This window comes from Cibotium barometz, chromosome 57, assembly GCF_041138505.1.
Source record: "Cibotium barometz isolate CiBa-2024 chromosome 57, ASM4113850v1, whole genome shotgun sequence".
Lineage (NCBI taxonomy): Eukaryota > Viridiplantae > Streptophyta > Polypodiopsida > Cyatheales > Cibotiaceae > Cibotium > Cibotium barometz.
The window spans coordinates 8741271-8813359 of NC_141102.1; the positions used below are offsets into that span (position 1 = coordinate 8741271).

Here is a 72089-nt window from a genome sequence, read left to right on the forward strand (position 1 = left end):
AATAGCTCTTGACTACAATTTTTTTGGTATTAATTGGTGGGCCCCCTACATGACTTGCAAAAATTAGACTTTTTTAATTAATACACGTACAAATACTTACCCAAGCGTGAAAAATTATACCTTCATTTCAAATTTTAAAAATCCAAAAATCTTCCTTAAATCTCCTTGGCCCCTTTTCTCCCTCTTGTTTAGCCACGTGGAGAGGGAGTAAGTTGTGTTTAATAAAGAGTAGATAAGCGTTTTTTTTTGAGTCACTGGTCAGAGGAATAAGAGAACAAATAACTAGTTCTCCTTACAAGTTCAGTCCATGGCGTCCCTATGCTACCCCTGCGGTAACCGATGGTAGAAGGAAACATATCATTTTTGGATATTAGGGAGGTTTTTTGTTTTTGTTTTTCGAGCCGGAGTCAGAGACAATCATGCTCCTCTCTGAGACTCGAGCAGAGAAACGCTTTTGTCATTAGCTTCGTCGTCTCGGTTTTTTTGGATATTAGGGAGAGTGCAAGGCGTCGATGTGCGAAAACGCAGTTTTGAAGTTTGCCCGCCCAAGTATTCCTGGAATGTCACCCGCCCACCACTGCCTGATGTGAATCCCATATCCGACCACGTCAGCATTCCGAGTCCCGACTGCTCATAAATTTGTTATTTTCGAGTCCCACCAGCTTATTTATGTGCATGCGCTTCACACATTCAGAGCGCTTTTCTTCTGTGCGATCGCATGCCACCATGAAGATCCTTGTCGCCGTCAAACGTGTCGTCGATTATGCTGTCAAAATCCGTGTGAAGTCTGACAAGGCACGTATTCAAATTCCTTAACTTTTTTGCTTTTACTTGAAAATTTAAGTCCATCTGAATTCAAGATTAGGGTTTCTGTGTATTTGATCTTCCTGCATGATTTTCATATAGCTTCAACATTAGGGTTCCTGATTATGTTGCTTAGAAGCCATCATTTAAACTCCATTATTTTATGCTGCTTTGTTATCATAATAATAGTTTAACAATAAGAATAATTATAATTAATAACTGTATGTATGTGCGCGCGCCTGGTGCACACATGGATGCATGTATGTATGTGTCTACATGTATACATGTATGTAGCAGGAAGTGCAACACCACCAGCTTTTCTGAGAGACTGGTTATGAATCCATTGGTGCAGAGTGGCGTCGAAACAGCAAATGTCAAGATGTCCATGAATCCTTTCTGTGAAATTGCTTTGGAAGAAGCCTTGCGTATCAAGGAGGCTGGCATGGCATCCGAGGTCGTTGTAGTGAGCATGGGAAATGACAAATGTACGGAGGTGTTGCGCACAGGCCTTGCCATGGGGGCGGATCGGGGAATCCATGTTGCAACTGATGTGTCCCTTTATCCTTTATCAGTGGCTAAGCTTCTTCAAGCCCTTGCCATTTCTGAGAAACCGGGCCTACTACTTTTAGGGAAACAGGTTTGATCCCTTTGTTCATATTTGCAAATTTTCTTGTCTTGGATGAAGCTACATGGAGAATGTAATTCACTTCTAGTATTTTGCACATGATTGCATCAGTTAAACTTAATGTCATGAATAGTGATGCTCTATGATATTAAGATGCAAGGCAGCCGAGAATCTTGAACCCTCTCTCCACCTCGCCGGCTCTAGCATGAGCAGCATTCAGGAAGGATGCAAGGAGAACCTCGTCTTTGTGTTTCTGTATCTCATGTAGATGAGAGGGTCACTCAAACACACACGCAAATGTGTGGTGTTCTCGGAGCCACATTTGATAGCAATCGATCAACATCCTGTACTTATGGCAGACAAATATCCCACAATTGAGCTGTCTTGCCCACCACCTAACCATAGCTCCGCTTGGAACACCGGCAAGATTGAGGCTTGACCAACAATAAGCGCAAACCATGGTGTTTTATATTATCAGAGCTGTTTATTGAAATGTGTGGCTAAATCTTGGTCTAGGCCTGATCTGTGTCCTATCCCAATGAAAATCCATTTATCTGTGTACCTTCAGTACATGTGATGCATGCATTTGGATGTATCCCCATGCCTAGTTTTAAAAACTTATGGATGCATGGTTGTATCCAGTTCTTCTGAATGTATATTTGCCATATATCGTGGTTGATAACTCTGTTTGCAGCACTTTGGCAGTGTATTTTGCTACCCCCCAAGTCTTGAGAAGGTGGTACTCCATTTTGGGGGAAATGGAAAAATCAGGCAAAATTGGGCAATGGGTAAAACTTGGTAGGGGAATTCTCTCGCTTTCTTCCTTACAAACCATGCTAAGACTAAATCTAGGGTTAGGGCTGGCTGATTTTTAGAGGTTTTTTGATTTTAGGGTTATGTGGGCATACTACAGGTTGGAGCTTGTTTGCTTTGATATCAATGTTAAGCTTTTAGCTTAATTAAACATAATTAAAGATCTACATACTTAAATACTTGGGTAAACATGAGGCAAAGAGTAGAAAGTTGTGTTGATTGCATTGATACACAAGGCCTTCTGAAATTGGGCGTGAAAAGGTACAAATGAAGAGGCACATCCTTGACGAAAGTGTGTGACTCTTGAATGAATAGTTATGCCTTTTCAACGACTAGTTGTGTCCTTAGGATGAATAGTCGTGCCTAAAACATAAGACATGTCTTTTCATAGGTGACCCATGTGACAGAGTAAGATTCTTCACTAGTGTCCTTATAGCTAACGAGGGATTAATGAACGATTAAGAGAGTTAGTCACAATCGTGACAAACAACATGATATTACCCGGCATGGCATAGTAGAGTCAAGAGTAGCAGAATCTTTGCGACAAACGGAGCACCACCAACAACAAACAACCGTATTCACTCCACACTTGACACGCTTGCCATAAATGGGCCGGGGTGCCTATAAGGATGCCCACACACCTCAAGGCCAAAAAGGGGCACCATTTTTGAAAGAGGCTCGCCACTTAATAAAAATGTCCGCCCACTTATTAATGAATGTGAACTTGCCAAGGTTATAACATCACACTATGAAATGACCCAAGTGTAGAAGGATACTTACCACTTGTTCACATGCCACAAATCTCATAAAAAAATAGGGAATTCACACGGCTCACGGGCAGGCTTCCCTAGACATTTCCGGGCACAAACATGTCCACCAACGGAAAGTCAAGTCTAGGACCTAGGATCTAGGTGTGATTACATCTCTTAGATACGGTGCATTAGTACCAAAGAGACGGGCTTCAAACTCTTGTTGTCGTTGATCCGCCGTGGTGCTAAGATAGCCGTTCCACTCTCGGTGATAATGTTCTTCATCTTCTTTGGCCTTTTTGAGCTCTCGTTGATGGTCGGCTGCGAGGGAAGCCCGCACAATCTCCATCTCCAAGATCCTTCACCCTTTGGCTTCTTTTGCTTCGGCTGCGAGGGAAGCTCCCAATCGCTTGGATTTTTCTATGAGGGAAGCTCGCAATTGCTTCATCTCCATTACACTCTAGTGCCGTTTCGGATTCCATGGAAGGGGAAATGATTGGAGTAGAAGCTTGTGCTCGAGAAATGGGAGTCTCTTTCTGTAACGGGAAGCAGACGCGTGTATTGGAATCGTATAAATGTGAACAAGATTTTGAGCACTTAACACTTGAGCATTACAACCACAAAGCTGAAAATGATAGTACACCACATAAAGGGGCCGATGATAGGCTGACCCCCCCCTTTAGGTTATATTACCAAAAGAGTCTGCAAAGTACAAGATTACGGGTGCCTGGGGATTCACCACCAGCCTGCACCTGATTCTTCCAAATACATTATGAATGAATACATTTCAAACAAGAGAATCTGTAGGTACATCCGCCCTACACATAGGTACATCCGCCCTGCACAAGCCTCTTCACAGGTACATCCGCCCTGCACAAGAGTATCACAATCCTCACAGGTACTCCGCCCTGCACAAGATGTAAATGGATCTTTAGGCCCTGTTTCTACGCGAGAAACTGATCCAAAAACCTGTGTTCTCCGCGAGCAAGTGTCCCCAATGCTTGCCCTAAGCACCTGCTATACCAGGAATCCTTGAGACACATCCATGCTCACATATTCCATTGCTGTCCGGCCTGTTTTGTGCAATAACCAGTCCAAAACAGCAACTTTCTGTCACGAGAAATCCACCTGTAAAGGGTCCTACAGCCCTGTGGAGGTCCCTAGAGCTGTCCTGTACTGTCCAAGTTGACTTTGGACACCTGTAACCAGCCCAAAACTCGCAATAACCAGAAATTGCAGGTCTGAAATTTACCAACCAGCCCTTTAGAAGAGTGTGGGGATCGTTGTCTAAGCTTGTGAGAGTCCGGGAAGCAAGCAACCAGCCCTGTAGCAACTCCCAAAGCTCCAACCAGCTCTCCAATATGTTGAAAAATGAGTAAAACAGCCCAAAAGGGCCTCTTGAGGGAGGCGCCTTTTTCAGGTGCCACCTCAGGGGCCTGGTGGGTACACATGTTGGCTGACATGTGTCCCCATAAGGTGTCCAGGTAGGTGTCCAGCCCATAGTGCTCCATTTGTCCTGTTTCTATAAGTTTAGGTCCAACCAAATGGGAAATGGCCATAAGCTGTCTGGACTTCATTAATTTTGGTCCAACCAATGCGAACACATTATAAGTTGTCCGGCCACTTATTAATGAGTGTGGACCTGCAAACCAATAAACCTTAGTAGTAAATGAAGTACGCTGTAAATTGAGTGTGGACGCACTTACCACCTGCAAAACCCATAAGCCCACAGTTTTAGGCCCAAACAAGAGTGCACACACGTGTCCACAAGGTGCCCGGCGTCCCCGGTCCCTCGGACTTCACAAGCCAAAATAACAAGCATTGTCCAGGCACCAAGACAATGTCACACAAAGTAAAATAAAGTTATGGCATGCATCATTTATGCATTGTGCACATGTAAACTTGGAGAACCACCTATCATCATTCTTGTACTTGAAAATATTCCGCCTGCCATCATAACACACCATGTGTGCATGGCCGGAATCCACACGGGCACCGCCCGAAAGTCCACAAATGTCCTGCCATGTCCTTGGACTCATATGCATCCACTCATATGATCTATACACATGCCAAGGTATAATACATACATGCATCCGCATGTTCCTAGAATATAAGGGTTTGTGACACTTTCTGCTTCCTCTCCACTTTGGATTGCTCTTCAAGATTACTCATAGTGTGAGCATCGGTGTTTGTGCCCGAGTGCAAGTAAACTATCCAATATGAGGTGTGAGTTCTGCTTACGGTTGCTTCCTTGGACAGCTAGTAAACCAACCACCTTTCGAGAGATGGGAGCCATTCAAGGATTAGGAGTGTGCTCCTGGAGCCACTCTAGTACTAGGTGTGTGCTCGTGGAGCATAGTAAACAAACCACACAATCTTATTAAAAAAATCAGCACCTTTCTCTTATCAAATCTAAAGATCTGATACATGTTACATGCACCTAATGAGAAAGCATTTAATGATAAGAAAACGATGCATATTACTTGCTGGAAACTGAAATCACAGACATACGGGTTGAGAAGATATGCAAAGGACACAATAGCAGGTCCCAACTAACCCTATGAAGGGTCCCCACTGTTGTGCGGTGTATTTTCTTGATATATCACTTACAAGGGAATGTAGTACAATGACTAGAATGCTGTCCTTCAGGGATTGAACTGGACTTAACCCTTGGGTATTGATTTAGGCCTGATTTGGATCCCTTTTACAGTGCATTTGGCTGCTTATTGAGCTGCCTTGAAGTTGTTGCCATTTATATGGCAGTGATGTGTTGATGTAGGCTAATAATGGGTTGGGGCACTTTTTCTCTCTTTAGGAGGGTTTTTTCCTCCAGCGTGTGTACATACACTCTTATGAGTGTGTGTAAGTGACCTTATCATGTACTTCACTAGTTCTCATTTTGAGTGTTATGCTTCTCTCTATCTCTGCTTGCTTGCTACATCTTTGTGTGTGTTTCTACCATTGTCTCCATTCCAACAATTGATATTAGAGCAGGTTCTTTTGGCCCTCACTCCCTCGTCATCTCCTCCTCGAGCTACTCTTTTGATTGTCTCATATTGAGCTATTCTCTTAGGTGGAGAAGACATAATCTATAGTGTTCTGTTAATTATGTTAACTAAATTTTTGCGTGTCTCGGCATGTTGTAAGGTTTTTACAGACATCCCGAGTGAGTGTTAGTTCGAAGTGTCTTTGTTCGATTTTAGGTTTTTAGGATTGCAGTAGCATACATTTGGTGTGTAGGTAGGGCTATCATTGCCATCATCTGCATTGTCATCGACATCACATCTTCGAGCTCATTATCAATAGATTCGACATCATTGTCCTCATTGTCATCGACTTTTGTATCTTGCTATAGTAACATTTCTACATCCTACATCTTGCCATTTTTCACACTTTGCAGGTTTCTTCATCATCATTGAACTACTGGCAGCCATCTTGGTTGCATTCAGTGGGCGTATCTCCAGGTAGTTGGAATATTTGCATTTTGTGTCACAGATTTATTATTTGTAGGTTGAAATGGTAGGCAACGATGTATGTGGGATGCTTTCCGGTGAAGATAAGCTTGATGGGACCAATACCCATTGTGTCATGTACTAGTTGCCAAAGAGCTTTAGAATGTTATTATTGGCATTGAGGTATGCCTTGTCTCGCTAGCGCATGATAGTACAGGTACTTTGTATGGTGATACTAGTTCAGATGTAATTGTGGCATCCACCTCTGCATCTCCCAAAGTGGAACAAGCTAGATGGGATGGTAGGGATACACAAGCACATGCATCGGTGGCACTTTCTGCGAAAAGGAGCATTATTCCTTATATTCGCTCGTGTAAAATTGCCAAGCAGACTTGGGATGTGCTTGTGCTTTATCAGGTGCGTAACAAGGCACGAGTGGCCTACTTGCGCAAGCAGTTATGAGTTTGAGCTTATGAATGAGGGAGACTCTAGCAAGGACATGAGTCTAATTATAAGCCAAACACCTAATAATGGGTTGGGAGCTATGAAAGTTGGGGCTGGTCTATAGTGTATGTGGGTTAAGAAATTGAAGTCAAAAGTCATTGAAGTTACTAATGTAACCCCATCCACAGCAAGGAACTCTTGCCTCTTGCATCTGGTAGACATGTGACAGGTGGTCTCCTCTTATGACTGCAAAATGTAACATAATTATCTTTTTTGGTAGGTGAAGCACATTTTCTAAGATTGTTACTATTTGTTTTCTATGTGCCTTGCAGGCAATTGATGATGATTGCAACCAAACAGGACAAATGGCCGCTGGGCTTCTGAGATGGCCACAGGGAACTTTTGTATCCAAGGTTTGACCTTGGAGCTTTCCTATATGCATTTGAAATTGTCGTTAGAAGGTGAAAAATCAAGAGGCTAGTCGAGTTGCCATATGCTAGGGATTTTATTTTTTACTAGACTAGTCTCTAACGGATGTTTTGATCGGTGCAGGTGGTGGTTGAGAAAGCCAAAGATTGTGTTATGGTGGAGCGGGAGGTGGATGGAGGTCTTGAAAGATTGAATCTACGTCTTCCTGCTGTCATAACGTATGCATTTTTAACCTTTGGATCTGTATATTATCAAGATAGATCTGATAGTTAAATCTTTAATAGATAAACCAAAAAAAAACTCCCTATTATTGCTGTTAGCAAAGAGAGGGATCTTGTTCTTGCTAGCATAGAAGGGTTTTCTCATTAGGCTTGTCCAGCCATGCTTTGTTTCCCACTTGCCTACTGGTTGGTTGTCTTCTTTAAACTTTAGACTTCACCCACGTAAGAAGCGTTCAGTGGCTGAATCCTCAATGCTACATTGGACCTATTCCTAGGCCTGTTCATGTTGGAATCATGCCTAAACTCAATCTTCTGAGCCATATGTCACCTTTTGTCTTAGCCATCTTGGGATATCTCTTCACTGTACATGCTTCTAGACACTTATGTTGGGTAAACTGCATTGATTAAAAGGCATGCATGCCTTGACAATGTTGGGAAACCTTTTATTTAAAAGCTAGGTACCTTCTCTAATCTCATTTGAAAAATGCTTTTGTGCATGTTGGGAAAGGATACTTATCCCAGGTATCAAGCTGTCATCATTTGGTCCATCTCCATTTCGGGAGCCACTTCTATGGGACTACCTTTTATTTAAAAGCTAGGTACCTTCTCTAATCTCATTTGAAAAATGCTTTTGTGCATGTTGGGAAAGGATACTTATCCCTGGTATCAAGCTGTCATCATTTGGTCCATCTCCATTTCGGGAGCCACTTCTATGGGACTGTCACTCCATAGAGCGGCCAGATTTGTGCCATGTTCACATGGGGCCAGGCCAGTGTCCCATGTGAAAGGGCCAGTTTTATGGTGTCACATGGACGGGAGCCAGATCAGTACCACCCGTGTGTGACCAGTGCTGCGTCACATGGACGGGAACCGGTTTCGTGTCACCCGTGTGTGATTTGCTTCGTGCTGTATGGACGGAAGCCTGTTGGCGCCATCCGTGTATGGCCAGGATGGTGTCTTACCTATGGGACTGTCACTCCATAGGAAGACAAGGACATATTTATTTATATTTGTCGTGCCAGTTTTGTGCCCGACAAGAACCTCTTGTACAAGTTTCATGAAAGGGAGATTTCGTCCATTATTTGTGCACATGCATTTATGCCTGCATGCATAAATTTGTTTTTGCATGACTTGTTTCCGTGTGTCTGCCTGTTATGTTGTGCCAGTACACTAGACGGGGATGCTCCCAGTGTACTGTGGAATGCTGTTTGCTGACTTGGTGGTGTGGCGTGTGAACAGGTGGTAAGTATTATCATTTTTTTTTCTTTTCAAAATGTAAAAATCTATAAGTTATAGCCAACCTTAATATTTATAAGACAATGTGTTCACACACATTTAAAAGAAGGGCTGGACATTTTCTAGTGTGGGTGTCTATAGTATTAAATGGGTATTAAGGTTTTATAACCTTTGATAAAGGCTTTGCATGAAACATTTTTTTAGTACTTTTTCCCACGTGTGTGGCTGGTGGTTTTTTCTCTCCATCGCCTGCTGGCTGCTCTCTCTCTCTCCATCGCCTCTCTCCCCAAAAGGCTGAATTTAGTGCTGTACTTGCTTTACAGTCGTGTTGTACCTGCAGTTGTACCTGCCTGCAAGGCTGCCCACACCTACTGTACCTACAGCTGTACCTACCTACAAGGCTGCACCCGCCTGCTGTACTTGCATCTATACTTGCTTGTAGAGCTATACCTGCCTACGTGTACCTGCAAAACAGTGTTGCTGCCTTCTTGTACCGGATGTGCTGGCTGCCTCTGACCAGCCCTTGGCTGGTTGTACCTGCACACGTGTGGAGCATCTAACATACCTAGTACTTGGCTGGTTGTACTTGCACTCATGTGAAGCATTTAATGTACCTGCTGTAAGTACAGCACCTGAATACTATCTGGCTGTACCTGATGTGCCTGATTGTACTCGCTACAAATTGTGCTTGTTGTACCTGGATTGTACTCACCGTACCAAGTGCCCTCATGTTTTCTGATTTGTGTAATTTTGAAATTTGTTAATTTAAATTCAGAGAATTCTTTAAGTTGTGTAGTGCAGGAGCAAAGCATGCATATGCTGACCATGCTCAGGAATGTTCTTCCTGGTGTGGTCAGTATATTTCCCTGTGTGGTGTTGTTAACCGCGCTCTCAGAGCTTCTGAGAGCCAGTGAAGGTTTGACTCACCAGGGAATTGGGGAGCAAAGCTCATTGGGGAGAACCAGGCCATGCTCCCTCCGTGGTGTACTCCTTAGCCTGCGTTGGTACGGTCGTGCCTGTTGGTGCACGGTCTCGGAAGACCAGTGAAAGGCACGTGTACACCCAGTGAAGGTGGGAATGAGCCTGTGATTTGGGGTTACTCCGACCAACACCTCTTCATCGACTTGAACCAGTTTTATTTGGTTGTTTTCACTCCCTTGTGGAGAAATCTGGCCTGTCAGGCCCGTGACACTTGTACAAATATAAATACTCCAAGAAATACAAAAAGTATGGGGGGGGGCGGCGGCGGCTCTTTCCGGCCCCAGTGGTGATGTCATTTGTATTTTCAGTATTCCAGTATTTGTGTTGCTGATGTTGTTTCCATTGTTTAATAACAGTTAAATTAAGTGTTCTAAATATGTGTATATTGTCTTCCGATCTCTAGGTCTTTTGTAGGGAGCGGTCACATTGGTATCAGAGCCCAGTCGTCTCTCTTTCTCAAGAGGAGACACGGAGTTTTGAGATCGGAAGCAAGCATGAACACTTAATTTAATGAATGGATAGCTTATGTTCAAGAATCCACCCCGTTTGCAGCATGGAGACCCAGCCTCTCAAAGGTTGAAACTTGAGATCATACTTGCATAAAGAAGAAGTTTCGGTCACCTCTCACCATGCATCCACTCCTCAGGGCACAGGAGGAAACAGATTTATGCATGCTCAAGGCCATTTGGATTCCAAGAATGTACATCATGGGGACAGTGGTCTGCATGCAAGCTGAAAGATTTGCCCATTGAGTTGTCTCGTGGTGAGACATTGCATCATTTGGGGAGGTCACATGCATCGGAGCCACAGATTCATAAAGCACATGCCATTGTGTCTTTTGAAACATCTTTGGTTGCCCATGAAGCCCATGCAGAGAAAGCTGCCCCGTTGGATAAGGGGAAGAGAAAAAGAGAAGAACATGTACCACATCCCAAGAAGCTCAAGGAGTTCAAGGCAGGGGACAAGTCCGTGAAATTTGATGCCTTTCATGGAGAGTATGATGCCTCTAAGGTGCTAGCTTTTGTGACCCAGTTTGGTATTACTTTTAGTGATGAGGACTTCACTGAGAAGTCCAAAATTCGTCATGCAAGCATGTTCTTGAAGGGGACAGCTGCCCATTGGTGGATCACTGAAAAGACCGCCAAAGATCCCATTTGCACTTGGAAAGAGTTTAAGGACAAATTTTATGCCTAATTCTTGCCTCCTAATGCGGAGCAAACTCTTACCCAAAAGTGGCATAGACTTGAGCAAAAAGATATGAAAGTGTGCAGCAGTATGTCAATAAGTTTTGGAAAGTGTTGCTTGAGGTAACTCCCTTTATGCAACTCTCCGAGGATGAAAGAAAGAGGAAGTTTCGCTCCGGATTGCAACCAGCTTATCGTTCGGGCATTGAATTGCACCCGAAACACACTCTGCAACAGCTTATAGCCTCTGCACTTGCTACGGAGCAATTGGTGCTCAAAATTAAGCAAGATCAAGGGGGTTCTAAGGGCAAAGAGAAGGCTGTCCCAAACCTACAAAAAGGTGGACAGCCACCTAAAGAGAGCTTCTGGGATGTCTAGAAGGGAGGTAAAACTGAAAATACCTTATCCAAGGATCATGGGCCAAAGAAGAACAAATTTGGCTTGACCCCTGAGCAAAGGGAGCAATATGCAAAGGAGGGGAAATGCTTTTCTTGTGGTAGCAAAGAGCATATGTTTAGACAATGCCCCAACCGCAAACCAAAGCATGAGGACAAGCAACCCAAGGCAAATGTGCATGTAGTTTCCGATGTGTAGGGAAACACAAAGCATGATGGAAAAGAGAGGATGGTACGCAAAGCATGGGGTCAAATCAAGGATCAACCCGCTCTATTTATGTTTGATGATTGTGCAACAGATAACTTCATCTCTATTCAGATGGCAGCCACCTTGGGTATTGAGGTTGACGACATGGAGTCTCAAATTGAAGCAGAAGCTGCCTTTGTTGGTAGAGGGGTGCAGGTTACCCCACTTATTGGGAAGTTGCGCATACATATTCAGGGTTATCTTGATCATGAGCATTTCTTGGTTGCCTCACTTAATGGATGCGATGTATTGCTTGGCAAGCCATGGCATCATAGGCTTGAGCCCCGCAAAGAGTACAAGACAAACAGGATTTCCTTTATACATAGAGGTTGCATGTATGTTATTGATGCTGGCAAGGAAGGGCATTCTATCCCAGTTGTATCTCACATCCAGATTAATAAAGCAATGAAAAAGAGTCTTTCTGCGTACTTGGTTTTTGTTCGTGATAGCATTGAACCAAGTCATGAAAATGTGGATGTTTTGACTCAGGATAGGTTGAATTTTCTTCATGTATACAAAGATTGTTTTGCTGATGCATTGCCAGGAGCATTACCTCCTCAAAGGCCGTAGGATCATCGCATGGATCTTGTGCCAGGTAGTTCTCCACCTAACAAACCTGCATATCGTGTGAGTGCCGCACAAGAAGAAGAGATCATGAAGTAGGGTAATGAGCTTTTGCAGAAAGGTTTGGTTCAGCCAAGTTCCTCACCTTATTGCTCTCCCGTGCTTCTTGTTCAAAAGAAAGATGGGTCATTCCGCATGTGTGTGGATTATAGAGCTCTAAATAAGCTCACCATCAAGAATAGATTTTCAATCCCGCGTATTGATGACATTTTGGATAAGCTTGATGGCTTGGCTTGTTTCAGCCGTATTGATTTGAAGAGTGGTTATCACCAGATACGAGTGGTGCCACAGGATGTCCACAAAACTGCATTCAGGACAGCTTTTGGATTGTATGAATTTTTGGTGATGCCTTTTGGTCTCACCAGTTCCCCAGTCACATTCAATCGTATGATGGATAGGATATTCCAACCCCATCGAAAATTCACAGGTGTATTCTTTGATGACATCTGGGTTTTCTCCAAGAATGAGCAAGAGCATAGGACTCATTTGGCCACAGTGTTTGAAGAGTTGCGGAAGCATAAACTCTTCATTAATGCCAAGAAAAGTGAGTTCTTCCTTTCAGAGATACACTATTTGGGTCACATTGTATCCAAGGATGGTGTAAGAATGGATCCTGCCAAGATTGAAACCATTCAGAATTGGCCAGAGTTACAAAATGTACATCAAGTACGTAGTTTTCTGGGTTTATGTTCATATTATAGGCACTTCATAAGGCATTTTGCCATGATTGCCACACCTCTACATGATCTCACGAAGAAGAAAGCCACTTTTAAAATCCCAAAGAAGCAGGATGCCTTCTTGCAACTCAAGAATGCTATCATATGTGGACCTGTATTGATTGTTCTCGACTTGCAAAGCTCATTTCTAGTGGAATGTGATGCTTGTGGCGATTGTATAGGGGCTGTCCTAAATCAAGAAGGTCATGTAGTTGCATATGAGAGCCATCGATTGCATGATGCTGAGCTTCATATGGATATCTATGAGAAAGAGCTCTTGGCTATAATCCATGCCTTAAAGATATGGAAACATTATCTTCTTGGGGCTGAATTTGTAGTCAAGACAGATCATCAAAGCTTGAGATACTTTCTATCTCAAACAAAGCTTTCGGAGAAGTAGATGAGAATGGCAAACTTTCTTTCCATGTTTCATTTTCAGATTGTACATACTCCAGGAAAGAAAAATATGGTGGCAGATGCATTATCCAGGAGGCCTTATGTGGTTGCAGTTTCAGTGGCCTCTCATGGGGACTTATCTGCCATGTGAGATTTGTATCATTTTGATGCTGATTTTTGCCATATATGGATTGATTTGATGGCTGGTCACTCACATGCCTCTTATGTGATCAAAGAGGGTTATCTTATAAAGGATAACTGCTTATGTGTGGTGAAGGATATGCGTCCAAAGGTTATGGAGGAATGTCACGCTCCACCTTATGCTGGTCATAGAGGTATCATGCCTACTACCCACATGATTGAGAGAGATTTCTTTTGGCCAAGCATGCGTAAAGGCATGTCTTACTTGCCAAAAGGTGAAATTTGATAGGTAAAAGCCTCCAAGTTTGCTTCAGCCATCGCCTATTCCCTCGCAGCCATGGGAAAGTATTACTATGGACTTGCCTAGATCCCAGCATGGGAATGATGCTATTTGGACCATTGTGGGCAGGTTTAGCAAGCAAGCTCACTTCTTGCCCATGAAGAAAACCATTAAAGTTGATCATATGGTGAAGCTTTTTCTTGCTAACATCTTCAAGCATCATGGTATGCCTAAGTCCATTGTTGGGGATAGAGATCCTAGGACTACGAGCCTCTTCTGGAGGGCTTTATTTGATAATATGGGCACTAAACTTGAGTTTTCATCAGCTTATCATCCCCAAACGGATGGCCAAAGTGAAGTTGCAGATTCAGCCGTATTGGATTTGTTGAAGTGTTATGTGGCAGATCAAAAGACTGCATGGGAGAAGTATCTTCCACTTGTAGAGTTTGCCTACAACAACACAGTTCATGCCTCCACGGGAAAGGTCCCGTTTGAGATTATTTATGGCAGAGTGATCTTGCCACCCATCCTTCGTACAAAGGATGAGATTTTTTCAGCTGATGAGTATGTGCGTGACTTGGATGTAGCCTTTGCTCAGGTGCGGACAGCCATTGCAAGGTCACAAGATAAGCATAAAAGGGTTGTTGACAAGCATAGAAGAGACATGCAAGTCAAGGAAGGTGATTGGGTATTGTTGAAATTTGAGAAAGCTAGGCTTCGGAAGAGGCCAGGACGAGAGGGATCATATCCAAAGCTTTCTACTCGATATTATAGACCCTTCCAAGTGATTGACAAGATCAATGAAGTGTCCTTCAGGCTTGCTTTACCCAGCCATTGGAAGATTCACAATGCTTTTCATGTGAGTCTTTTGCGGAAATATGTGGGGCCAGATCCAGAGGAGCCTGTCACAAAAGATCTGCCAGAAGTTGATGAGCTTGAGGAGATCCTTCAGCCAGAGCAGATTGTATTTCACAAGGAGAGAAAGTTACCACATGGGAAGCTTTCAAGGAGATACCTTGTGAAATTTAAAAATTATTTACCAATTGATGCAAAGTGGGTAGATGAGGATTATTTTGCTGACTACCCTTAGCTTCTACAGGAGATACCTTGTGAAATTTAAAAATTATTTACCAATTGATGCAAAGTGGGTAGATGAGGATTATTTTGCTGACTACCCTTAGCTTCTACAGGCATATCTTGAGGCTTTTCAGTTGAGTCAACTTGTTAGAAGCCCAGGGGGATGTCACCATTTGGTCCACTCCATTTTTGGAGCCACTTCTATGGGACTGTCACTCCATAGAGCGGCCAGATTTGTGCCATGTTCACATGGGGCCAGGCCAGTGTCCCATGTGAGCTACTCCGACCAACACCTCTTTATCGACTTGAACCAGTTTTATTTGGTTGTTTTCACTCCCTTGTGGAGAAATCTGGCCTGTCAGGCCCGTGACACTTGTACAAATATAAATACTCCAAGAAATACAAAAAGTATTGAGGGGGGGGGGGCCGGCCCTATCCGGCCCCAGTGCTGGTGTCATTTGTATTTGCATTTAAGGATTGGAATCAGGGTGCCCTCGTGAGTAATTTACTCAACCCAATTTAAAGTGACACCATTAAATATTCAATATCATTGCAGTGCATGGTCCTTTAGAATCCTTATGAGGAAGCATATTTTGGCATGCATCAAATGACCTTATTAAGCTCTTTAGTTTGCTGGCCTTTTCTAGTGTGAATAGCTCAACTCCACCCACCCTTCAGGGAAGGTGGCTCATAAATTCTTGCAAGCATAACCCTTGTTCCTTTGTTTGTGTCTTGTTCAAGTCATATGGGACAAATTTGTGGCCATGGCAGAAAGCAGGGCATTTTATGAGTAGCAAGGCTGGCCAGCCAAATCAACGAGCTGCTTGTAAAAACAGATCCCTTTCCCACACACGTCCATTTCTCCACACTTTCAAGTTTCTTTCCTTTGCCTTCGACAATTCAGATGGGGACACCATTGGAATCATTTTGTATACACAGCTAGTACTAAATAGTGTCTTGTTTACTCCTCTCCTGTTTTCTTTAATTTGTGTTCCTGTGTGTGAGCATGTGTACTAGTAGGTGCTGTGTTCTTGACTTACTGAATTTCATACTATGACATTTGTTCTCTTTGGAATTGCCAGCACGGATCTGCGATTGAATCAACCACGGTATGCTACACTTCCAAATATTATGAAGGCCAAGAAGAAGCCCATAACCAAGGTCACACCAGAGGAGCTCCAAGTGGAAGTATCTGAAGACCTTGATATTCTTGAGGTGGTGGAACCCCCTAAAAGGAAAGCTGGAGTGATGTTGTCTTCAGTTGATGAGCTTTTGGACAAGCTAAAGAACGAGGCTCATGTGCTCTAGTCTCCAATTCCCCCACACTTCAAACATTTCAATTCTTTTTTTTGGTCCCCCTTGTAAAAAACAAACCAATCAAAAGAACAGTGTTGATTTGGTTTGCCTTTGTAAATTCTAATAACTCTCCATAAAAATTGTGCTATTGATTCGTTTCAAAAATAGAAACTGAAATAGGTGACTTGTTTATTCTTGCAAATGAAGTATACACACTTTAGTGACTTTTGGGAAGCTTATGATGGAACCCTATATGATAGCATATAAGCAGCTACCCCATCTTTCGAGAACAAAGGAAGATCTCTCTGGCTTTAGATTTTGCACGAGTGTATGCGCCATGTCTTTCAGTATTCCTAGTTTGTGCATGTCCTTCCGTTGTTATTGTAGCACACTATTTTTTCAATCCTTTGCAGCTTGCTCACATATCTCCTTTCCTCGTTGATAGTGTGCTAGGGTATTGTCTATTTTGTTTTACCTTAGAAAATACATCTTTCAACTCATGCACATACCATATTCCATCCTTTTTTTCTTGGGAAAAAGATCCTTCTATTAGTTACCAAACAAAACAGCCAAGTACAAACTCAGCTCCATAGAGGGGAGCGAGGATCAAGAAAGCTAAGGGGGAAGGGTGCACTTCTCCCCTGACTAGCTCCTCTAGGAGGAGAAGGCTACCTCGTACAACCAGCCTGGGGGGAGGAGGAACACATAGGTGGTTTATAATGCCAAGTGGGCTCACCACCACTGTTAGTGAGAAAAGGATTGTGACGCCAACTCCTCATCAGGAAGGCCTTGTGTGGTGCTTTTGCATGCGGTCAGTCACCTTGAAGCTTTCCCCACTATCTGCCAAACTTGCTGAGCCTTTGGGCAATCCCAAAGGCAATGTTGCTAGGACTCTTGGAGGTGGATAGCAAAGGCTTTGAGAAAACATATATTATTTATATTGTTTTGATTTTTAAAGCTTTCGTACAACTCATAAGAGATCTTTAAAGTTGTTTTCTTCCTTTCTTTGTTTTAGAGCTTGCTTTTTTTGTCGTCTTTTTTTCTATAGTTTCAAATCTCAATCCTTAGTGTATATTTGTGATAAGAGATGGTGGAAAGTTTTTTTTCCCTCTTCTTTTCTTTATTAGTCTTTTCCTAGCTAGAGATAATATTTTGCATTTTATTTGAGGTCTTTTTATATTTTATGTAAATTGAAGAAGATTAGGACTTGTTATTCATAGGAGACTTATGAATTCTTGGGATAACCCTTATCTTATTGATCTTGGGATAGTCGTCATCTTATTGATCCACTCTCTTTGGAAAGGTATGGTTTTAGTGGTAATGAGTGTGCAGAAAGATCTAGAGAACCACTTGTGTACTTGGTAACTCTTCCATCGTAATGCCATATCCTTGTTCTCTATTTTGCATCGTTGAACAAGCAGCTTACTAACAATTCACGCTAGTTCAATTAGACTTCAATTGGTAGCTTTTCCTCTTTGATTTCAATTATAAAATTCAATTGGTAGGTTTTTCTTTTCATTTATTATTCAATTGGAAATCTTTATTTTTCAATTGGAATGTTGTCGTCCTCCTCAGCTTTGTCAAAGAGAGCAATGATACTAGAAATGTTCATGCTAGTTCAAATTAGACTTCAACTCATAGGTCTTGCTCTTTGTTTTCATTTTCAATTGGAATGGTGGTCTCCTCCTCAGCTTTTTCAAAGATCAATGATACAAAAAATGGAGGCTTGCTTTATAACCTTGAACATGAAGATTTTAAATAGGAAGGATGACAAGATGGACTGGATTCTTGAACATTACAATGAGTGGATTCTTAAACATTACAATGAAGCTTTTAGATAGAAAGGATGACAAGATGGAGTGGATTCTTGAACATTACAATGAGTACGCTTGGTTGTTGATGCAACCAAGCACTCTCAAGATTAAGCCCAAAGAAACTGCCGATCTATCAAAGCACTAGAAAGGTACAAATTTGGGTTTGGCAATCAAAATAATATTACACATCCTACCAATGAGGTTCTTATTCAACATCTTTACATGCATAGAGAAATCTTCTTATATAGTAGAACTCATGAGAGAGCAGTCTCAAGAACCATTTCTATCTCCCCTTGATCCCCTTCTTTAAAACTCCACCTGCCAATTAAATTTAGAGTACATTATTGGGCTTAACCCACCAGATTGTTTATTGCCCTCCCAACCCACCCCACTTGCCTCATCTTTAGCCTGTCTCACATTCATTTTCCCCCCTATTGTCTTCCATCCATCCTCTCCTCCGAGTCCCCAATATTTTCTTCAATATTTTTACCCTTATCCACGAGCCCCTTGCCCTTACCTCCTTCGATCTCCCCACTTTTCATCTCACCCTCCAACTTATCCATGTTTTCGGCCTCTACTCTCACTAGATTCCCTTTAGCGCAGTTTCTAGCAATATGTCCAAATCCCCCACATTTGAAGCATGCACCGAGAAAGGGACCAAATCTCAACTCCATCTTTCCTAATTCACCTAAATCCACCTGAGTATACACATTGCATGCTTTCAAGTTAGATTCATTAATTTTTAAAAGGTATTTGTGTGATATACATTGTTATTTTTCTACCTCTTTATCCCTTTGATATACTTTCTTATTTTTCTACCTCTTTATCCGTTTGATTTGAAAAAATGTCAATTAAAGAGTGTTTGACCAGCAAAATCACTCTATTTCATGCTAACATTAGGGCTCTTTTGTATGAGACCATTGTTGGCAACAATAAGCCTAACTTGTAGTCCCTAGCCATTTAATTTATGTTGCATAGGATAAGTCATAACCTAAGCTAAAAGATGTTTCTCCCAAATGTCATGGTCGCATCCTCTTCAGTTATCGCATCACGCACGACATTAGAGAAATATGGGAATTTTGGGCTGCTGAATCTAAGTGAATGGCAAAAGAGGATTGATTTAGAGCTAAAACAAGCTCAGCCGAGTTAGCAAGAAACAAATAATGTGAGCATTGTAAACAGTAGCTAGAGATAAATTGTCAAGCGCGCTGATAGAACAAATTTGTCACAAGTGGGGGCATCAAGGCATACATCCAACTAGACCATGACAGTATAAGGCAACCGCTCAGCATGCCAATGTAAAAAAAGATGCATAATCCCACACAGATTGATGTAAGGAAACCTGAATTATGCATAGTGACAAGGCACCAACCTAAATAATGTAACAGTTTGATTCCATTAGCATCCATGTCAATGAGCTGCAAAGGTGAGGCGACTCAAACAAGGAGCTGGGTAAGCATAAGTAATACATCCGGTAAAAGTAAAAATCACTACATACAGGTATGTCTCAAGACACAGCAGAACTGAGGGGTCAAATGCATAAGTGACCACATACATCACCAACAACAATACACATCATGTGTCCCTCCTCAAATGCAATTGCCATACAAGAAACTCTGCTAACATTTGTTATAAAGCATAATCAATTGAAGACAGATCATTACCAGGATCAATGTCAAGCATACCAACTGACAATCCTGATTCAGAATACAGATCATGTCCAAGATCAATGTTAGGTGTAGTAGCATCATGCAATTCTACATTAGATGAACCAACACTAATTGACAATCCTGCATGTGACGAGTATTTTCCCTAGAAAACTACACCTGATGGAGCGTCTATCAAGGTGGCAAATATCTTCTTGAAGGAAGTAATGTGATTTGTAGCACCCAAATCAAAGTACCAATCAACATCTGACAATGACGAACAATAAATAGATAAATCAATGCATCTGACTGTTAAGTCTTCAGACATTAAGAACAATAAAGAAATGGAAAACTGAAGAATATCTAACACAAGTAGTAGCTTCAAGTGACTCAGAGTACCTCAAATGTCTATTCAATGCATGTCCAAACTCACCAAATCAGCAAGCTACAGGCAAAATCAATAGATGTGGTGTAGAATCGGATGGAGAAGTAGTAGGTTAGAATGAGCTAACTGGAGGTGACCGACATCACCAGCAAATCCAAAGCTGACGTAGAGTCAATAGATCTAATGCTGATGTGGAATCAACAGGTCGATAGGTCTGATGCTGACGTGGAGTCAGCATATTCAAAGCTGACGTGGAGATTTGATGCTGACGTGGAGTCAGTATATCAGTAGGTTTGAAGTTGACGTGGAGTTAGTTAATTGACGGACAAAAGCTGAACCAGGTGTTCGAAAAGAATCTAAATCAGTTGACGGATGGGATCTGAATCAATTGACTGAAGCTAAAAGCCAAATGCCAAGTGTCGAAGGTGAAAGATCGTACTTCCGGATGCCGAATGTAGAGTGTCGAGGTTGGAAGTGACTGCTGAATGGGTAAAACTCGGCCATGGAGTAAATTCGACCAAAGGAAGTAAGCATGGCCAACTATTGTATATGCTGACAGCAGCTGAAGACTGATAAAAACTAATTGTTGAATCATAAGTTGCAATCAAATGCTGAATGCCGATGGTGGCTGAAAGTTGAATGCTAAGCGCTGAAAGTTGATTGTTGAAATCAAATGGCTAAGAGCTGAAAGCTAAAGCTAAATGCCTGAATACTTGAATGCCTAAAGCCAAATGGTTGAATAGTTAAATGCCTAAAGCCAAATGGCTAAATTCAAAAGCCAAAGAGCCGAACGCTAAATGCTGTAAGCCAAGCGTTGAATGCTCAAAGCTAAAGCCAAAATATTTAATGCAGAATGTAAAAACGAGGAAAGCCAAACATTGAATGGCTGACCGCGGCAAAGCCGACTGATATAGCTGATGGACGAGGAAGGCCGATGTTGTGTAATCAATCATCAGTACCAGTGAAGCTGAAGCTGAATTCTAAATGTGCAAGTGCTAATTGAGAAAAGCCAAAGGTTGATCTGCTGTGATCGGGCCAAGCTGAGTGACACAACTTAATTGGCTGACCAGGCATAGTCGACTGACTCAAAAGTCTAATGCCAAAAGCTGAATGTCAATATTTAGACAGTAGCAACAACAAACAAAAACAACAAAATGCGATGGAGTGTGTGGGGTTGGCCTAAATGTATGACATCATAAAGAAAAGCTGACCAATGTACAAAGGAGGCAGAAATCCTAGATCTGTGGAAAGTGAGTGGTGCAAGAGCTCACCCAGGTGCTTTTCGGTAGCAAAGATGAAAGGATATACGATGGTGAAACTAAAGAAGGCCACCAATGTACACCTGATTCACTGCTTCAGAGACTAATGGTGAGGAGCTAATGGCTCTGTAGTCAAGCTCCGAATCCTGCTTTGAAAAGCTAACAGGTGGCCACACCAATGAGGAGGGAGTCAAGGCCAATATAGCAGGAGTCAAGGCGAGAGTAAACGCAAACACTAGTGGCGGTGATGAGACAACCAAATGCAAACGCATGCTCAGAAAACAAGACATCGATAACACTACTCTGATACCAATGTTGGGTGAGGGAGAAGATACTCTGCGCGCTTGCATAGACACACATGCACACACGGTGATAGACAAGCTTAGAGAGCAAGAGACACAAAGCTCGATCCTAGAAAGTACTCAATGATAATGATATGAAATGAGTGGAGTACAAGAGTACTATAGCCCTTGCCCTAGGGATGATGTGGCTAACACACAAGAGTGTGTTCACACGGGGAAAAAATCCTTACCATCACAAGGTAAAAAGTGTGCGTGTTAGGGTTGTTCACAATAGGGGCTTCTAGGCTAACATTAACAACTTGTATCCCTTGCCTAGGTGTGCTTCTATCAGGTTATAGATGATGGGCTTTGTCATGTGCTTGATGAACTATGTAGTGTGGTTCTTTATCATCTTCAAAAGCTCATCTATTGATACCTCTTTGGTGAGATAAAACCTTCCTCTTTGAGTCCTTCTCTTGTTCATTGTAAACCTCCTTTCCCTTGTTGTTGATGTGATGGAGCTTCATTGGAAGGGTCATTTAGAGGGATTCAAGAAAAATCGAGCAAAGGAGACCTAGTGGCCATTGTACAACATGTGTACATGGCATGCGACATACATCTTCGTAAACAAACTCGATTCCCATACAGTTGTATCATAGGGAAGGAAGGAGGCATGTGATATTACGATAGCTAAATCTTTCATGTTTAATGATTTTATTTTTGGGTTGCAGATATTTTTCCTTCCAACTTAGTAGAGGAGCAACCATTACGAAGCCTTACCGGAACATTTCAAGCACTCTATGCAAACATTAGTGAGGCACTGTTTTCTTGTAAAACTTGTGGCCTCGTTTTGTCTCCATGTCCATTTCCTTTGATTGTTTCTGGTTATTCTTACCAGCAAACTTGAGTTCCTTCTTAGCTTTCTTGCCAACACCCTTCTTGGCACCCACTTGAGGACCACTTTTCTTTGAGGTACTTCCTGGTTTAGTACCCTTGGTTTCTTTATGTGTGCCTTGTTGAGGAGCACCCTTGGTTTCTTTATGTGTGCCTTGTTGAGGAGCACCGTTGGTTTCTTTATGTAGAGTTCCTTGCTTAAACAGAAAATGCTTCAGCGGGAATGTACATGCATTTTCTTCTTCTTCTTAGATGGAGAGGCTTGCCTTGGGGGTGGTGGAGAATCTGGATCATTAGGAGTAATTGAATTATTCAAAATAATATTGATTGCTCTTTCACGAACACTCCACATCCAAAACTCGTGAGATCCAAGAGTGTCAAATTAAGAATTTCTCAGATTTAAGAACCTCGAACTATAGAAAATAAGTTAAAAAATTAGGTAAATATTTACTGTAAAAATAGTGGGTTTTTAACTTAATCTACACTGCTATCAATCTCAGTATATTTAGACAAAAGATATTTCCACACATTTGCAATAACATGTCATCCACATGAGGTAGAATATTTTTGTAAAGCCATTGGCTGATTCAGAAACTTATACTCTGCCTCCTTTTTCAAATTCGGATATTCGTCTTCAATAGCTGCAATAGCTCTCTTACATGCCCTATTAAAAATTAAATTTGAATATAAGGAAAAATAAAGTATGAAGCTTAGAAGGAAGATCAATATTCAAGTTATTAAGGAGAACTACTTACAATTTAATTTGCCCATGCATGCCGGTCAGGCTACTCATGAAAATAACACTTCTTCTGCAGAAGATTGATAACACAAGCACTCCAGTGTCCACTGGAAAAAAGTAAAAGAAATATTTAAGAAAGATAATATCCTTAAAATAATTATACATATATGTCATATAGTAAACACATAGGAATCATCAATTAGAGACGAACCTCTCTACATATGGCAAAACAACAAAACAAATGTTCTTATTGTTCATTGGCTTGAAATAGGATGCCAGCTCGGAAGTCTTCTTCTTCATATCAATCAATGTAGGCAACACTAAGGGATCATAAATGAATACTTCGTTGACGATTTGGAAGCAATTCCTTCATAAGTGCTGAAAGAGTTTATAAAGGAAAAATAAACAAAATAGAAAATATTCTTACATTATTAACATATGAGAAAATAAACATATGTGAAAAATATATTCATACCTTAAACACATGAGAACAACACTGTCATATACATTGATCTCCCTATCCTTCTCTATAAGCGTGTAAATGTCCCCAGGTGTGCAATATAGAGGTAGTCTTCCTCCGCTGTGCCAACATTGCAGATTAGCTACCCTGGTACTTGGCAAGCCTCTGAGAATTGGCCTTCTCCAACTACACAAGGGTCTCTAAGCTATCATGCACATGTGAGACCTTTTCCTTCACCTCCTCCTCATCCCCAGAACTCTTATCGTCTGGCTTAGATTTCCTAACCAACTTTCTTTTCTTCTTGTTTGGGAGGGAAAGTGACTTCTTCAACTTTTATATTATCTGCCTTTTATTTCCTTTTCAATGCTGGGGGAATCACGAGGATCTCAAAGGCTTTCTTATCCCTCATTTGCAAAGGAATGAAGAAATTTGTCAAACCTATACCTCACCCTGCTTACAAGTGTCATGTCTCTATCCACCATCAAAGTGACTCTTCTTGCATGGGAAGCACATATGAAGCTATCATTCATAAAGTCTATAAGAAAGTATTCACAAGCTTCTTGTACACATGCCATTGCACTGCTCTGCCATCTATAATGTCCTTGCCCTTTGATACTGTCACTTATTGTTCTTACAATTCTTAGGAATGGTGCCCTAGGGATGAGCAAATGTATAGACTCTTGTCCTTGCCTTATCTCAGCAACAACAAACAAATAATTTCTTTTGTCTCTGAAGAAAAGTTCTTGCCTTAGATATATTAGTTCTACAACACCATATTAGATAATTTGGGAAAAATCCCATTCCCATTTGAAAAATGGGAGCATGGTGAACTTGTCCAAAAGTTTGTCAAAACCCTCTCATGTGACATATCATCGGAAAGATCTTAAAGAGTAGAATCTAAATCTATGATCTCCGACAAATTTGGAGTTAGTATGTTTAAGATATATCCAAAACTATATGGAGTAATTGATTCCCAAAATGTGAGATTTTTCCCAAATTACCTAATATTGACTTCTACCCTTTTGGTTTCTTCTCTAATGGTTGCTTAGATGTTGCCTGAGCTTCAGTTTGAGGCTCTGGCCCTAGCTCTAGCTTCAGTTCTACCCTTTTAGAAGGGAGGGATCTGGGTAAACCATCCTCACAGTTTGCTTTGTAGTACGAGCCATACTTTCACGAAGCGATAGTGATAAATAAAACAAGATGATGACGTCAATCACGCCGTCGACAGAAAGAATCAGTCCACAGGGAGCGATGAAGCAAATCCAACCCTTCGAGAAGAGCTGGATTCGTGCCGTCAAAGGAATCAGGCGGCGCAGGACAAGGCATGCGAGGAGCCGGAGTGCTGTCCACCATGGAGTAATAAGAAAAATTTAAGCCTGACAGAAGAGTAGACTCGCGCTATCAAAGGAATTGGGCGACAAGGCGGGCGACGAGCCGGAGCACTGTCCACGAAGCGATGAGGAAAATCCAAGCCTAACGGAAGAGTAGACTTGCGCAATCGACAGAATCGAGCGGGGAGAAGAAGATAAAAGAATTCACCCTACACAAAGACGTCGCGTTCCGCCCACGAAGCGATAGAGATAATCTGGTGATAGACAATCCTCAGAATCGCGTCATAGAGGGAGAGTCGATGCTGCAACCGTCCACGGAGCGAAAGGAAAAGTTCAAAAATAATGAAAATAATTCTCACGCCGCCGTTAATGGTACTTGACAAAAAAATGAATATTTTCTCCTTTTTATAGAATGCGATGTCATCATTACGAGGATGACGTAAGTCCTACATGTGGCTCTCTGGTGATGATGTCAGCCCTACATGTGACACAACAGCACACTTCGGTGACGTCAGCCCTTCACTTCCGTCTACATGGATGACGTTAGCCCTACTAATATCTATATATAGTCGTGCCTTGTTTAAATTTTAATTTTTTACATTTCGGTCCCCCTTCCTTGCGCTATAGATTGGTTTCGGTCCCCCTTCACTCGCGCCTTCAGTTCACCGTGCGATTAGCAATTTCGCTTCTAATTAGTTGTTCATCCTTGCGCCATGGCTAGCAATTCAAGCATGGAGCAGGTGGTTCACTACTATGATCCTTTGGAAGATGTAGAGACACTTGAAGAGGTAACAAATTTGCTGCATTGCAGCCGCCCCTCTCAACACCCCCTCATCTGCCACTTTTCAGATAAGGCAACTTTCCTCAACTCCCCCTTTGGCAGTGTCCTTAGCTCTTCTCCCTCCCCCATGTGCAGACTTACAGCAGCACCCTTCTCTCCTTCAGCAAAACGTTTTTGTTTAAGGACATCTCACAAATTCTCCCCCCCCATTTGCATTGACTTCAACAAGAGGTTTTGGCCTTAGAGAGGGTTCATGCATTGTGGTCTTTTGCTCATACGGTGAGCAAACGATCTCGGAATTGAGATCTGACTGGAGCATTTTAACCACGACAGCGAGCCCTACAAGGTGACGTCCAAGATGGCCCCATCCCAAAAATGCTAGAATATTGCCTCGGAAGGAGCACGCAACAATGAGATTAGAGAAGATGCTCCTAATGCGGCCCCAACCCTCCCGTTACAAGCTCCTCAAGGAAATGGTGGCCAGGTTAGCTAGGTTATCTTTTAAAGAAGAGTTTTTTTTTCTTTCTTTAATATTAATGTTAATAAATGTATCTTTTCATTTTTAAAAAATAAAATAAAATTGTATGAAGCTACGATTTGAAGTGATGCTGTATTCAATGAATTGTATTGAAATTGTTATCTTTAAGAGAAAGAGTGCAAGTTTTTCCTGGCTTCGACGCTAACTCCGTTCCGTGCTTGTGTAGTAGCTGGACGGCGTCGTCTAGCAAAGCTCGGGAATGGCCCAAGGTATCCCTCATACCATTGGGAGAATAAGGTTCGCCGCGATTGAGGCGAGAGATTATGATGCTGTCTAGTTCTGAGGGCCCAGGCTAGTGCGGTAAATAAGCCCACCCTAGTGCGCAGACATCCCTCTGAGGGGGGTGGGAGGATCGATCGACGGAGCCTGAGAGGGCGACAGGCCGGCTTGAGTCCTCGCCAAGTAGCGGCCGACGATGAGGTGTATGGTCCCGTAGGGTTTTGCCCAGCATGTAGAGGCTTCCTTCATGAGTGGAGTATCCCTTGATTAGATTCTTCTCTTTCTCTAAATTTCCACCTAAAGATTTACGGCTAAGTGCATCTGCTACACATTATCTTTCCCAGGGCAGAATTTGATGTCGAAGTCATATTCTTGTAGAATTTCAATCAATCTCCTTTGCAAGGGAGCTTGAACTTTGAGAGTTTTAAGTTTTTTGCCTTGCTAGAGTTTTTGGATTACCTTGGGTTTATTTTTTCTGCGAGCTTTCTATCGCAAGCTTTTCTTGCAATCTGCATAAATTGCGAGCTTTTATGAATACATGTCATCACCATAATAGTCATATATCATGGTGGGGAGCTTCACAACATTAAATTTTATTACATCAACACACATAGGAGCTTCACAAGTATGAGACTTGAAACTTGATCATAGTCCCTCAAACAGAAACCATGGACAACCCATTGGAGAAACGATTTTCATGGTTTCCACATTAACATGTCAAGTCGTCTCACTACACCTCTAAGTGTTAACTCGTGTAAATAGTCATCAAAGTTTTGTGAGCTTATACATAACATGTACAATACCACCCTTCCACATATATAGCTTGTATACATGATACCCTTTCACAAATATAACACCAACTTGAAGCATTAAGACAGGGATGGATCACATGGAAGATCCTAAAGAAGAGAGTGAGCAATATGCTCATCGTCTTCAATGCAAATACAAAGCCTTAGCATTTCCTTGCAAAGTCTCCCCAAACCCCCACTGTTGGTGGACAGCCAAAAAAGAGATCTATAATTGTATCTCTAGGGTCCATGAAAGTGACGAGTAACCATCTATGGAAACATATGAAAGCCTTGTGTTAAGTGTCCCTTCGAATCCAAAATAAATTCTTATTTGTGAATTTGACCTTAAAGATTACACTTAGATTAAATTGCAAAAATGCAACAATAAAAATTGCTCATGGAAAGAATTGCACATTCTTTCCACAAATAATAATGCAATAATAGAATGTAGGAAGGAAATCTTGAATTAATGAAAAAATCTACAATTCTTTTCACAAATAATAATACAATAATAGAATGTAAGAACTCTTGAATTAATGAAAAAATCGACAAGCTAACATACTCAAAACTCATATAAACTCAACATTGATGATTTGACCCTGAACTTGTAAATATATCACAACCTTATGATTTGCTCCTTAAACTTATATCACAAAACTTTAACTTTTAATACAATTACCATATCAAACCTATGGTGACAAAGGCAATTGTGTCATGATATGTTTCTCTTATTAGCACTCTTATAATAGCATTTACATTTTTAACTTATAGAAAGTAAAAAATAACACCCATCATGAAAATTTCTACATACTTCATAAACCAAGGGCATTCCGTGTCTATACATAATACACCATAGACAAGAAGAGCACTCACTCTCTATACATAAGACACCATACTATACAAGAAGAGAGCTCTCTCTCTCTCTCTCTCTCTCTCTCTCTCTCCATAAAAAGCATTCGAGCATATATAATTAAAAGCCTCTCTCTCTCTCTCTCTCTCTCTCTCTCTCTCTCTCTCGTACACACACATGCACAATCTGATGGAGGCTCAACATCGATGCAAGACTTACAACTTACAAGTGTGACAAGTATTTGAAGAGGAAATAAAATTACAACAATTGATCTGGACTCTACATATCATCATCATGAAAGCTCTATGCACAAGCTTACAATCAAAAGGGTTTTCAATAATTGTGTAGGTGTAAATAATAACACAACACACCAAAAACCAAAAACCCAAAGTCCCAAAGATCTATATGTAACTATAAGCTAGACCAACCAAACTACCAAACTCATCATCAAAACTCTTGCTTGAATAATCTTAAACATCCCAAGCCTAGATTCTCTCTCTCTCTCTCTCTCTCTCTCTCTCTCTCTCAGTAGCCAATCATTCTCACATCGCTCGCTTCCACCTCGTCCTCTAACAACACAGGCTTCAATGCAGCATTGCTTTCCTCATCAGAAACCATACTGTTCTCCACATTAACCAGCCCTTGATCTAAAGAACCAGCTTGATCAGATAGCATATGGGATTGATACACAGTCTTCATCTCCTTACTTTCTTCGTCCAACCACATTAGCGTCCCTTCGCTCACCTTGACATGGCTTGCAGGCACTCCATTGTGATTTGTCATTGCTGCAAGCTGCCCAATATCCAGCTGAAGAATGCTAGATTGCCCATTATTGATACCATTATCATTAAATTGCCTGATTCTATCTCCCATCGAGTGCCCATCGGCATTGAATTGCCCTCCACTGACTGCATCAACCATAGCGTTCCCGCCACCATTGCCGTCCACCATGTCATCTGACCATTGCTCTTGTGGGCACTGCTCTCCTGCTTGCTGCTGCAATTCTTGAGATGAAGACGAGCCCGAATACGTGGCGGCGAAGTGAGGATCAGGCTGTAAGCTCACAGCTTGTCGCCATGTCATGTTTGACAGCATATGAGGCTCCACAAGCTCATGCAGCTTGGATTTTAATAATGCAGGATGCATAGCATGGGATAGAATATGAGGCTCCAGGAGCTCTTGTACCTTGGACTTTGATGAAGAACTGGGGTTTATTGTATTGGATTCAAAAGCCACATCACTAGACAGTGGCAGCATTGGGTTTGCACTTAAGTAGAAGTTGCTTGCAAGATGGCTAGCAGACGGTACACCTTCGGAAGGCGGTAGTGGTGGGGGAGCGGGTGGTATAACTTTCTGATCATCCATAAAAGGCAAGCTTAGCAAGGGGATCTGGTTAATTAATCCATGATGATAAGACGGTGGGTTTTGGCTAATCAACCCATTGAAGGATGAAGGGTTTTCTGCTTGATTAAAAGTAAGATTACCAACCAGCTGCTGAAAGGGGCCCTGAGAGGACATCATAAGCTCATGATTAAGAGCACATGAGCTCAAAACATCAAGCTCTCCAATAGGATTATTGCCTAATAAGCTTGTAGACCCGAGGTTATTATTGTCGGCTAATGGGGCCCTTTGATCAATCGCATTACCAAACCCTTGGAGGACCTCTTGTTGTTGTTGGGAGAGAAATGACATCTTGTCATACACCTCTCTTGTTCTCTCGAGCACCATGTCAGCAAGCTGCCTCAAATCATCAACACCATAGCCGTTGAGCCGATCATCCCACAGAAAGTAAGCGCGCTCGTTCTCGAGGTTGCGGTTCTGCTCGACTTTCAGCTTCAGCTCGGTTTTAAGCTTCTTGATCTGCTGTTCCAAGAGGCTGGTGTTGTCGAGCTTCTTCTTATCTTGCTCTTCTTTACTGAGGCTACGGTATTTGTTGATGACGTGGGCGACGCCGGGGAGTCCCCAGCTGTAAGGGGCAGTAGAAAGCTTACCTGCCTGTGGGCTAAAGCAGATCATGCAAACCTCGACGCCACACAGGATGGCCAGCTCTTCCACTTTCTTCTTCAAACCCTTCTTCCTCTTTGTAAAGGTTACATGTCTGGATGCATCACTCTTTATCCAAGTTATGGGTATCTTCGCCCTCCCCATCTCTGTATTGAAATCAATTACAATCCAAAAACCATAATTTTATCTTACAACTGGTCAGATAGCCTTAAATCATCAATGTGATTAATTTGGAAGCATAATCCAATTGGGTAGTAAGAAAACTTGGATCTTTTTTTCTCATACACACACACACACACACACACACACACACACACACACACACATATATACACATATATGTGTGTGTATATATATATATATATTATATTATATATACACATATATGTGTGTGTGTATATATAATACACACACACATATATGTGTGTGTGTGTGTATATATTACACACACACACACATATATATATATAATTGTCAATGTCCTCTTTTGATCAGTCTACCTATATATATACATCATGTGTGTGTGCACACCATAGATATACATGCATACATCGTGTGTGTTATGTATGTGCATGAATATATATAAGCATACCACCACACACACATTATATATTATATAGATATATCTGTATGTGTGTGAACATACATGTATATAAAAAATAAATAAATGAGTATATATATGTATATGTATGTCTACGCATGCACATGTATATTTGTATACACATATACATGCATATATATATATATGTGTGAATAAATATACACATATATACATACATACATTCGTACACACACGTGTATATATGTGTGTGTGTGTGTGTGTGTGTGTGTGTACACACACATATTGTGTGTGTGCTATGATATTTGATTATTATGAGCTGCATGCGAGACCTCAACACAAAAAACAACCAACTAGAAAATTTTATAAACACAATAAATTGAACATTTGAACGATCCAACAAGGGACCCTCCACTAAACCTATCCTTGCAGACTGCATGAAATAATTAACAACCATCTAAATCTGGTTTTCTTTTTAAATTAACGATTAAGCAGAGCAAGCAATAATAATACAAAAAAAATTCATTGTAGATGCAACAGCAAGTATACATGCAGTATATTTATGATGGAAGGCAGCAAAAATGAAGTTTTTTTTTTTAAAGGTGGTATTTCTGTGCAGCAAAGCTATTATAAGAAAGAAAAAAAAAAAGCAGCTAAGAAGGTACCCGTAATGATAGGTTATGGATAATTAATCAGAGTAGAAACTTACTCTTAATCAACACCATGAAGATGGAATGTGCAGAAAGCTCGGGGGAAACTATAGAATGAAAAGGAAGCTGGTGCGGCGGACTTGCTAATTAACGTGATTAAGAGCAGACGACGACGACGATCATGATAAAACATAAGGCTGGGGGTGTCGGAATAAATTAGGCTAGCATCGCACGCGCCGCTCGTGTGTGTGTGTCTCTGCGTGCGTGTGCGTGTGCGTGTGCGTGCGTGCGTGCGTGTGTAGCGAGTTAGGTGGTGCTTTCCAAATTAGGGGCTCGCAAAATGGGCGACGGCTCCAGCCACGTACCCTTCACTAACCACCCCATTAGCCTCTTATTATGCTAATCACCTCCCTCCATTAGCCTCTAATTATGCTTTCCCATACCTAATCACCTCGCTTTATGTCCCTCTCTTTATTTAATCTCACCTTTAATGTGAAATTTATAGATCCTCCTAACCTAAGACCACACAACTAACTACCGTAGTGATTTTTTTAAAAAAGTATACAAGATAGCATTAGCTCCATCACTCCGCATGTAGCACCCTGGGTAGGTTTTTGGTTTTGGACGGGCACCCTTGCCCTTCAGATTCGACGAGTTCGGTGAAATATATCAGGTTTTTTTTGTATCTGAGCGTATTTTTTGATGAGCATTGCAAGTATTTTACGGCCAAAATGCTCAAAAGCGGGCGTGACACCCGTCAAAAAACAACTATAGTAGCACGTTACCATGATATTCCATCATTGAAAAGTATGAGAGCCAAAAATATTTAGTTGAAAAAACCATTAATTGAACCAATATATATAGAGAGTAGAATCCTAACCCTAATTTATCAACTAAAGAATAGATTTATGAAACATTAGGTGGCATCAAAGTCTCTAGAAGGAAATGCTCCATTCCTCTCTACAAAGCAAACTGGACTATAATGTAACATTCTTTGTTGTGTTTCTATATGTTTATGGTAACTTATTGAATATTTCAACATATTTACGAGTGAAGTCCTTTCTTCATGCATACTCTGCATGACATCTTCTCAAATTTTTATGAGAGTTGATGACCTATTGGTCCCTACATGCACGAACATGGGCATGGTTGGTTCAATTGTAAACCTAAGTGCCGATGCTACACACACCTAAGAAGGAAGGTCTTACACAAACTTTACCCAAAGATGAAAGGAACCATTTAATATATTCATGAAAAGGGCCCTTCATGAACATCCCTTTGATAGCCACCTTTCTAGTGGGTAGCCTTTTCAAAAATAGTGTGTGAGCAATGAATTGTTCGGGGGGGGAGGTGGTGCACCTACACCCTACCTCCCCCCCCATGAAACAATTCATTACTCACACACTATCTTTGAAAAGGCTACCCATCTAATGGGTATTCAATATAGTGTGTGAGCAATGAATTGTTGGGGGGGGTGTAGGGTGTAGGTGGTGCACCTACACCCTCCCTTCCTCAACATGTTGATGCAATATTAGTTATTTTTGTGGTTGCTATAATTGAAGACCTAGGGCTAAATGATGGATGCTTATGAACACCAACATAAGCATCGATGTTTATTCAATAATATAGGCTGGTGTTTCTCTTGGTGTAAGTGTGGGACATTTATAAGCATTATTGATTAACTCCACTCCACTACTTGTTCCAATAGTATATTTTTCCTCAAGGGTTCACTCAAAAATATGTGAATGTATCTTGTGAGTTGAGAAGAAGGTATTTTTGAATTCACATTTTTGAGAAAAATTTATAGAAATGTACTTCCATAAAGGATTTTTTAATGAATATTTTAAAAAAGTTACAAGCTTGTATAGAAAAAGGGAGTCATTTTAAATACGCATAAAGGATTTTTTAATGAATATTTTAAAAAAGTTACAAGCTTGTATAGAAAAAGGGAGTCATTTTAAATACGCAAATTCACAGATAAGGGATTTTCATTATACTCCTTGAATGTACGTGATATGTGGATTTTCTATAGAGTGATACCCCGTCCTCGAGATATTTTTTAATATTCCCACAAGTATGGCAATGATATATTTACTTTATATTGGCACATATAGTTCATTATAAATTGGCAAACATTATGACATAAAAATGTATATCCATGTCTAAAACTTGAAATTACTTGTAAAGTTCTTTGTCCCAATATTTAGGGTACAATATAGTATAGGATGTGGGCTTTAGAGAAGAGCATCAACCACAAGAGGAAGAGGAAAGGCTGATTAATTGGTTGGGGGAGATCTACAACAACCTAAACCCACTCCTTAAAGTACACCTTATACTAAGCATTACCTTATGGATCATGGGACAAACACATAGGACTTGTGTATGGTCCTTGTCTACCCTTTAGATGACTAAATAGATAGGTGAGAAGCACAAGAGAGGGACATTTGACATGATCTTAGACAAGGAGATATTAATCAACCACATACGTATGTACAACAATAGCTTGAATTGACATTAGAAAATTAAACAATCCAAGATAGAGCATGAACAAAAAGCACAAGACAAAGAGCGTTGGTACAATCTCCCCCCTCCCTCCCAAACATGAGATGCTTCCTCTTCTCACATGGGTATCCTATTATAAAAATTATCCCAAAAATGTGCCAATAATAACTTTCATTGGTCAAAATTAGGCTTGTCATTTACATAATAACCATATGTCTATGCATATAAACTAACCATATAAATAACCGTGTGTCCATGCATATAAACTAACCGTATGTCCATGCGTATAAGTTTTTTGAATGAAATAAATGACTAAAGCACATAAGCTTATGAATCAATTCCCCAACCATACAAAATGGGCGGGATAAAGGAAATAAAAAAATGTGGTACATGGCCAACCAAAATAATACTCCATATGACACCATAGCGGGTGTTCACCATAGTGAAACAAAATAAAATAAAGAAATGTGGTATACGGCCCATGCAAGTTCTTAGAAGTTTAACAAGTGCTTAGACCACTTGAAGGTGCTAAGAACACTTGCAAGTGGTTATACCTTTTGCAAGTGGTCATACCACTTGCAAGTGCTAAGGCCACTTGTAAGTGTTCATGCCTTTTGCAAGTTCTAAGACCACTTGCAAGTGTTCATACCACTTGCAAGTGTTCATACTACTTGCAAGTGCCTAGGAAGCACTTGGAAGCACTTGGAAGCACTTAGAAGCACACATCTAGGCCACTAGCAAAGTTCAAGACCACTTGCAAGTGTTCATACAGCTTTCAAGTGCTCATACTACTTGCAAGTGCTTAAAACACTAGCAAAAGCACAAAGCACATACAATTTCTAAGACCTTTAACAGGTGCTTAGAACACTTGGAAGAGCCACTTGCAAGTGGTTGCATCATTTGCAAGTGCTTAGACCACTTTCAAGTGCTTAGACCACTCACTGGTGTTGCTTAGACTTTAGGGCACTACACAGACCACTGACAGGTGCTCAAACCACTTACACATGCTTGAAAGTTCTGATGGCTGGTTGTTTTTCATTATGTGCAAGCTTCGATTGAGGAAATGGATCATGTGTTATGTGAGCTGAGGAGACAGGCCTCCTTCATGAAGGAGGCATGCACTTTCTTGAAGAGAGAGGGGAGGCATGCACTTTCTTGAAGAGAGAGGGGAGAGCCCTTCTAGTGCCTACCCCGCCTGCCAAGTTTGTCCTAGGTGTACTGACACTGTCCTCATTGGTGGATCTTGTGTGGCCTATGCTGTCAAAAAGCAAACATGCGGCCGGCGTTTATTGTATCTGCCATGTGCCCACAAGTACCACCCCTTTTGCTTTTCCATTGTCTGTGCGACTAAGCCCAAGTGCATTGTTCCAGACTGTTCGTGGGAGATACCACTTGTAGCAAGATGTTGGGCACTTGGGAATGCATATGAGGAGTCCATAGGTAAGGCATGCCTCTTTCATAGGACAGGATTCATGCTACTTTTGATATGTACAGTAATTGTCTGTTATGTCTTAGGTGAGCCAGAGGCTGGCGAGGGGGTGGACCCAGTCGCTTCCACCTCGTCCATGCATGATGTGGATGCCCCCTTCGACCTAGACGCCTTGATGATGAAATACAAAAACTTTGAGGGTTGTAGTCTTTCTGCTGAAAAAACTGATGTGCTTGGTGATGGAGGCATCCTGAGGGAGACACCTAGTTCTGAGATCACACAAGGTAATTTTGGTTGCTGTAACATGTTATCCTCAGACATGATTATCCATGATCATTGTGATCATATTAACTACCTGTGCTCCTAACTTGATTTCCTATTGCTATCCCAGGTACTGATGTCATTAAGACATTAAGCCTATGTTAGTGCTCCAACTGGAGAGCCAAGCCGCGTCGACAAAGGTGTACATAGTGAAGAGGAGTTGGACCCAGATATGGAAGAGACCCTCCAATTTGTTGCAGGAGAGCTGCGGAAGAAGAAGAAAAGGCAGGTGGAGGATGGGCCTCTTCGGGACCCCAAGAAAAGTACTGACCCAATTTTCCCCAAAGCCCAAGCAACTTTGTAGCTTTTTGCTCATGCAAGCCACATTATTTTACAGCAATTTAATATATAAGTCCTTTGTCTCTCAGTGTCTGTGCGTGTCCTGACCATCTTAATTATTGCGCATGTAGTTAAAATTCAAGTTGTTGGCTCGAAAACCCTACCACCCACCACCACTGATGAGGTAGAGCACATTGAGCACTGTCCTCCACGCTATCAGTTTCGACGCTTCAATGACTCTCGAGACCTGGCAGTCGTTGACTTCAACAAGGTTCTTTTGTGCATGCACGATAAGCGCAGGACAGAGATTCCCCCAAATGTCTCAGCGCTGTACTTTTCCAAAGTCCTTGAGGATGAGAACATCACCTATTACGTACGGCACGATGCAGAGGTGTTCTTACTTGCGTTGAGTCAGGTTGGAGAGAGGTATTTGTGTGGACCTCCCATAGAGGCAGGGGAATTGGAGACAGCCATGGATAAGTGCCTGCCTCAAGCCAAGAAATGCATGAGTGGATGGCTGTCGCAAACCGCTTGCCATGTTTGCACTTGGCGCTTTGATATCCCTCCTAGGACAATGTTCTTGAAAAACCTGGATACCTTCTGGCATCTTTTCTCGAAATTCAATAAGACAAATTTACTTGTGCTAGATGACTCATTGTATAAAATGTACTCTAATGATCCTGCATGCTATGTGATCCTTCTTGAAGTGGAGAAGCAGATTGAGGGGCAGTGGAAAAATTTTCTAAAACAGGATGTGGCTGACTTTGTGTTGCAGTGGGCAGAAAGTGCTGACAGAGCAAAAACTATCAGAGAGTGCCCTTTTGATATCAGGGATGATGCCAACGGTTGAATTGGAGAATCGTGCTGATCAATGTTGAGGAAATGAAAGAAATTGAAGCCCCCACGTTGCCGAAAATTACCCCCAACCTGGATCCTAAAGAAAGAAAGTATAAGCGTCCAAAGAGTAAAACAGCAAATTAGAAGTGCTTTTGCTGCCATTTTTCCCATTGTACAGAGGACTGCCTATAGCCCCTTCACTGCCATGACACCATGCCCTTACTGTGTAGCTTAATATACTCTGACAGCGTGCCTTTATTATGTGGCTAACTTCCAACACTCCTTGACATATATACAAACAAAAATGGTTTTGACCTTGGAACGATTTTGTGTCGATCTGGTGTCATTTTCTTTAGTTTATACTGTGGTTGCATTTTGTGGACTCTTAAGAAAGTGATGGTCGGAAAGTGCTTGTCTAGGTACTGAAGTGCTTGTCAAGTGGTTTAAAAGTGTTGGTCTAGACACTAAAAGTGCTTGTCAAGTGGTTTGAAAGTGCTTGTCTAGGTATTGAAGTGCTTGTCTAGATACTAAAAGTGCTTGTCCAGCTAGTACTGAAGTGCTTGACAAGAATTTCTCAAGTGGTCTGAAAGTACTAAACATGTGCTTGTCTAGGTACTAGAAAGTGGTCTGGCTAACTGCTGGTCAGGTAATTTGAAAGTGCTTGTCAAGGTGCTTAAAGCGCTTGTCAAGTGGTCTGGAATGCTTGTCTAGGTACTAAAAGTACCTGACAGGTGCTTACCATGTGGCCTCCAAGTGCTTGTCAAAGTGCTTGTGTAGGTACCTCAATTGTTTGGGAAGTGCTGGTCAAGTGGTCTGAAAGTGCTTGTCTAGTTACTTAAAGTGCTTGTCTAGGTACTTAAAGTGCTTTTTAAGTAATCTGAAAGTGCTTATCTAGTTACTTAAAGTGCTTGTCTAGGTACTTAAAGTGCTTTTCAAGTAATCTGAAAGTGCTTGTGTAGATCCTAGAAGTGCTTGTGTAGGTACTAGAAGTGCTTGAAGTGCTTGTCAATTGGTCTTAAAGTGCTTGTCTACTACTGAAAGTGCTGTCAAAGAGTTGAACGTGCAAAATAGTGCTTCTTAGGAGGACGCATTGTGCTAGCTTGAAAGTTAGAACTTACAAGTTCTCCTCTGGGGGCATGCTATTATAGATTTGTTCAAATAGATCATTTGACAATTCATATACATTAGGCTCACCTTCTACCGAGCACATCGGAAAGCTGATGCATCGCACCAGGTGGGAGTAGATAAAAGCAGGGGGCTTGTCATCCAAAAGAACGTAGGTGTCATCTTGGCCATTTACCTTGTCGTAGAAGAGCCCCTCAACGACAAATGAGTTCTTTTAAATACGGTTATGCCATTCATCCCTTTCAAATTTGATGGTCAAGCGCTTGGTTTTAGTGCACTTCAAGATGTAGAAGTCTGCACCTGGCTCTTCTGCGAAGTTCTGGCCAACCATCAAGGCATCACTTAGGTCGTCATGGTGGCCAGCATACATGGGGGCTCCTGGTAACTCATCATTCGCTGGATGCTTCTCCATCGTTTTGAACATTGACAGTCGGTTGTATTCGCAACAAGTACTGCCACCTCTCAACGTGGTCCTTGTTTACACATCTCCTCCATTGGCCTTTCATGCACACATGGCAAAAGCAGGACAATGGTCTGCACCGTAGCCCGTGCATATTTGATTGACTGTAGCCGTTGACACAGAGGAAGGATCAAGACCCTTTGATCCTCATGCAATCCCACTCTCTATCTCTGTCTACATCACCGAGCTTGACCTCCCAGAATCTATGATCGACTTTCTTCCCTGTCACAATGGACATTCTTTCCTGAGGGTTGCGTTGAGGAATGCCACCACACTTGAAGCGTTATGTAACACCCTGTTGAACTATAGATAGAATACCTAATATTTACCTAATAGTTGCTCAGTCGGATATATGTATCTTTGCTCAGTCGGATTATTGCTTAGTCGGACTATTGCTCAGTCGGATTGTTGATCAGTCGGAGTTTGTTATGATCTGGATAGTCGGATATTATCTGTTAATGTCTTGAGACATTCTAGTTACAACTGTTTAAAACTGTCTGAAGTCGCCTATTTATAGGGGCTTTGTAATCGTCTTTTTCAAGTAGTGAGTAGTAAGAGAAGAAGGAGAAAGCAATGTATGATTCATCTTGATCAATCAGATATGGTATTTCAGTTCTGTTCTGCTATTTTCAATCTTGTTTAGCAAATTTCTACTCAACTTGTGTTCTCCATGCTCAGTTTATGTTTAGCCTGATGTGGGAATTTATGTTAGTGTTACCTAATGGGGTTGTCTTTGCTGTGTCAGTAGTAATTAGTTGTGTTGTGTTTTTGTACCCAAAACACATTGGCGATCCTGCTGGTCCCGTTCTGTTACGAGAAGGGAGATGAATGTCAGAGGGGGACAAAAGAGTAGGAAGGGTTTACTATACCAGGGCTCAGGCCCGAATTGGTAACCCTGACCCGTTTCATTATGCTGACGAGGGTGAAGATGATCAGGAACACCAAATCCCTGAAGCCGTTGTTGTAGGCCAGGGGGGGGAAAGTTCAGTTGCACCAGAGAGGAGGCTAGTGGGGGGACTTCTTGGCGCCCTAATCCTGACAGGAAGGTCTGCAGGAGTTAGAAGGAGTCTTCAGTTCAACCCATTAAAGGGGGCTACCAGGCAAAGACCTAGGAAACCACCTCAGCCACATCCCATGGCTCAACAACTACCCAACCCGAGGGTGAAAGCAGCTAAATTCAGTGGAGGATCTAAGGAGGATGCTGATTGTCATGTAGCTCAGTTTGAGACAAAATGGCAAGCAAATGGGTATACTGTGTTGTACAATGATGCAGTTAAATTGCAGCAATTTGCAGCAACTCTTGAAGGGAAGGCCATGAGTTGGTTTAGCCAATATGGCATACCACACTTCCCAACATATGATGATCTTAGAATAGCTTTTTTACAGAGATTCAGGAGGGAAAAGACTCCAACAGACATTTTAAGAAAACTCCGAGACATCAGACAAAAGAAGATGCTTGTAGAGGACTATGCTCAGAAATTCAGAATTTTGGTTGAAAGGTTACAGGGAAATGAGAGACCCACCAATGAGATGCTGGCTGGTTATTTTCTGAAAGGATTGAGAAGTGGGCTGAAAAATGCAGTGGCTAGCATTGATATTGCAGGTGGAATTAATGATTTGGTTATTGCAGCTGCTAGAGTAGAGAAAAGACTTGGAAGCGGCAAGGGCAAACACACCAGAAAGAATGATTCGGATTCAGATGACCAGCCAGAGTCAGCATCAGATTCTGAGCAGGAGGATTCAGAAGCAGGATCCGACAGTGAGGAAGAAGAGGTGAAGACAAAGAAAAAGCACAAGACCAAAGCAAAACCATCCAAAGAGGAGGATTTGGTAAGTAAATTGAGAAAGATAGGTTATTCTGTTGCAGCACCAAAAGAAAAGAAGTTCTGTGAAATTTGTGATAAGGATGGGCATACGACAGCTTTATGTTGGTATAATCCCAAGAACAGGGGTCAGACTACACCTTATGCAGGAAGAGGCAGGGGTGAGGTTGCAGTAAACCAGGCTGTTCCAATTCGGGGCAGAGGAGGATTTCAGAGACCAAGAACTGATAGACCACCATTAAGGGAACAGGAAAACAATGAAGGAAGGCAGGCAAGAGTCATGCCTTGTGTTTATTGTTCAGCACCATATCATTGGATAGGGCCAAATTGTGCCTTATGGGTAAAACATAGAGAAGAAAGAGGTGTCCCAGTGCTTAGGTATAATCAGAATAACCAGCAGGGGCAGCAGCAACCTCAGAATCAACCAGCAGCTCAAGCAAATGTAATCATGATTCAATTAGAAGATGAACAGGTACAGCCCCAGCAAGGTCAAAACATACCTGAGCAGCAAAGCAACAAGCATACTGAGGATATTGAGGATATTGAGGTATTGGCTGTTACCAGGTCTAAACAGAAAGGACCAATTAATTGGAAGGAACAAAAAGGCATCAGGGACCAGGTACAAAGAAGAATTTTTAAGAATCAGGACAAGCAAGAAGAATCGGAGTTGGAGGATGAAGAAGAGTTAGTTCTGCATCAGTCCGAAAGTAATGTGCAGATGAAGGATGAAAGGGATAAAGATTGGTTTGAGGTACTCATAAATTCTCCCTTGCAATTGTCATTAGATCAGTTGTTAGCTTTGGTTCCAGCATTTAAGGAAAGATTGCTTAAAAGACTTCAGGATCAGCAGTCAGGAGATAATCCGACTTTGGTTCCAGCAGTTAATAGCATTGATCCAGCAGATGTTGACTTTGTGGTTCCTGTCATTAAGGTTGAGTACCAGGGCAGGGTGTTTGATGAAGTTCTTTTGGATGGAGGATCAGGGGTTAACATTCTCCCTGAAAGTGTATACCAAGAAATGGGTGCAGCAAATTTAGCCCCAGCACCATTTCAGGTGAAAATGGCAGATCAAACCAGGGTGCAACCATTGGGAATTTTGAAGCAGCAGGAAATTGAAGTTGCCGGTATGGGATTCTTGGTAAATTTTGTGGTAATCAAAATGTCAGAATCACTATCACCTTATGAAATGTTACTGGGTAGGCCTTGGTTTAGAATGGCTAAAGTTAAACAGGATTGGGGATTGAATGTGGTGGTTCTGACCAAGGGGAAAAAGAAGATTACTGTAACCATGCAGGGTAAGAGAAATATGTCTCTTAAAGAAAAGCCATTGTTTGCACAGACAATTAATCTTGCTGAAGAAATAGAAGATGATGAGGAGGAACAGTTTTTAATGGCTAATCCAACAGTGGTGCCACTATTTGATGTTGATGTAGAGAGAATATTGCAGCCTGTGGAATATCCGACTCAGGAAGAGTCTGAGTTCTTGCCAGGTCAAGAGATTGAAGGGACAGTATTCAGACAGTTGCTGGAACAGCAAACTGAGATTGTTACCAAGGAACAGATGGAACAAGAGCAAAAGGAGGCAGGAGAGATGGCTGTAAGGATTTATGACAAGAAGTATGGCACGTCCAGTCGGGTTAAAGAAGATGATCTTAAGGAATTGAATTTGGGTACAGATGCTGCACCAAGGATGGTGAAAGTAAGTGTGCAGGTGGAAGGACAATTTTTGGAGGATCTTTTGCAGTTGTTACAGGACTATATAGATGTCTTTGCTTGGGAGTATTCTCAGGTCAAGGGCATAGATCCTGCATTACATCAGCATCGGATTAATTTAAGAACAGATGCAGTTCCAGTGGTGCAGCAAAGGTATAGGATGAATCCAAATTTTGCATTGCAGGTGAAGGAAGAAATAGATAAGTTGTTGGCAGTAGGGTTCATTAAACCTGTGAGCCAGGTGACATGGTTATCTCCAATCATTGTGGTGCCTAAGAAAAATGGGAAGCTGAGAGTATGTGTTGATTACAGGAAACTCAATGCAGCAACCATAACAGATCCTTTTCCAATGCCATTTTGTGATGCAGTGTTAGATGCTGTAGCAGGTCATGAAATGTATAGCTTTCTGGATGGATTTTCAGGTTACAATCAGATTAGTGTTGCTGAGGAGGATCAGCATAAGACTGCTTTCATTACTGAGTTTGGTGCATATGATTTTACTGTCATGAGTTTTGGTTTGAAAAATGGACCACCATCCTTCAATTATGTGGCACATAAGGTTTTTGAGCCACACTTACAAGACTTCATGAGAGTATTTGTTGATGATTTCTCTGTTTTTGGTAAGAAGGACTTACATCTGATGCATCTAAAGTTGTGTTTGGAGAGGTGTAGGCAGTTCAGACTGGTCTTGAACCCCTTCAAGAGTGTGATTGCTGTGAAGAGTGGGATTTTGTTGGGTCATGTGATCTCACAGGAAGGCATGGCAATTGATGTGAAGAAGGTTGAGGCTATTCAAACAGCAAAGTCTCCTACTAATGTGAAGGAAGTAATGAGGTTTGTGGGTCAGATTAAATGGCATGCCAGGTACCTCAGATATTTAGCCAATATTTGTGCACCATTGACCCATTTAACTAAGAAGGATGTACCTTTTGTGTGGGCTGAGCCTCAAGAGAAGGCATTTCAATTGTTGAAGAAGATGGTAGCTGTTGCACCAGTTTTGCAGTCACCAGATTGGACTCTACCTTTCCATATTTTTGTTGATGCCTCAGATGTAGCAGTAGGGGCAATTCTGATGCAGGAGAAGGTGAAAGGATGGTACAGGCCAGTATTTTATGCCAGTCGGATATTATCATCTGCAGAAAGGAATTATGCTGTGACTGAAAGAGAAGCTTTGGGGATGGTATATTCCTTGAATAAATTCAGGCATTACTTGTTGGGGAACAGGGTAATATTCCATGTGGATCACCAAGCCCTGCTGTATCTGATTAAGAAGCCCTTGTTGACAGGCAGATTAGCCAGGTGGATGCTTTTGTTACAGGAGTTTGACTTTGTGATTGTCCATACTCCAGGGAAAGAGCATGCTATTGCTGATTACTTTAGCAGGTTGGAAACTGGAGAAGCACCACGTGGGGTGGATGATGATTTACCAGATGCCCCATTGTTTGAAGTTCAGGCTGCTGAGTCGGATTCCTGGTATGATCAGTTTTTGACCTTTTTAACTGAGGGATTTATGCCAGTAAAATTTACTCCAGATCAGAGAAGGAAGTTTGCTTTGAAGAGTAGACCATTCTTAGTGATTGCTGGAGCATTATACAAAAAGGGAATTGACCAGGTGATAAGAAGATGTGTACCTGAGTATGAGCAGAAGGCAGTAATTCAGGAAGCACATTCCGGAACAGCAGGAGGACATTTTTCAGGGGATATTACAGGAAAGAAAATATTGCAGGCTGGTTTGTGGTGGCCTACAGTTTTGAAAGATGCCCATGACTATGCCAAGAGATGTGTGATTTGTCAAAAGCTTGGACAGCCAGATAATTCAGATAGGATATCAGATCATCCTATTTTGCCTTTGGAACCATTTCAGAAGTGGGGAATTGATTTTGTGGGACCTGTCAAGCCAACAACTCCAAGAGGTAACAGGTATATCCTTGTTGCTACTGATTATTGTACAAAATGGGCTGAGGCTGTCGCTCTGAAGGATAACAAGGCTGCAAGTGTGGCCAAGTTCTTGTATCACAACATCATGACCAGGTTTGGGTGTCCTGTAGAATTGGTCAGTGATAGGGGAACTCACTTTTTGAATGATGTAGTTTCTGAACTAACAAGAACTCATATGATTATGCACAAAAAGTCTACAGCTTATCATCCCCAGGCCAATGGACAAGCTGAGAGTACCAATAAGACATTGGTAAGGATCCTCAAGAAGATTGTGCAGGATAACCAGAAAGATTGGGACTTGAAGCTGGACTCTGCTTTGTGGTCTTATAGAACAGCTTTTAAAGTTACCACAGGGATGACACCATTCAGGTTGGTATATGGATTAGAAGCAGTTGTGCCTATGGAATTTGTGGTACCAAGTTTAAGAGTAACTGCTGAGAAAATGTCTCCAAGTTTGTCAGTGAAGTTCAGGAGCAGGTATTTGATGCAGTTGGAGGAGGACAGATTAGTTAGTTCTTACATCACTGAGGTGGTTCAAAGAAGAAGACAGGCTTGGGTGACTATGAATGTCAAATTTAAGGTGTTTCAGGTTGGTGATTGGGTGATGGTGTACAATTCCAGGTTGGGACCTCATCCTGGTAAGTTAACACTGAGATACAAAGGGCCTTATCAAATTGTTGAAGATCTGGGGCAAGGAACCTTTATTGTGGCTGATGTTTTTGGAACTAGGGTTGAGAAACCAATTAATGGGTTCAGGTTGAAAAAGTTTCAAGGCACACCACCACATTTGGATTGGGCAAGTTCAGCATTGATACAGGTAGCACAGGTGAAAATAGATCCAGAAGAAAGTCCGACAATACAGGGATGTGGGTCTGCATCGGATTCGGACTCAGTCGGATTTTGCTGGGTCGGATCTCAGATAGTCGGAGTTTTTGAAAATTTTCAAAATTTTGCATGGTGCCTTGATTTGAGGGGTGAGTGGACACTTAAGGAGAGTATCATTTCGAGGCAGCCGGAGTTTGATCGCACTTTTCGCGCGTACCAGAGTGTGCGAGGTCCTTTCTTTCCAGCATCCATGCAAGACCATTCGCGCATTTTCTCTGCGCTCTCCTTGCACTCGCCCATCACCATGCCGAAAGCTAAGAGCTCTGCCGGCATGCAACCACCAGCGGAGGACGAGCAGAGGGATGTTCTGAAGAAGAGGCTTCGAAGGAAGGGAGCACCCATGAGAGTTGAGGTTAGCAGCTCTGAGGAAGAGGAGCGTGTGGCTGAGGAAGATGATGAGGTTCCTACACCGTTGTCTACCGGCAAACTTACACAGTCGCTGATGGATCCCTACACCGACTTCAAGGTCGAGCTCGACAAGGCAGCACCCGCGAATGCAACATGGTTGAAGCAGGTCGGTTTGCGGGAGTTTGCAGGCTTGCCGTGGGATGACTGGAGGAATAACTTCTATGCCAAAAGCCAGGTGGAGATACTCCGAAAAACAAAAGGCGCAATTTCTGCAAAGGTGAGTCTTACTGTGGAAATGGTTGCCGAAGTATTTCAATTACCCTATGTTTCGGATACTGTCATTCCAAAATGTCGTGATGAAGTCTTGAAAAAGGAGTTTGGTCCCAGAGAAGGGGGTCGACAGTATTATATGTTAAGGAATGTTCATTATGCTAGGAGGGAACAGCTCAAATGGTATCTTGAAAGACTGTGCTCTATTATCAAATTTGATTACATGTCAAAGGAAAATTATGCACCATTGTCTTGGGCAGAAAAAGGAGAAGAGGTTAGTTGGGCACATTGGTTATATGACAAGCTTCATGGAGAAATATTTGGGTCGGATAAGAGAAAGACACAATCCAATAGCAGGTTGAGTGCTTATGTAGCTGCAATGTTTCAGTATGCACAGAGAGTGGAAGTGGGGGAGATTATGTTGCCTGCTAAAGAAAAATACAGCAAAGTCGAGAAAGAACCACAGTCTGAGAAGGTTGTAGAGCAGAGGTCGGAATGTGATGAGTTGGAACCTGACAAGAAGGAGCTGTATCAGAGTATGCTTACAGTTGGGTACAGTCCGACAGAGGCCTTCAAGGTAATATATGGAGCTCCGAAAAAACCGTATGTTGAGGATGTAGAAGTGCAGCCTTTGATTGATGTATCAGGTTCACAAACACCCAAGATGTTGGGGAAGAGTTTCACACTGTCCAAGAAGAGGAAACTTGAATTGGGGGGAACCAAGTTAGTTGCAAAACTTGACTTTGGAGCACAGGTGGTGCATCAACCAGGGTTTGTAGTAAAGGATGTAAGTACTGCTCAGCAGTATCTGAAGGAACTTCAGTCTTTCATCGAGAGTCAGCAGGAGAAGATTGAGCAGCAGCATCTTCTGAATGAGATAGTAACTTCAGATGATTACCAGGATAAAAGTGCGCAGGTGAAGCAGCTTGAGGAGGAATTGAAGCAGATAAAGGAGATGCATATTGCTGACAAGGCTCAGTTATTGGAACAACATGCATTGGAGATAGCTAAGGTTAAGATGTCTTTAGGAATTTTCAAGGAATGGACAGCAAAAATGGATGAGAGGGTTACATCCGAGTTGGATACATTGGCTAAAGATAATGCAGAACTGAAGGTTGCTAATGAAGTAATGCAATTGAGACTTCAGCCTTTACAGGAGTTGGAAAAACAGATGTTGATGAATGAAGAGTTGGATGTAAATGGAGTGCTGATGGCACAAGGGGATGTACAGATCCTGAAGCAACAAATGCATAGTACTATGCAGGATTCTTGGGGAATGATCAAGGAAAGGCTGTCAACAATGATAAATTATCCCTATGAGGTTATGACAACAGGGTTTGTAACTCAGCATGAGGCAAGTTTGATGGCAGAGGTTGGACAGTTAAGGAAAGAACGTGAGTATTGGATTCAGCAGGTACAGGAACTGAAAGACATGCAGAGTGTGAAGATTCAGAGTGATAGGACTGTGGAGGAAATCTTTCAGGACCTAGAAGTTCAAGTGGAAGTACCTATTATCAATTTAAGTGTGCAAACAGCAAGTCAGAGTGAGCAGCCAGTGGAGACTTCAGTGGAAGATAAATCAGCAGAGATGACTGAGGAGGTTCCAGTTGTTGAAGGGATGCAGGCTGAGCAGCCAAATGATGTAGTACCTGACATTTGAAGAAGTAGCATCAAATTTTGTCATGTGGCCGGTTTTTTCTGATCAAGGGATTGTGAATTCAAGTCCGATTTCCTTGAAATCAACCACCGGGCTGTGCCATGTGTTGAACTATAGATAGAATACCTAATATTTACCTAATAGTTGCTCAGTCGGATATATGTATCTTTGCTCAGTCGGATTATTGCTTAGTCGGACTATTGCTCAGTCGGATTGTTGATCAGTCGGAGTTTGTTATGATCTGGATAGTCGGATATTATCTGTTAATGTCTTGAGACATTCTAGTTACAACTGTTTAAAACTGTCTGAAGTCGCCTATTTATAGGGGCTTTGTAATCGTCTTTTTCAAGTAGTGAGTAGTAAGAGAAGAAGGAGAAAGCAATGTATGATTCATCTTGATCAATCAGATATGGTATTTCAGTTCTGTTCTGCTATTTTCAATCTTGTTTAGCAAATTTCTACTCAACTTGTGTTCTCCATGCTCAGTTTATGTTTAGCCTGATGTGGGAATTTATGTTAGTGTTACCTAATGGGGTTGTCTTTGCTGTGTCAGTAGTAATTAGTTGTGTTGTGTTTTTGTACCCAAAACACACCCATTCGTCAGATTTCAGCTGCTCCTGTGTGAGAGCTCTTTTGAGCACCGCACCAGCCCCATCGTGCTCGCCCTTCCCATGGCCGGATGCAAAGAAATTGTGCATCATCTCAATACCTGTCATATTGAAGTATCGGGCTACAAAATAGAAAGGGCGCCTTGCTTTGAATTGTGAAGGAACACCATCCACCCAGTGTCGCTGCATCCTTGAGCTTTTAGCCACTCATTGTGCAAAAGAAAGCACTGCTGCACAAACAAAGTGTCGTGGATTTTGTCATCAGAGATGTAGAAGTGGGTTGTCTTCCGAATGGTACCAAGCACATCACGCAGGTACGAAATGTGGACCAAGATTGTCACCTGAGTTGAATACCAATGCATTGACTGAATTTCATTCTGCACCTTCTTGAAGGAGTAATTCTCTGCAAAATCCACTACCAACACCACTACATCATCTGGAAATTTATCCAAACACTCTTTGAATTGTTCAGCTTGCCATCTGTACTTATAATTATGTTTGATGAAGTTTCCCAATTTGCTTTGAAGCAAGGAAGTGAAAGTCCTCGGTCTGACTTGGCGAACAACAAGATCTTTCTGAGTTTTTGCTTGATCGTTCTCGTCCACTTCCTGTGTCTAGGAACATCGTCAAAAAGCTTGACATTCATCATAGAGATGTCATCGCTTTTTTCATGTGGACACAAGGAGATCTATTTAATGCCACAATGTTGGCATGTACCCAAAAGACATTGTCTACGGTGATAAGCACACAGTCAATGGGTTTTGGGCACAATACAGACTCCCACAGGTCTGTTAAGCTTGGAAATGTGGCATTGGAGGCCGTGCACTGCACTGTTCCATCATGAGAACTGTAAACAAGGCACCTGCAACAACTGCATGGCCGGCCATGTAGCCCATATCTTCCCTGGCGCATCTGATTAAGAGCTTCCTTGAAGTATATAAGCTGCACATGGTATTCACAGCAACAAGTGTTGCGGTCCTCCAAACTTGCATACAAAGTATGGCTTTAGACCCTCAAAACATCTGAGGGAGATCGTTATGTTAGGATGAGCCACTTGGAACCACATATAGAAGTCCCTCTGTGACAAAGAAGACAAATTTAGACACACTATCAAGCATTATAAATCATTCTGAAGCAACCTATAGCATTGGTAAGCATTATGATGCACTTTCAATCAGTGTAAAGCTATGACACTCATTGGGTAAAGCTCTTAGACGCACTTAGTAGTACTTTCTGCACTTGGCAGCACTTGTAAATGGTTGTTAAGCACTATAAAGTACTCTCAGGCACCTGCAAACAAGCCTGAGGATCCATTTAGATGAACTTGGAATAACATGGAATTTCTTGGAAGCACTTAGAAGCACTTGGAAACACTAGCAAACACTTAGAAGCAAGTAAAGCATGTGGAAGCACTTGGAAGCACTTGGAAGCACTTAGAGGCACATGGAATCACTAGCAAGCACTTAGAAGCACTTGGAAGCACTTAGAACCACTAGCAAACACTTGGAACCACTAGCAAGCACTTAGAAGCACTTGGAAGCACTTAGAAGCACATGGAAGCACTAGCAAGCACTTGCAAGCACTTGCAAGTACTTAGAAGCACTAGCAAGCACTTAGCAAGCATTTAGAAGCCCTAGCAAGCACTTGGAAGCACTTACAAGCACTTACAAGCACTTACAAGCACTTGGAAGCAGTTAGAAGCTCCTGTTATCATTTCTGAAGCTCTATTAAGCCATTACGAGCATAAGCACTTGGAAGCATTTGGAAGAACTCTCAGGCACCTGCTGGCAGCTTTTTGAAGCACTATTAAGCACTCATCAGAAGCAACAAAAGGCACTTAGAAGCACACAGAAACATTTAGATGCACTTGGAAGCACTTACAAGCACTTGAAGCTCTGTTAAGCCATTACGAGCATAAGCACTTGGAAGCATTTGGAAGAACTCTCAGGCACCTGCTGGCAGCTTTTTGAAGCACTATTAAGCACTCAGAAGCAACAAAAGGCACTTAGAAGCACACAGAAACGTTTAGATGCACTTGGAAGCACTTGGAAGAAGTTAGAAGTGTGATGATAGATCTAATTTGATAAGCAAGGTTATTTTTTTAATAATCTTAAATGGTCCATAATACCTTGGAGCCAGATTCACATTTGGATGCTTCTCTACATTCTTGAGTCTCCTTTTCTTAGTTTCAAGAGAACATAATCACCTTTGAATGATATATCTTTTCTCTTCTTATTTTCATGTGTAGCATACTACTCTTGAGATTGATGTATTGCTTTCATACTTATTAGAAAATAGTGTCGAAATTTCTAAAAACTTATTAGCTAAGAAACACTCTCCACAAAGTGTTGGGTTTGTATCTACTCCTCTTTAGTAACATTTAACCACGCACACACGCGTCCACTCGTGTGCGTGCGTGTATGTAGCAAGTTATGTGGTGCTCTCCAAATTAGGGCCTCGCAAAATGGGTGATGGTCGGGTGATGGTCAAGCCACATACCCTTCATGTTGGCCCTATTAAAACCACTCCATTAGCCTCTAATTATGCCTTCCAATAGCCTAATCACCTCATCCATTAGCCTTTAATTGTGCTTTCCCATACCTAATCACCTCACTTGTATGGCTCTTCATGTCCCTCTTTTTATGTAATTTTACCTTTAGTGTGAAGTTTATAGATTTTGCTAACATAAGATGACACATTTTACTAAGGTAGTGATTTTTTAAAAGTATAAAAGAAAGCATTGGCTCCATCGCTAAGCATGTAGCACCTCAACTTGATTTTTTACGATCACCCTTGCCCTTCCAAACTGACAGGTTTGATGAAATATATCATTTTTTTTTTGTATTTGAGCGTAAGTTTTAATGAGCACTTTCAAATTTTGCAAGTATTTTACAGCCAAAATGCTCAAAAATGGGAGTGGCGCTCGTTAAAAAAACAACTGTAGTAGCAACCATGATATTCCATCATTGAAAAGTATGAGAGCCAAAAATATTTAGTTGAAAAAACCATTAATTGAACCAATATATTGTTAATAGATTAACATGCTACCTCACAAGCACAAGAGAGAAGAAGAAGAGAGTGCATGCAAGGGTCGAATCCAGTGATTAGCATTTGGCCAACCCTATTAGGGTTAACTCCCCGATGTGAGGCTGCTTGGGGCTCACTCTACACTCTCTTTATGTCACCCAAAGAGAGATCCAAGCAAGCTAGGTAGGATCAAGAGGGAAGGAGCTATGGAGATCTCAACCTCTACCTCATGCCAATCGAGCAAGACAAGGAGAAGGGAGTGAATGAGAGAAGGGAGAGAAACACAATTCCTATTCAACCTCTACCTCATGCCAATTGTATGCAAACAAGACAAGGAGAAGGGAGTGAATGAGAGAAGGGAGAGAAACACAATTCCTATTCACATACACCAACAATCACAAGCAAGCAAGCAAGCAAGCCACCATAAGCGAGAGAGAGAGAGAGAGAGAGAGAGAGAGAGAGGGAGGGAGGGAGGGAGGGAGGGAGAGAAGGCAAGACTCAATTAAGATAAATGGGATTGTCTCTTTTCATATTTCATGACCAGCATTACACAAGCTGTAAGCTCGGTCATCCCATGTCTCATTTACAATTGGTGCTTAGCGCAGTTACAAAAGATGAATTACAAAGGAGGTATAATAGCCGCGCAAAAGGTCATGTTAACCAAAGTGGTTAACATACCTCCCTCCCAATTGCAGATATGTCCTTAGAACCGGTCGAAGAAGTTATGTGTAGTAAATAGAGTAAGTGCGGACAAAGTCCCATCATGAGGTAGGAGCTGGAGGGGCACGATGGAAGATGCGGTAGCTTGTCCAAAAGGTCGCCTCCATCATGTCTTCAAAAGTTTAGAGCCTCCAAGCAGGCATCCACATGACTCGTTTGTAGTAGCCGAACAGTTCGGGAAGGACTCCATCAAGGTGATGATGAGATTGAAGAATTGAATCGTGGCAATCACCGCTGGGTTGGGGACTTGGTCATAGCAGCGGATGAATTCGTGGAAGCGTCAGACCATGGATTCTTCAGTACATGGATGTTGTGGTGACGGGGGCGCGAACCATGGGAAGTTGAATTGCAACTTTAGGTTCTTCTATTGCTCATCCTGGAACGTCTTCCAGGCCCACCGTCTTTGAATGGGAAGGTAATCCGGGCTGATCCTCTGTGCACGGGGTGCGTTACAGTAGATGTCCTAGATGAAGGGTTTGATGAGGAAGGGCCGTCGCGCCAGCAGGCAAGCTGCTTGCCCACCATTAGATCAAACGTTATGGGACGAGCAAAGGTCGGGGGCAGTGGTATTCGCCACAAGTTTGGGGTGGGTGATCACACTGCCAGGTTATGTTCTTGGCGTCGAGGTACAGGCAAAGGACATTGATGTCGAGGGGGGCAGTTGGTGATGTGGGTGATGTTGGAGATGTCGACCAAGCAGGATGGCAATGGCCTGCTCAAACTCTGTGCAATCAAGAGGATCATACCAATTCAAAGGGTTTAGTGGAGGGTTGACTTCCTCATGCTCAGATGGTGGAGGTGGCATGATCTCCCCTTCTTCGAGTGTGGTGGGGTTGGTGGGTGGTGGAGCAGGGGACAACGGTGGAGGGGGGTGTCAATGATATTGGGCTTGTGGTGAGGCTCGCGCATTAAGAAAAGGTGGGGGTTTGACATAGGTGGAGGGGATGTCCCGGAATGCTATGTGCATTCCTAAGTTGAGGGATAATGAAAGCGGCGAGGGGGGTGTGGGTGATGGGGGTGGAGTGGGAAAGTGAAGGAGGGGAGAAGAAGTAGGGGCACCAAAAAGAGGAAGAGTGGAGGTGCTTGAGGGGGTGGTGGGGGTGGGGTGTGAGGAGATGCAGAGGAAGGGCTTAATGGGAGAGGAGGGATTGGGGGTTTGGAGGAGGCAAGCCACCCTGTCCATCAGTGCCGTCATTATTGTCATCTGGGCTAGGGCTAGTTACAGCGGCAACTTGAGGATCGTGGGCATAGAAAAATTTACTGCGACAACAACCTCGGCTTCCTTGTACTTCCATGGAAAGGTGATGTGGGTGTCATCGAACTAGCATATGCCGATAGCCTCCATAAATTTGACCTGGATGAAGCAGCGGTGGGGCAGAGAATGAAATGAGTAAGCCAGGCGCCGAGTAGGGTGGGAGAGAATCATTGAGGAGGGAGAGGTAAGCATCGTGGATGACGTGCTAGCTAGCAGTGTGGAGGTAATGCAGCACTCGTGAGGGGGAGATAGGGGTAGGGGTAGACACCATCTGGTCTTTTTTAATAAATCAATGAGATTAAATTGGGCTGTGGGTGGCAGGGAAGCCATAACGAAGTAGTAAACTCCAGGCTGTGAGGGTGGCTTGAAGGGGGTGGAAGGGGAGTTCAAAGAGATCATGAGGGTGTTGGAAGGTGAGCAGCCCTTGGAAGAAAAAATGGGGGATGAGAGTTAGGCTATCTATGGGGAGCTTGGATAGAGCATATGTATATTGTGGGTGGGAGAGGAACTCTTCTATATATATATCATGTTGGAGAAGGTTAAGGGCGGATGGCTCAAAACTTTAGATCAAGAAGCTGATAAGGGGTTTGAGGGGGGAATGCCAAAATGGGGAGCTCTGTGCTGGTCTCCATGAGTGCATCCACCTTGTGGTCGACCGAGCTAGACAAAGGAGCCGATGGAGTGGATGGCAGTTGGGTGGCCTGTGCCTCAACATCTTTGAGCTACTCATTGTAGGCGATTGATGGTGGCATCTATTAAATCGCAATGCTTTGCAAAATCCGCGGTGGTGCGGGCTAGAGCATCCTCTACTGTCTAGACCTGGCTCATGGCCTCCTGATGTAGTCCTTCAATGACTGTGAGCTCTTTGTGGGCTATCTCACGGCTGCTACATGGGCTTGGTTAACTTGTTGCTCGAGCTCAGTAATTCCGGTGATAGTCGTGCTGCCGAGTTGTTTTGTTTATTGGTCAAACTTTTTCTGCAGCTCTATGAACTCTACATTAGTCTTGTATAACTCCTCAGACGCTGCTCTCTCTCCTGGGCTTTGGCTAATAGCATTTTCCTTTGTGAAAGTTGGGCTTGTTGTCAGGAGATGCAGTGTGTCATCTATAGAATCAGTTCCCATGCCATATTGGCAAAGCCGTGGGCAAAGTTAGGCACATCTCTGTGGGCCGCATGGATGCTCTCTGCATAATTATGGTTGAAACTAAAACTGCCAAGCCCAATGGAGAGTGTTGACTGTATTTTGTGTGTCACTGGGGTATGAAGGCCCGGCCTAATCATAAGAAGGCATCTCCGTGAACCTGTCAGGGGGTGGGATCTCATATATAAACTCCTGTTAAGAAATTCCTGCCTCTAGCGCTCGAGCCTCTTCCTCTTCGGGCGGGCTTCTTGGTGGCTTCTGCAAACTGCAGAGCTGCACGAGCTCTTCCTGTGTGGGACTGGGGCTTGGGGGTGGCTAAGCTTGTTCTGTAGGTGCGGATTTATGGTGTGGCCTCTTGGCTAGTCGGGAAATAGGAGAGGTGGATGGAGAGTATAACAAAGAAACAGCGGCGGCATCCGGTCCGCTCAACTGGATTTAGAGAACCCTTGTGATGAGTAATGTTGGCACTGGCAACTTGCCTTGGGGGTTGCAGCATACAGCATGGAGCTCCCAAAAGAGTGAGTCAAACCAATTGACCTGTTGCCCATGGTGGTGCACATGAGCTAAGGTTATTAAGCTGCACCTCTTGAACGTGTCAGTCCACCTAGTGGTGAGGAGAAACTGCAGAGCTCGTGCTGGCAACACGAGGTCATCCTGGGCAATGTTACCCCACTCAACTCCATCTTTGTTAGAATTCCCCCTATACAGGCATGGAGCATACAGCATGGAGCTCCCGAAAGAGTGAGTCAAACCAATTGACCTGTTGCCCGTGGTGGTGCACATGAGCTAAGGTTATTAAGCTGCACCTCTTGAACGTGTCAGTCCACCTAGTGGTGAGGAGAAATTGCAGAGCTCGTGCTGGCAACACGAGGTCATCCTGGGCAATGTTACCCCACTCAACTCCATCTTTGTTAGAATTCCCCCTATACAGGCCGCGGGTGAGTTGACTAGGCATACATATGGTTGCGCCATATGTGGGAATGTCTCTCACCACACACAAGCCCTATGTTGAGCTGGACTGGATGCCTATGGCCCTCAATAGTGTGCTGATTTGCATCATAAGATTTGGTGAAGTATAAGGCAATATACAAGTCTGGCCCCTAAGGCTCCAAGGTAGGCAGTCGGCCCCAATCCAAGCTGCTCTAACTTCTGCACCACCATTGGGTCAGCTACAACAACTCCATAGCATGGAATGGTGTGTAGTAAAGGAGCTTGTGCTCAAATTTACAATGATTCTTCATAAGAGAATGGATAGTATCCACTGACCTGCATTAGTGCTTCACCTAGGTGGGAGAGCTGGGTGGGGTGCTTCATGTACTCCTCAAAGCGGCCTTTGGTAGGTCTCTTCCTCCTGAGGGAAGTGTGGTGGAGCACCTCCAGGGAGGAGTCAGAAGCTTCTGACATCTTGAATGCTACCTATGAGGATAAGGGCTTGGGGAAACAATTTGCAAGAGCTTGGCTAGGCTGAGAGTGAAAAGTGAGGAAATGGAAGGAGGGGGCCCATATTTATAACCCTATGAAGAAGACATGGCCGCGTTAAGTTTAGGGAATGGACATACGATTGTAAGTGTATGGGTGTGTGAAGTCAGACTGCGGATGGGCATGGAAAGAGGATCAAACGGCCGCGGGCTCACGGGACTGGTTGGAATGGCCGGGGGCTTTTGAATAGAGAGTCGGCATGGCCATGGCAGTGTGCAGGAGAGGGAACGACCATGCAAAACTAGGAACGTATGTGGTAAGCCAGACTCTGAAAAGGGAACGATCGTGCAAAACTGGGAACGGTCCGCGGGCTTTGTGGTTAATGAAGGAACAGCCGTGGCACTTAGAATCTGAGAAATGAATGACCGTGGCAAGGTTTTTTTTTTGGCCTGACAGGTTTCGTACATAGAGGCTATGCCACCAGGACCCCATTACAGGTTTTGTACTGATCGCATGCCCAATTTGCCAAAAAAAGGGATTCTATGACAATTAGGTAATGGCGAGGTAGAGGGTGGCACTTCGTGAAGAGATTCCAATGAGGGTAGCAAGGAAGTAGATGAGGCTGAGGGAGTTGAAGGGAGTTTTGCGGTCATGTCAAGCCTCTGAATGATAGGCGAAGGAATTGCTGACGTTGAGGGTATATCTATGAGGAAGTTCGTCAGTAGCTTGGGGGTGACTATGTCACATAGGACTTTCTGCTTCCCTTTGTCTTGAGTAATCTTGACTGTAGATGTTGCCTTGGGTACCCAGGTAACTGTGGGGTGACACGAGGTAGGGGCTTAGGTTGGAGAGGTTTGAGGATCCATATGGTATGATTGCCTTCATAGTAATGTTGGGCACAGAGAAGAGATTTCGGGATCCACTGAAGGGTTGAGTGTGTGGGTTTAGGGTTAGGTCGAGGTTCAAAATGCCTAGGAGAGCGTGTAGGTTTACGTCAATCCTATACCCTGTAGGCTTGAGCTTGACGAATGGGGGGACGACACTGGGGATGAGAAACTCTAGATTCCTGCTCTGTTGGTGAGGGGTATGGTGGGACCATTTGGGGATCCATAATGGAGATGCTCCTCATAGTAGCCTTGTCTTGCAAGAAGTTTCTTGGGCACCTAGTGGTGAGATATTGAACCTTGTGGAGATTTGTTAGTATGGTTACCAGTGTTAGTTTGTGTGCGCTTTTGCTGCACAGGTCGTAGCTGGCGGACACCGTATGCGAGCCACGAATGGCTGCAAGCATACAACCAGGGAAGGAAGCTCAAACAGAATGCAAAGGGTGTGTCACTCACCGCTCAATTTCTGCCTTGAAGGATTCCCGCGTCGCGCAGCAGTGAAGAAGGAGCCGCGTCGCCGCTCTACCGCCTCTCCGCCGCCGTGCCGCTACACAGTGCTCGATCGCTCTCTCACTCACTCTCTCTCTCACACACACACACACGCAGGAGAAGGAAACCAAGGAGATAAGGCAAGAGCACTCTTGTATTCACAACACATGAGAATGAGGATTTTAGGGTTACATTTGACTCTTATAGGTGACTTGGTCGTTCACACTTAGGCACCCATACATGGCCGGCCAATCCTAACCCTTATCCTACTGATATTCAAGGTGCGCCTCTCATCGGCGATCACCCAATCCCTTCATCCTTAACATATGGTGCCGACAAGCCCGGCCCATGACTCAGAATATTTAAATTAATGACGTAAAACATAGTACGTCTCAATGTCCGTCTAGGTTAACATGCCCCACTTCCTGATGTAGATTCCGTCCTCGGAAGCTATGGTATGGTAAGCTCAAGAGGGTTGTTGTTGACCGTCTGCAAAACAGGGAAGTAGAGTGAAAGTATACTGGAATTCAAAAGATATAAAGTGTATAAATTCAAGCATGTTAGACCACAATGGATGTTGCTATGAGAACTTAGTTTAAGGGTCACATGAATGAGCTAGTGTAGCAAATTAACAGGAGTTTAAAATTATTGAAAGTAAATCAAGAGTAAGCAAGGTGTCAAAGGTTAATCAAGGTTTATAACTGGCCTAAGTCAAGGAAAATAACCAAGCTTAATAAATAAACAGATGACCACATTGTGTCTACTCTAAGAACAAGTTAATACCACAAGCCTAGGGACACAAGAAACATCAGAGTTACACGAGATTTTTGCCTTTATTTTTTTTTAATGCACGTGACAATTTTTACACACAATGGCGACCTTCCTAAGGCAAAACTAACATCGATCCTGGTACCATGTTTAACACAAGGCATTATCCAGGAATCTATTGGCTCACTTTAGGCAAGGCTACCCCCTACCAACCAAGGCATCGGTCTGGAGTAGAATACTCCTCGCTTACCAAGTACCAATAAAGCGATAGGCCAATATTAAAACACATCATAGACTTGTATTGCCATTTATTGTAGGCTTTTTTTTTAAAAAAAAATCTATTTCTTTTGATCTTCACTCCTGAACTATAATTTGTCTTGCATCCTTTCGACAAAGGGGTAATAGCTATGTCCTAGAGGTCAACACACACATGGCCAGGTGTCAAATATTAAGACGGTTTGACCCTAGACCTAAGACAATCGTATTCCAAGGTTAACTAAAGACATCATGCTGCCTAAGAATATTTCCAATAAAGTTAAGCTCATTAATGATTTACACTAGCATGCAAGCAACTTCAAAAACTAAGTAGTACATTGACAATTTCCATGTGGTCATGCATTATAGTTTATGCAATTAATTGAACAGTAAAAACGAAAGAGAGTAGGTATGGAAGAATTACACCTGTAATTGGAGATCTCCTTGATTTGACGAGATAGCTTGCAATTTGATGTAGATATATTTTGATGAACGTTACGGCAGTCTCAGGACTTGAAAGCGAACCCACCTCAAACTTTTCAACCTGTACAATCAACTAACAAGCACTATACCTCGAGAGGCACATCAGTGTGAAAATTTCAAGACTTGTTTAAGGAATCTAAACTAGAAAAAACTTGAAAACACTAACCTACCTACCAGTCACCACACTACTACTGAGGATACGATAAGAGGATGTTGTAGAGTCCTGGCTCTAGCCCTAAGGCTAAGCCTCTATCCGCATCATCCAAATAAATAAAGTCAACCTCAGTAGTGCCATGAGTTTCATCCGTCCATTCATCATTGTCAGATATTTCCTTTTCATTTTCCCATCCACATAAACTCATCAAAAATGTAACCATGCGAGGATAGTCATCTTGTGGAAAAGGAAAGCATTGGGCTATCGGGGATATTTCCTCTACGGAGTAGGGGTCAGTCATGGTCAATAGGCGAATTAGCCATTCTAATTCCTCAACATTTTCCTCTCTGGCTAGTACATCTATATGATCCCATTCAGTTTCAATTAGAGGATAGCACATGTGGAATATCTGAGAAAGGTACAAGTGATACCTCTCACCAAAGGTAGGAGTGGATGAAGTGTATGATGATCGGGCATCTACCATATCAGCAAACACAGATATAGCATCAGTAGGTTTATGACAGGTCAATCTAGTTCTTGATTGTATACGGATATTTCTCTTGTTTTTGTGCTCTTGCTCTTTTTACTATATTTTGTTTTTCTTTTCTTTGTTTTTTTTTAAATGTATGAAGCTATATATATACATCCCCTTGAATTTGGCAATTACATGGTCAGGGGAGAAGGTTAAGGAGGAAGCATTAGAATGTCGAGCGTCAGTACATGCTCCCCCTTTCCTTGGGTAGATCATATTATTTGCAATGATGTTGCAGCCTCTTGGAACCAATTTGTCCAGCGGATCATAGGTTGTGATGTGGGCAGATAGCTTTTTATGACCCTTGTGGCCACATCCAATTGCAGAGATGGTAGTGTACGCTCCCATTGACGAATGGAGGAAATGGTTTCTGACGATACTATTACAAGGGGAGACGTAGACTCATCGGTTTTTTGTTGGGTGTTGACAAGAGTAGGTGTAGAGCATGTAGAAACTTCTATATGAGTGTCTGCCTGGCATGAGGAGCTAGAAGCTTCATGTGGCTCCCCCCTTCCTGAGCTAGGTGGTAATGATCGATATCGTTTGGGAATCCAAACTAACTCTGGAAGAAGTGGTGCGGAGCACTCTATTACCTTTTTCTTACCACGATCTTGAATTGTCGTTGGGGTGGCAACAATTGGTTTGCAAGGTTTTATAAGTGATGTAGAGGGATTCAGCTTATGTTTAGGGACCCAAATCTGGTCATTCCCCTCGTATTACCCTTGGGCTACTAATAATTTTTTAGGGATCCATCGCGATGTTACATTGCCCTTTCTCGGGTGGGTAGCTGCTTTCCTTTTACTAGGCTTCTTGGTGGCTGAACGAGATTGAGCAGGGGAAGTAGCTATTATCGAAGCTTTTGGGACCCATTTGTATGTGTTTTTTGGCATAGTAAGCGGAGCTTTAGAGACCACCCTGCATGTTTCCACTCTTGGCGTTGAAGCGTTAGAGGGGTGGCAAACAATCAAAGATGGTTTTGCCACTGGACTTTGTGAATTTTCATTATCTAATATTTGAGTGGATGACTTAGGTGCGGGATTTTGAGCGGTCAGACCTAGTGTTGGTTCTTACGTCGTGACTCGTCTGGTTGCCCAATCGATATTGCATTTGGTGGCCATCATCCATTTACGCCCTAAGTTTACAGTCCCTTCCATTGTACCGGCAGCAGGCATAACCAAAAAGCTTTGGATTATGGTTTCCTTGTCATAAGCAACTGGAGTGTGCAGAATTCCTGAGATAGTCCCTTCCATTGTACCAGCAGCAGCAGCAGGCATAACCAAAAAGCTTTGGATTATGGTTCCCTTGTCATAAGCAACTGGAGTGTGCATAATTCCTGAGACAGGGGTTTTCTTCTTGTTGATTCCTTGAACTTGGATAGAACTCTTGGATAAAGGTGGTTTTCCCAGTTGACACCACACGCCATATGATAGCAAATTGTGTTGAGCTCCTGTATCCAATAATGCATTATACAGCACCTCCCCGTAAGGACTCTATAACTCAATTGGGTATCTTAGAGGTGGGTCAGATTCTAGTGAATCCTCGTCTGCCTCCTCGAAAAATTCTTGTGTAATCCCCAAGTTGGCTTCTCGTTGTCGCCTAGCACGCTGTTGACGTTCTTTGGCTTCGACTCTCGCTTGTATCTTTTTAAGCTCAGCTTTAGCTGCCTTCTTTTGATGGATTGCATGTAACTCCTCCTGGCTCAGGGGGTCATAGTATCTTTTGAATTTACTCCCATTAAGGAATCCAATGGTTTCAACTCCGTCCAGAGTCTCCACTCTGATGGTACCTTGCGGGGTAATTTCACATACTCTATATGGTCCCTTACCAGCATATTTGAGCTTCTTCTTTTCGTTTCGCACTCCATACATCAGGCCTTTATCCCCAACCTTGATGTCCTTGTCCTTTAGATGGCGATCAAACCATTTTTTTCTTCTATCCTTCTCCACAAGGGCATTGTATACAGCCAATTGTCTTTCTTCGTTTAGCCGCTCAAGGATATATAGACGCTCTACTAAGGGATTACCATCCCAACCCTCTTGAGTAGCTGTTGAGATTCAAGCTCGATGTCAGTGTGAGCCAGCTATGCTATGTGCTGAAGGATTAGGTAGGAACATGTGTGAGACATAAATGACCGTGTGTCTGAAAAGATGCAGGGGGGAAGAGAGCTTGAGCTCTTGCAAGCACACACACACACTCACAAAACCCTAATAGAGAACACACAAGGTGAGAGGCTGAAAATCTTCTTCTTCTCTACTCAACACTCAACACACCATATACAAGAATAAGAGTACACACAATATGAAAGGTACTCAACCAAATACATACACGGGTTCTCTATAGTGTGAACCCGACTAAATGAGCTGGCGCTATAACTATGCCAGTCTCTAGAATGGCTGTCACACAGCCTGTCATCCCACTGGCCGCATATCACCCAAGATCTCACCAACCATGCCAGTGGTGTAAGTGTGGGGCCTATCCCCCAGGCGGGTCATCAGTGTCCACCGCCTCACTAGAGCTCGATATCTCAACACTCCCTCTCGAGCTCAACTCCATCTCATGTACACCAAGCGAAGCCCTGAATCTGCGGAGCTTCTCTGTACCCAATGCTTTGGTGAAGATGTCAGCTACCTGATCCTCTGTAATGACATAAACAAGGTCAAGGTCTCCTGCCAAGACCTTCTCTCTGACGAAGTGGTAGTGGACCTCTATGTGCTTCGTACGAGCATGAAAGACTGGGTTCCTGGCCAACTGTATACTGCTAATGTTGTCACAGAAAATGACAACTTGTCTATCCACTGATAGACCCAAATCTGCAAGTAGCTTTCTCAACCAAGCTACCTCACATGCTGCCATAGCAGCTCCTCTATACTCGGCCTCTGTACTGGATAGAGCAACCGTAGGCTGCTTCTTGCTGCTCCAAGTAACAGCAGCACTCCCCAAAGAAAACATGAATCCACTGGTAGATCTTCTGTCTGAGATACTACCAGCCCAATCAGCATCTGTGTACCCATGTACACATATCTCTGTCCCAGTCTCATAGAATAGTCCATAATGCAAAGTAGACTTCACATACCTCAGTATGCGTCTCACAGCATCCAAATGCGGTTTCCGTGGAACCTGCATAAACTGACTCACCAACCCAACAGCATAGCTCAAATCTGGTCTGGTGATCGTCATGTAGATCAAACTTCCTACTATGCGTCTGTACATAGTAGGATCCTCCAAGATCTCTCCTGAATCTGCACTCAACTTGCCATTCTGATCCAATGGCACAGAAATAGGCTTACAGCCTGTCATACCATACTTGGACAACATGTCCAAGCCATACTGTCTCTGCAATAATCCAATACCATGTGGTGACCTAATCACCTCAATGCCCAAGAAATATCTGAGCTCCCCCAGATCCTTCATCTCAAACTTCTGTCTTAGCAAGATCTTTACATCAAAGATCTCTGCATCATGGTCCCCCGTAATGATCAAGTCATCTACATAGATGACAACAAGCACAACCCCTCTATCACCATGTCTCACATACAATGAGAAATCTGCATTGGCTACATGAAAGCCAATAGTGACAAGATATTCAGAAATCTTGTCAGACCATGCTCTTGGTGCTTGCTTTAAGCCATACAAGGCTTTCTTCAACCTGCAAACATGCTCGGGGTGACCCACATCCTCATAACCAGGTGGCTGCAACATATACACCTCTTCTTGCAAATCCCCATGCAAGAATGCATTCTTTACATCCATCTGATGTAAAGACCATTTCTTTGACGCAGCCACTGCTATCACAACTCTCACCGTTGCCATCTTGGCAACTGGGCTGAAAGTTTCCTCATAATCAATCCCATATGTCTGCGCATATCCTTTGGCTACCAATCTAGCCTTGTACCTGTTTATGCTCCCATCACTGTTATGTTTAACTTTGTACACCCACTTGCATCCAATGGCTTTCTTGCCTTCTGGCAATTGCACTAAATCCCAAGTTTCATTTCCATATAGTGCATCCATCTCCTCATCCATGGCTTTCTCCCAACACACATTTCCAACAGCCTCATCAATGCATGTGGGCTCAATAACCTGCACAACTTTTGCCATATATGCATAGTGATGTGCCACATAACCATCATATGTAAATCTCTGCACAGGGTTCTTCACTCTCCCTGATCTTCGCAGCTTTTCATTCATGGCCTCCATAGCCTTCTTTACACCAGGTGTTCTCATAGCTGGGATCCCAAGCTCCTCATCAAGGCTCATATCTGAGCCACTAGACTCTCCATCAACATGAGAATGCCCTGCAGAAATGTCAGGCATACCAAGGGGCTCAACCACTTTCTCTTTTCCTTTACGTGATGTACTAATCACATTTGCAGGGCTGGTATTATGACGCAGCCTGCCACTCCATGGTCTATCAATAGACCCACTAGATGAGGACTCTCCTGGTCCACTCAAAGACTGTGATTGCTGACCTGCATTCTGTGCAACCACACTTCCACTCAAATCAGCCCCAACAGCTTCTTTTTCAGCAGCATACCAGCTGCTCATCTCATCAAATACAACATCCCTGCTTACCCTCAACTCACATGTAGCAGGGTTATAACACCTGTATCCCTTTTGCTCAAGGGAATATCCAATAAACACACATTTTTCAGCTTTCGGATCCAGCTTGGTTCTCAGCTCATCTGGCACATGCACATATGCAATGCATCCAAAGACTTTCAGATGAGACAAATCTGGTTTTCTGCCAGTAAACCTCTCCTCTGGAGTTACATCATGTATGGCTGCAGTTGGAGTCCTGTTCATGATGTATACTGCTGTAGAAACAGCCTCAGCCCAATAGCAATGCGGCATATTTTTCTCTTCCATCAATGCTCGTGCAATCTCAGCAATGTGCCTGTTTTTCCGCTCAGCAACTCCATTTTGCTGCGGAGTATATCTGCATGTGAACTGTCTCCGAATACCATTCTTCTTCAAAAATTCAGAGAACTCATTGGAGAAGTATTCTCCCCCTCCATCTGACCTTAGGCACTTTACATATTTCCCTGTTTGCTTTTCAACCAAAACTCTGAAATTCTGAAAGTGAGTGAACACCTCACTCTTCTCCTTCATGAAATATACCCACACTTTTCTTGTGTGGTCATCAATGAAAGTGACATAGTACCTGCAGCCTCCCATAGAAACGGTCTTTGTAGGACCCCATACATCTGAATGCACAACATCTAGTGCATTTCTGCTCACATATCTGTTACGTGGAAACACATGCTTTGTTTGCTTCCCAAATTGGCATGCTTCACAGATTTTCTGCATACCTTCCACTTTAAATTTTGGCAGCCCTGTCACAATTCCTTTTGTCTGCATAGACTTCAATCTCTGCACATTTACATGTCCAATTCTTTTATGCCATATGTCTGTGTCTGCAACAACTCCTGAACCATTTGCAAACATCGCAGCACTCATTTCAGGCATGTCTACATCCAACGTAAACATTCTGCCCACTCTGTTGCCTTTTGCAACCAACCTGCACTTGTCTTTGAAATCTTCAACATAACATCCATCAGGGTTAAACCGAACCTACAAACCCTGCTCAATCATCTGGCCAACTGAAACCAGATTCTTTGTTATGTTCGGTACATGAAGTACATCTGCAAGGTACTTCACTTTGCCATCCTGCATAAACAATGGCACATCTCCAATGTGGGCAATTGGATGAGCAGTGTCATCCCCTGTTTCCACAAAACCTGGTCTTTCCGGGTTTTTCATCTCCTTGAACCACTCCCCATGACTCGTCATGTGGTTCGAAGCGCCTGAATCCACATACCATACATTATCTTTTTGTGCTGCATCAACATTTTCAGACATGGCATTCACGACATGCTGCATAACAAACAACCTTTCATTATCCTCATTATTTCTGCTTGAGGATGCATAGTTGTTTTGTTGCACTTTCCCATTTTGCATGTCAGCCTGCTTCTTATAACATTCTGACTGTACATGTCCTGGCTTACCACAATAGTAGCATTCACGTGCATCATTATATTGCCTTTGCCAATTTACACGGCCTCTTTGACTCCCCCTACCTCTGAATTTGCCTCTTCCACCTGCGTGTTGTTGTTGTTGTTGATTCTGGGACTGTTGTTGTTGTTGCTGCTGCTGGCCATAATTCTGATTACCTGTTCGGCCACCTCCTTGACCGCGTCCACGGCCTCCTCTACCTCGTCCTCTTCCTGAACTCGTGTAGAAGGCCTGTTGCTCTGAACTGTTTTTGCTTTGTGAAGACTGTTAGTCTTCACCCAAGTTCTTCTCTTCGATAATCAGCATAGACACCAAATCTGTAAAGTTGGGAATGTTTTCCCGAGTCTGAATAGACGTCTTAAACGCCTTGTATTGTGGCCCGAGACCACGTAGACAGATTTCCACCTTGTCATCATCATCTACTGACACACCAATAGATGCAAGGGATTCCACAATACCCTTTATCTTTAGCGCATAGTCATTCACAGACATGCTCTTTTTCTCCACAGTATGAAGTTCATTCTTCAACTGTATCTTACGTGCCTTGGTATTTGTTTCATAGAGCTTTACCAAGGTGTCCCACGCCTCCTTGGGGGACTTGGCATCCTGAATGTGCCCAATCATGGTGTCCTGTATACTAATGGAAAGCCAATACATAACCTTCCTGGCTCCTTGGTTCCAGTCTTTAAACTCTTTCACATCTGCAGCAGTCGGATTTATATCCGGTATCTCCGGTGCCTCTTCATGCTCACCTTCTATGTAGTCCCAATAGCCTTTTCCCATCAGGAAATTAGTCAACCTAAACCTCCAAGCATGGAAGTTATTCTTATCCAGCTTCTCAGCCACAATCTGTGTTATGCCATCATTAGACATCTTGCCAAACACACAATTTTACCAGAAACTGCACTCTGGTTTTTCTGCACAAATGCTGTATTTTCTGCACAGCGGTACTCTAGTACTCTCAAATGTCACAACCAGTGACTTCAATGTGCATACATACACCCAATGGCAACTGTAGACCTCTTTGCAGCACCCACAGTGTCTGCACAGTCAATCTGTCTTCCTACAGTTCTTAAAGCAGAGTTCTGCAGAGAATCGATGACTTACCCGCAGTGCTCGAAATCGCCTGCTTTCTGAAAAACGGGGGTCCGGACGCGCCCGAAACGCGTTTTTGGCCCGAAAATCTCAGTCCATAGGACTATATAGTTGCCCTATAGCTTCACTCCCACGAAGAAAGCTCCTCAATCAGAGATCGTTTGCCGGTGCCTCCCGTAGAGCTCCCGACAAGGGTGTAGTCACCAACACAATAGGGAAGAGTAGTTGTAGCTTCTTGTGGTTCTCTTGCTTGCAGCTCAGCCCTTAGCACGAACCAGGCTCTGATACCATGAAAAGATGCAGGGGGGAAGAGAGCTTGAGCTCTTGCAAGCACACACACACACTCACAAAACCCTAATAGAGAACACACAAGGTGAGAGGCTGAAAATCTTCTTCTCTACTCAACACTCAACACACCATATACAAGAATAAGAGTACACACAATATGAAAGGTACTCAACCAAATACATACATGGGTTCTCTATAGTGTGAACCCGACTAAATGAGCTGGCGCTATAACTATGCCAGTCTCTAGAATGGCTGTCACACAGCCTGTCATCCCACTGGCCGCATATCACCCAAGATCTCACCAACCATGCCAGTGGTGTAAGTGTGGGGCCTATCCCCCAGGCGGGTCATCAGTGTCCACCGCCTCACTAGAGCTCGATATCTCAACAGTGTCCAGCTGGTCATAGTGTGTGGACATTAGCTAGGTTTAGTAGAGTGTGGACACAACTCATTGTGTGTTGTGTGGATGATGGATTAGTGCATTATGCTTTGTGTGAGAGTGGACATGGCTTCCCTCTATGGTTAGGGTTTGCAATATACATTAGGGTTTGCTCCTGTGTGTGTGTCTCCTCCTCCTCTACCGTTCTTTCAACATGGTATCAGAGCCTTGTGCTGTTTATTAGGGTTTATGAGTGAGTGAAGAGAAGAGGGAAAAGAAGCTGTGAAAAGAAGCTGTGAAGCTTGCCATTGGAGCTGTGAAGCTCGAATCTTATCAGATCTGAAAGCTCGGCCTACCGGGTAAGGTCTCCTAAACATCCTTGAGCGGATTGCAGGTGATACAGGCAAAAACAAAGCAAAATAGAGCAAATCAAAGCAAAGCAAAATTCTGTTTTTTGAAGCTTTCCATTAAAGCTTGGGAACATTGATGTATGGTGGAAATACGTGTGATTCTGGCAAAATACATATGTATTTGACAAAGAGGGATGTATTGGCAACCCATGTGCAAGCCTTGAACAAATTTTGGAGCAATTTGAATGCATTTAATTGAGTGGAAAACTCTGGTTTTTGAGCTCACACAAAACAGAGAAAAGCAAGTCAAAAATTGAAGCATTTAGAGCACATTTTTGGTAAAAATCAAAGCATTGATGGGTCACACACATGACTAGGTGTCTTGGGGACTTATAACCATCTTCAATTAGCATCACAACTCCTCCCAAACCCCCCTACAGGAGGCGGCGCAGCCAGTAACAGAGAAACAGAGTTGTTTTCTGGTTTTTTGACTACGAGGAGGTTCGATTTCTCATTGGTTGCTTGATATCTTCCACAATTTCTTTAGCAATTGGATGCTTTACACTTTGGAGAAGAGGGCTATGTGATTTGTTTGGTCAATGATGCTTAATTGAGCTGGGAATGAGCTGATTAAAACAGGCTGTCCACTGGTTGCAGAGAAACAGAGCATTTTAATTGAGCAATTAATATTTGGTGTTTTATAATTGGACAAATTCCTCTTACATGGAGTTGATGGACACTATTGCTAATCCAATGAATGCCTGGTTGCTCAATTTGGTGAAATATTAAAGAAATTAGAGCCAAATCATTACTGGTTTTTCTGGTTTTTCTAGTTTTTCCAAAAACAGAAAAAGGGGTTTTCAAAAATTGATAATTACACATGTCAGATGGAGTTGATACTCAACATTGAGGTTCATTAGGTGTCAATGCAAGTTGCCTAGACTTGATTGCACCATTACATTGTGATTTGGAGCCTTGGAAGGCGTGTCAATTCAGGGTATCCCGCACTGAGTGAGTCAGTTCATCTTGGATGATTACAGGTTGATTTCCTACATCAAATTTGGAGTTTGTTGGCTACCTTGGAGTATCTGGAACATTCATTGGAGTGTGGTTGAGCTGAGGAAGGCTCATTTACAGATTTGAAGTGTGCGGAAGGTTTACGCATTGAACAAACATGTCGGACAATCCAGTTCAGATTGTTGGTGAAAAGCTGGATAGGAAGAACTTCCAGGCATGGAAGTACAGGATAAAGAGTTTCTTGAAAGGAAAAGGATTTTGGAATCTCATTACAGGTGCTGAGCCAGAGCCTGAGTTACCTCGGCAACCTACACAGCAGCAGCTTATTTCTCATAAGCAATGGTCAGAGAGAGCATTCAAAGTGCTGCATTATTTGTCTATATGTATTTCTGATGCTATGCTCATACACATTCAGGATGCTGAGAATCCCAAAGATGCATGGGATACTTTGGTCAAGATGTTTGATACAGATACGAGTGCTCGCAAGTCTCAATTGCGATAGCAGATACACAATGTGAAAAGGAATAAAAGGAGCATACATGATTATGTGCAAGAAATCAAGAAGTTTGCAGATGCATTGGCCACAATAAATGCCCCCATGCCTGATGATGATTTGGTGGATATTACCTTGCATGGTCTTGGCAAGGAATACAAATATTTTGATACATCTATCTCAGTGAGGAGTACAGGTTTACCCGACTATGATGAGTTGGTTTCCCTTTTGTTGGTTGAGAAAATCAAGCTCAGTGATTCATTTCTGGATGCATCTTCTAGCCATGATGATGGTAGAAATCAGGCTTTCTACTCGCAGAGAGGTTTTAGAGGCAGGGGGAGATTCGCATCATGAGGACATGGTGGTAATGGTCGTGGATGGCAGGATAGACCTCCATAACAGAATTTTCAGCCTTCATATGGTGCTCGAGGTGGACGTGGATATGCACCTCAGCGAGGCAGAGGTACCCCCCACATGGAAGAGGACGTTGGCAAGGCCAACAAAATTCTATGCAAGATGTTGAATGCCATTATTGTGGGAAATATGGTCACATGGCGAGAGATTGTTTCCGCAAACAGAATGATTTGAGAGGGGGAAGAGCACAACGTGGTGGTCATTATGGTGGAAACTATGCACAACATGGTGGCAACTATGCATCAAGTAGCAACGATGGAACTGCAAATCATTTGTTTGCCATGAAGCATGTTGTGGGTTCTATGACAACAAATGCTGAGAATGATGATACATGGTATATGGACTCAGGAGCATCAAACCATATGACATGTCATGGTGAATGGTTTGAGCACATGAAGCCAATGGATGTCAAAGGCTATGTGGAAACAGGTGATGATACCCAGCATGTCATTACACATGTTGGAAGTGTACCATTGGTCATGCATAATGGTCAGACAAAGTCTATGTCAGATGTGCTGTATGTGCCTTCGATCACTAAAAGCTTGGCCTCAGTTGGTCAAATGGTAGAACAGGGATTACAGGTTAGATTCAATGAGCATGGATGCTTCGTTGAAGACTTCAAACATGGATGTAGATTGATTGCTAAAGGCAAGAAAGAAGGAAGACTGTTTAAGCTGGATGCTGGAATTCCTGAGCTAAAATCAGCCATGTTCTCAAAGAGCAGGAATGTGGTACAGGACATTGATATGTGGCACAAGAGGATTGGACATGTCAATATACAGAGATTAAAGAACATGCAAACAAGAGGCATTGTCAATGGATTGCCTAGGTTCAAATATGATGGACATATGCATGTTTGTGAAGCCTGTCAGTTTGGGAAGCAGGCAAGGTTGAGATTTCCTAGAGAAGGAAATATGAGTAACAGGCCACTTGAGATCGTACATAGTGATGTATGGGGTCCTGCACAAAACCCATCTATCAAAGGCAGTTTATACTATGTTACATTCATAGATGATTTTAGTAGGATGACATGGATATACTTTCTCAAAGAGAAGAGTGAAGTGTTGGAAAAGTTCATGGATTTCAAAGCTTTTGCAGAAAAGCAATATGGCTATTGGATTAAATGTCTGAGGACAGATGGAGGTGGTGAATACACCTCAAAAGCTTTTGAGCATTTCTTGAGGAAGCATGGAATAAGAAGACAATTGACTTGCAGGTATACACCTCAGCAGAATGGTGTGGCTGAGAGAAAGAATAGAGTAATATGTGAGGTGGCAAGGGCAATGCTTAATGAAAATAGCATGCCAGATTACTATTGGGCAGAAGCATGTGCTACTGTAGTTTATATATTGAACAAAACACCTACAGCAGCCATTCACGGAAGCACGCCACAGATGCGGCTCACAAGTTACAGGCCAGACATTGGACATCTTAAAGTTTTTGGATGCATAGCTTATGTGCATGTGCCTGATGAAGAAGGAAGTTGGATCCTAAGGCAGAGAAATGTATATTTGTTGGATATGCACAGGATCGAAAGGCCTACAAGTGTTATAATCCACAAACTAGACAAGTGGTCATCTCACGTGATGTGGTGTTTGATGAGCTTGCTAGTTGGTATAAAGCAAAAGATGAGGGTGTTATTGAGTCACTTGAGGCTGATGTACATGTGAACTTGCTACCACAAGCAAGTTCTAGTTCTACTACTATGTCTGGGCCAGCAGAAGCTGAGAGTAGCAGTATACGTCCATGGTCAGGACGTTTGAGGCATGAGAGTGTGAGCACTGGGAGTAGTGCTATGGATAAAGGCAAAAAGAAAGTCGAAGGAATTGGAATCATAGGATATGAGTCATCCAGTTCTGAAAGTTTGGATGAGGAGCTTGGCATACCTGTTTTGCGCACACCTACTGGTGCTAGACAGGACAGATATGTGCCACCACATGCTAGAGTTATAGGTGTACAGAGTGACCCGCAGGCATTGCGGAGATCCCAGAGAGTCAGATATCTTGTTGACAGATTGACATATAGAGATTTTGCTATGCATTATGCATATATGACATCTATGGTGAAGCATGTGGAACCTACATGCTATACAGAGGCTATTGGAGAGCATATATGGAAAAAAGCAATGGATGTTGAGATGGACGCATTGGTCCATAATGATACATGGGACTTGGTTGCACTACCAAAGGACAAGAATGTTATTGGATGTAAATGGGTTTACAAAGTGAAGTGCAAATCTGATGGTTCTATTGAGAGACATAAAGCAAGATTGGTAGCAAAGGGTTATGCACAGACCCAAGGATTGGATTAAGATGAGACGTTTAGTCCAGTGGCTAAGATGGGCACAGTGAGAGCAGTCATTGCTATGGCTGCAGCTAATGGCTGGGAAATGCATCAGATGGATGTTAAGAATGCATTTCTCAATGGAGATCTACAAGAAGAAGTATACATGGCACAGCCAGAAGGGTATATAGGTTGAAAAAGGCATTGTATGGTCTAAAGCAAGCACCTCGTGCTTGGAGTGATAAGATGAGCAGATATCTTATCTCACTTGGTTTTCAGATTTCTACAGCAGATTCTTCACTCTATGTGAAGAAGACACAGCATGGTATTGTTTTACTAGTCATCTATGTGGATGATTTGATTATCACAGGTGATCATGGTGCAGATGTGATGCATGTCAAGAAAGCTTTGAGTGGGCAATTTGACATGAAAGATCTTGGTGAGTTGAGATACTTCCTTGGCATTGAAGTGGTGAAAGATCATGCAAGTACTTGGTTAGTACAGCGCCAATATGCATTGGATATGTTGGCAAAGTATGGCATGACAAGGTGTAAGCCTATGAGTACACCATTGGAGCAAAATGTGAAGTTGCGGGCTGATTATGGCGAGGAATTGGATGATCCTTCTATGTACAGGAAGATGGTTGGTAGTCTCATATATATGACTATCACACGCCCGGATTTGAGTTATGCTATGGGGCTAGTTAGCCAGTTTATGCAGAGCCCCAGGAAACCACATTTGGATGCAGTGAGACGCATCATGAGATATGTGAAAACCACAGCACATTATGGTTTATTCTATGAGAGTGGTAAAAGCTTGGACATACATGGCTACACAGATGCTGATTGGGCAGGTAGCGCATATGATAGGAGGTCTACTAGTGGATATGCTTTTACACTTGGAAGTGCTGTGGTGAGTTGGAGTAGCAAGAAGCAACCTACAGTTGCTTTATCCAGCACAGAGGCTGAGTACAGGGGTGCAGCCATTGCTACTTGTGAGGCTATATGGTTAAAGAGTCTCTTGGCAGATTTATGTGAGCCTCTTGATGGCAAAGTTGTCATTCATTGTGACAACATGAGCAGTATACAGTTGGCAAAGAATCCAGTGTTTCATGCGAGGACCAAACA

At 42.7% G+C, this 72089-nt stretch overlaps 2 protein-coding genes across 2 annotated transcripts; one reads left to right on the top strand and one right to left on the bottom strand.

Annotated features, from left to right (window-relative positions):
* Nucleotides 1–637: 637 nt before the first annotated feature.
* On the top strand, nt 638–16334 carry ETFBETA (electron transfer flavoprotein beta). The gene is made up of 5 exons (XM_086791778.1): nt 638–795; nt 1157–1441; nt 7220–7300; nt 7440–7534; nt 15897–16334. The coding sequence occupies exons 1-5, from the start codon at nt 670–672 to the stop codon at nt 16120–16122; spliced, it is 813 nt and encodes a 270-aa protein (XP_086647904.1). The 5' UTR covers nt 638–669; the 3' UTR covers nt 16123–16334.
* A 12087-nt stretch (nt 16335–28421) lies between these two features.
* On the bottom strand, nt 28422–31572 carry LOC147606389 (uncharacterized). The gene is made up of 2 exons (XM_086791707.1): nt 31368–31572; nt 28422–30245 (listed from the first exon to the last, which is right to left on the bottom strand). The coding sequence occupies exons 1-2, from the start codon at nt 31381–31383 to the stop codon at nt 28621–28623; spliced, it is 1641 nt and encodes a 546-aa protein (XP_086647833.1). The 5' UTR covers nt 31384–31572; the 3' UTR covers nt 28422–28620.
* Nucleotides 31573–72089: the final 40517 nt, after the last annotated feature.

Bases quoted from the DNA above. Each gene is read 5' to 3' on its own strand.
- ETFBETA (XM_086791778.1), top strand. From the start codon at position 670: ATGTGCATGCGCTTCACACATTCAGAGCGCTTTTCTTCTGTGCGATCG. The intron at 796-1,156 runs GCACGTATTCAA...CCATTGGTGCAG, and splicing joins TCCGTGTGAAGTCTGACAAG to AGTGGCGTCGAAACAGCAAA. The intron at 1,442-7,219 runs GTTTGATCCCTT...TGTGCCTTGCAG, and splicing joins TACTACTTTTAGGGAAACAG to GCAATTGATGATGATTGCAA.